Source organism: Eulemur rufifrons, chromosome 21 (assembly GCF_041146395.1).
Source record: "Eulemur rufifrons isolate Redbay chromosome 21, OSU_ERuf_1, whole genome shotgun sequence".
Taxonomy (NCBI): Eukaryota; Metazoa; Chordata; class Mammalia; order Primates; family Lemuridae; genus Eulemur; species Eulemur rufifrons.
Genome location: NC_091003.1, coordinates 14,160,203 through 14,231,417, shown reverse-complemented (window position 1 = coordinate 14,231,417; position 71,215 = coordinate 14,160,203). Strand labels below are relative to the sequence as shown.

General features: G+C 51.1%; 1 protein-coding gene across 1 annotated transcript; it reads right to left on the bottom strand.

Annotated features, from left to right (window-relative positions):
* Window positions 1-22,483: 22,483 nt before the first annotated feature.
* Window positions 22,484-62,943, bottom strand: WSCD2 (WSC domain containing 2). Its single transcript, XM_069497388.1, has 8 exons — window positions 62,565-62,943; window positions 53,210-53,324; window positions 52,079-52,263; window positions 39,916-40,037; window positions 37,072-37,246; window positions 34,401-34,565; window positions 28,676-28,876; window positions 22,484-22,836 (listed from the first exon to the last, which is right to left on the bottom strand). The coding sequence occupies exons 1-8, from the start codon at window positions 62,941-62,943 to the stop codon at window positions 22,484-22,486; spliced, it is 1,695 nt and encodes a 564-aa protein (XP_069353489.1).
* Window positions 62,944-71,215: the final 8,272 nt, after the last annotated feature.

The window sequence follows — 71,215 nt, the reverse complement described above, 5'->3', positions numbered from 1 at the left end:
GTTTGTTGACAAGGGCTTTGGTGCTGATCTGCCCTGAAGGACCCTTGCCAGGATCCGGGAGCCACTGAGGAGTTTCCAGCAGAAACCTGGAATCCTGGGGGTGGGGTGTGTGTCTCTATACGTAAATGCCTACTTATCTGTACATCTAAGATTAACACACTCCATTGTTGTAAGTAATGCCTGAATAAAAGTCTTTTTTAAAAATATAATAATTCATGGTGTCTGCAGGTGACTTTCCCTGACCACTAGTACCTGGGACAGGTGGAGGCAGGATGGAACCAGGTCTGGGGGCTCGTGTCTGATTCAGGAGAGGAACTTAGAGGGGGGTGGTCCCTGCAGAGTCTGCCTAAAGACGCACAGTCTCAGGAAGGGGTTCCCACAGCCTCACCCCCCAACTCAGAGGGCCTCAAATGGTTGTGACACAGGATCAGGTAGGCTCAGGAATCAGACTGCCTGGGCTGGAACGCCAGCTCCACTATTTACGTCAGCTGGGGTTAGGGTTAGGCTCTATGACCCTGGGCAAGCTATCCAACACCTGCAAAACCTCAGTTTTCTCATTTGTAAAATGGGCGCAAGGGTTGGAACCGGGTTGCTGTGGGGATTCAATGAGACGCCGCACATTAGCAGTCAGTATCAGCAGGTGCTGGGCCTCACGCACCACCAGCTTTCATCTGAACGAGCGTCAGCCTCCTCACCGGTCTCCCGCTCGCCTCTCTGCTCTCACAGCCCCCCAGTCCAGGAAGCAGCCAGAGCGAGCTGCTATCAACAGAATACAGTAATCCAAAGCCCGAACGTCGGCTTTTACAGCCCTGTAGCAGCTAAAGGAGCCGCGGCCTCCTTCTCCAATTGCATCTATGCTCCTCTCCTGCTAGGTGATCTTTTCGGTCTCTCGAAAGCCAAAACAGAACCAAACAGATAAACAACAGGACGCGCAAGATTGTTCCTACCTCAGTCCTTTGCACGCGCTGACCCTGCCGTGCCTGGGTCACGCTGCTCTCCTCTCTGCACGACGGGCTCTTCCACCTCCTGCAGGCCTCAGCCCGAGCGCCGTAGCCTCAGACGGGCCCACGCCAAGGCAGCTTCCACCCCCACTCGCTGTCTATCAGAGCCCTTGTTTCGTTCTTTTTATAATGCACCTGCCACCTGAAATCATTTATTCACGTATTTAGCTGCCTTAAGGCCGGCCCCGCTGCAGGGCGGGGACCACGCCCACCTTGCTCACTGCTATAGTCCCAGCACCCAGAGCGGCGCGGGGCCCAGAACAGCTGCTCACCATTTTCTGTTGAATGAATGAAGAAATAACCATCAGCTGACATTATTTTTATCATCAGCGTCATCGAGTTTCACGATGATCACTATTACACCATTTCCAAAGTATTTTCACATTTTTTTCCACCTTGACGAAACTTGGGGAGGGTGGGAATATTCCCCCCGTTTCACAGACATAGAAACTGAGGCTCCGGGTCACTTACCTCGGAAGTGGAGGAGCCACGGTTCTTTCCTTGCCCCGTTAGGAGACAATCACAGGCAAAGGAGGTTTCCATTAAGTGCTTCTGCCTCCCTCGGCCTTTTCCTTTCCCTGTTGTCTGATTTATTGCAGCCTGAAAATAAAGGAACCAGATGCTCCCCCACCCTCCTGTTGTTTTGTAGTTCTTTTCCGGATCAGGACTCTGTTAAGGGTTTGGCTGGTACAACGGTAACCACAGACTTCCTGTGTTTATCCCTCCACTTAGAAAACGTGCAGGGAGCAATCGTCTGGGCAGAAGGTCTGTGTTGGGCACTGGAAGGTGCTGGAACCCAAATGCACAGCCAGGTACCTGCGAGTCCCCTGGAGCCCGGATGCGTGACACGAGAGGCAGGCCCAGGATGGTCTGTGTCCTGGTTTCCACCGTGCAGATGTTCGGCATCCCCGGAGCGAGCATCTGGATGATGGCACGCGTTTCCCGTTTGCTTCCAGGTGTTGGTGCTGTGGAGCAAAGACGCATACGGCAGGTGGCAAAGGAGGCTCTCAGCCTTGGCTGGTCGCTGATAATACCTGTGAGCCCCTGGTTGGGGGTGGGCAGTTTACAATGCCCAGGCCGCTGCCCAGGCACCGGTGGCTTCCTGGGAAGGATTGACACATGATGGGATTTCAGGAGTGGTGACAAGTGGCCAGAGGCAACGCCACATCAGCCATCCTAGTTTACCTTCATTAGAAGCCTGAATGGTAAAATCACCTTAGCTTTAGAAGTGAAGAAGGTGAAGCTCAGAGGAGGCAAGGAAGTGTCCCAGAACCACACCGCTATCCAGCCATGGATTTGTATTGAGCACCTACTGTGTGCCAGGCAATGTGCAGGGCTCTGGGGATGCAGCAGCAGACACCACTTTCACGAATCCTACAATGCCAAAGTTGGCGCGCAGCAGGGCTAGGATTGGAACCCACGACTGTATAACCCTGTGGCTTATTCTCTTTCACTACATATCCCTCCCGAGTCAAATAAATTAGACACAGGAACGAATGAGTACAGAACAGAGTGAAAGGCTTCCTCGTATAAAGTCTTGAACCTCTCAGGAGTTAGAGAAGACTCACAACTTGGCTGGAAATTGCTGGGCTGAGACTGATTCTGGGTTCTAGGAGGCACCTGTCAGGAACTGCTCTCCCATCCCTGAATTCTCAAAATAGGATCCAGCTGCTCTTTCCCTCCTTTGAAAGTGCAGCGGGAGCCGACACTGCTTACCCCAAGAGAGTCGTGTGCTAAAGGTGAAATTGCAGGAACTGAGGCAGGTTGAAGGAAAAAAAAAATAGGGAATTTCAGGGTGGGGAGAGCTCCCTGGTTCCCTGGTCCCATTATCACCATAGGGACAATTGGTTTGTTGGCTTGTTAGACTCTGAAAGTATTTTACTATTTTCAGCAAAACATATTAGAATATATAAACCAGCAAAGTTAAAAAAAAAAAAAAAAGGAAAAGAAAAAGAAAAATTAAAGGAAAACTACCTAGAAACACAAGGGTCAGCCAGGGATAAGCATTATTATCATTTTTGTTTAGAATTTACAGTCTAGCCTATGTGTCTATATCTTTTAATATCTCTCCATTCTGTTCTATAACATTTTTATTCATTTTTTAAAAAATCAGGTCACCAAATGTTCTTCTATACAGCCGTGGCTATTCAAGTGATTGCCCAGTAGATCTAGTGGGAGTACTGCAATTTATCTAGCCAACCCGCTACTGATGGACACTGAGGGCATTTCCTTTATAGAAAGATATCATCATCATCATCATTATTATTATTATTCCTTGATGGATGCTCCAGTACAGCTGAGCTTCTGAGTCACCCCCTTAAGCCCCGGGAAGTTAGCAGAGGTAACTAACCTGAGCTTTCTGCCCAGCCACCCAGCCTCTGGGTCCCTGCCTCACCCTTGGAGCAGAAGGACGAGATCTTTGGAAACTTTAGGAAGGGGACAGCCAGCTCAGGAAGGCGGGGATGGTACAGTGGGCAGTGACCACAGGCACAGGCTCTGGAATCAGGCCGGTCTGATTGCACAAACAACGTTCACTTGCTGAGCCTTGGTTTCCCGATTTGTAAGACTGGGAGAGTAGTAAACGCACCTTGTAAGGTTGCATGAGGATTCAGCAAAATTAATGCATGTATAGAATTTATCACAGTGCCTGGAAAGTATTATGTGCTTAAAAAGTTGCTAGCTCTTGCTATTGTAATGTTTTATTCTTTCTTTCTTATTCATGTTTTTTTTTTTTTTTTAACTGGAGCTATGAGACTGCATTTGCCTTGCTATCTCTGGGGGGCCGTGTCTAATCCAGGCCATTGATTCAGGAGGCTGTACAAATCTGCCTAAATTATGTATTGGGGTTGCATGTTTAACGCTTGCTACAATTTGGGTGTGTGAAGAAAATGTAATTTTTTTGTCTACGGCTGATCTGGTCTCCCATGCCCTCCCCCCACGTTGGCAGAAAACAAAACAAAATATAAAAAATTAGGCTTTACCTCTGTTATGGGTTGAATTGTTGCCCCCTCCCCAAACTGAAATGTCAACATCCTACCCCCAGTAGCTCAGTATGTGACCTTCTTTGGAGCAAGGGTCTCCACAGAGGGACTCGAGTTAAAAGGAGGTCATTAGGGTGGGCCCTACTCCAATATGACTGGTGTCCTTGTAAGAAGAGGAAAATTTGGGCACAGACACATACTGAGGGAAGACGAGGTGAAGGGGAAAGGTGGCCACCTGTAAGCTAAGTAGAGAGACTCAAAACAGATCCTTCCCTCGAAGTGCTCCGCAGGAACCAGTCCTGCCAACATCTTGATCTTGGACTTCCGGCCTCCAGAACTGTGAGACAGTGACTTTCCATGGCAACCCTAGCAAATGAATACAATCCAGTTTTAAAATTTCAGTCCAAACTATGGTTTTATAGGTTCCTGCAGTAAACCTCCTCTGGATAAGCACGTTCATCCTCTCGGAGGCTCCGCCTTCCCCTGATTTTCTCCGGGGGAGGTTTGGGCATGGTTTGATCATCTCGGGGGAGTGTGGAGGAGGAGGGAGCAACCAGGGACCTCCGTTCTCCCTAGGGCTGCTTGCCCTGCTGCGTGTGGTGGAATATGGCGGACGAAAGGATCTTGCTCTGGGGTTGGCTAACAAGCTTCGCCTGGGTTCCCCCACATATAAACCCCAGTGCCCCTGCATTTTTCTTCTGTCTTAGCCCATTTTTGTTGCTATAACAGAATCCCCAAGACTGAGTAATTTATAATGAATAGAAATTCATTTACCTCATGATTCTGGAGGCTGGGAAGTCCAAGAACATGGTGCCAGCATCTGGCAAGGTCATCCCATGGTGGAAGGTGGACATGAACACAAGAGACAGGGAGAGGCACAGAGGCTGGACTGTCTTTATAACCCACTCGAGATGATTAACCCCCTCCAGTGGTGAGGACACTAATCCATCCATGAAAGCTCTGTCCCCATGACCCAATCACCTCTTATTAGTCCCCACATCCCAGCACTGTTGCATTGGGGGCTAAATGTCCAACACATGAACTTTTGGGAGACACATTAAGCCATGGCACCATCTACCCAACTTCAATTGGGATGAAGCAGCCCAACTTTCTTGAAGGTCACCCAGCCCTGCCCCATGGCCGCCCTGCTGACTGCCAACCCCACGTCCACGCCCTGTGAGAACTGAGGGGGACTGAGAAAGCCAGAGAGGCGGGATTGTGATCCAGAGAGCCCCATCCTGCCCCTGGTGTGCCTGGAACAAAGCTGAGAGAGGGAAAACCAAGCGAGCACAAGTGGCCAGTTCGTGTCTACCCTCCTGCTCCTGAATCCCTCTTCCTTCTCCTCCCCTTGCCCCTGCTTCTAGAACAGTGGCAGCTTTTCTTTCCCTCTCCCTTTGTTATATTCTCCTGTCCTCTGGGGGTAAGCTTTAGAGTCACAGATGGAAGGTGGTTGGCCTCTCACTCGGGCAGAATCCAGGAGCCAGGTCTTCCAGGCTCAGCCTTCATGGGTTACAGAAAGAGAATAAAAGAAGTTGGAAAATCCTCCCTCAAGACAACAGATCGACTTTAGTAGACAGCCTTGCTGCACAGTCCTATTTTGCATGTCAGAAACAGAGTATCACACCATTCTTCCTCTCATATAACAGAGGCTATTTTCCGCCCATGCACGTGGACCCTTGGGACCCACTGGACAAAGATCATGTACTCGGAACACTAACCATAAGAGGTCCCTCAGAATTTCCAGAAGAGTCATCAGATACAATTATTTTTTTTTTTACTCCTACTGCTTTTCCCAACAGGCTTTGGATCTTAAAAAGTGGAATAAAAAAGTCACAATGATCGCTGTTAAGATCATTATTAACAACTCTTCAATCATCATGCACAATTATTCCCCCTTTCACAGAGGAGGAATGGAGGCTCAGAGAGGTGACGTTGCCTGCCCAAGGCGGCCCAGCTGGTGAACCAAGGTGAGGGTTGAACCCAGCTTTGTCTGACTTCCAGACGTTGATTATCACGCCATGAACTTCATCCCTGGAGGGTCTGGAGTTGCTGTGCTCAGGATCCTGTGCACAGTGACACGTGGTTTTGCTATTCACTCATGTGGGGCTGCTCACTAGACCTCTGAGAACCTGGGCATCGGCCAGAGAGGGGGCTGGCAAAGCTCCATGGAAAGGGTGGTGCTTCCTGCGACCCCCCAGGGTTCCTAGTGGATTCGTAATAGGGTTAGTGTCACCCGGAATCCTGGGTGTCTGTGCTGTCTGTGTCCCCTGGGTCTGACGCCTGCCAGGAATTGGAAACCCATCCCAGGGCCTTTGGAGACGATGAGAACAGATGCTCGCATTGTTCCCCAAATGTTCCATGTGCGGTGGTGTTGGCAGGGGGTCTCCAGAAAGTCCTTTCTGCCTTACACAGGGCTCACGTGCCTGACCTCGCTGCACTCCAAACGTTCAGTGGGACAGGAGTGATGGGCCCCATTTTTAAAGAGGAAAAACCAGGTGCTCAGAGGGGTCAGGTCATGTGCCCAAACAACACAGCTAAGGAATGGCAGCACCCGGGACACTGCTGCCAGGCTACTGTGCTTAGCACTGAAGCTGGTGATCCTGGGAAAGTGGCCTTTACACTTGGTGCCTCAGTTTTCTCATCTGCAAAATGGAGAGATAGGACAGGGTCTGTCATGGAATGCTAGACCAGGAGGCAAGTGACTTGTGTTCGAGTCCTAGTTCTGTTCTGGGGTCTCTGTGCAACCTTGGGTAAGTCATTTTCCCTCTCTGGGTCTCAGCCTTGCCTTCTGAAAAATAGGGAAGGGAAGAGGAAGGAGATAGGTTTTGATGAGAGCATAGTTATCAGGAGTTAGCATGACAGTACCTACTATGTGCTAGGTCCTCTTCTTGAGACACACATGACTTTGCTGACTCCTCCCCACACCCTGGGAGGCAGGCACGGGTGTGCAGCTTTCATAGATGTGGAGACTCAAGTCGGTGTGTTTCCAGAGCCTTGGCCTTGGCCTTGGCCAGACAGCCTCTTAGGACCCCTTGAGCTCCGACATTCCAAGATTCCAGGGAGAGAGTCAAATCCTGCCTCTGCCACTTCCCGGTCGTGTGATGTTATAATGGACAAGCCACTTCACCTCTTTGGGCCTCAGTTCTTTCACCTGCAAAATGGGTCCAATAGTGCCCACTTTGTGGAGCTACAGAAATAATCAGAGGATATACTACAGGTCCACTCTCTGGCACATTTTTCCTTCCCCACCCGTGCTCGGGGAGTGCTTGAGAGGAGGCCGGAGGATCTCCCCTCTCCCCACAAAATCCTGCCTTTCCCTCCCCGACTTCTGCTCTGCTCCGCCACACTCAAGTTCCAGCAGCTGCATTTAAGTGGATTTAACTTAAAAGCCTTATTGATGCCTTTCGGTTCAGGGGATGCAGAGGCCTATGGGTAATTTGCAGGTTTTTAACAAACCAAATAAAAAGCTGATAAGCATAAACAAGTCCGTTTTAATTGGATTAAGGGAGGCTTGGCTTGGGGGCGGCAAACCATAGAGGAGCCGGAGAGGAAGGGGTCTTCGCGACTTCAGATTTTCTGCTTCCTTGCAGCCCCTGCCCCCAGAGCACTCTGCACAAGGCGCTGGCTTCCTGCTGAATAAATCCTGAGCCGGTGTATTTGCGTCCGTGTCTTAGGCAGACGTCCATGAGATGGCTGCACCTTCCCCCCGCCCTCCCTCCCCACCTGCCAAGCTGACGACAGTTTCCACCCACGGGCCGTGGTCTCAGACCAGAGGTCTAAGTCCTGGTCCTGCTTCTTTCCTCCTCATCTTGAGCAACTCACTGAATCCCCTAACCCTCAGTTTCCTCCACAGTGAAAGGGACAGTGTTGGCTTCTACCCGGTAGGTTTAGCGTGAGAATTACATGCTGCTAATTTGCCCGTCGCTTAATAGGTTCACCAAAATGGCAGCCACTAAGAAGAGCTAGAGCCATTTGGAGGGTTCGCAGTCCCCGCTTTCGTGGGACCCAAAATCTAGCTGGAGTCCCAGCTACGGAAAGAGGCGGCCACCTGTGGACGTGATGCGTGTTAAGTGGAAGGTCCCCCAATCCAGCCTGCGGGGCCAGGATGGCTTCCCAGAGAAAGTGAGGCTTGAAGAATGTATGAGAATCGGCTAGAGCTGCATTTCTCAAGCTTTGATGTATATGGGAGTCTCCTGGGGATCTTGTTAAAAATGCAGATTCTGATTCCAAATGTCTGGGGCGGAGCCTGAGATTTTGCATTTCCAACCAGCTCCCAGGGGATGCTGAGACGGCTGGTCCAGAGCCGCATCTCCAGTATTAGCGAGTTGATGGAGGCAGGATTTGAGGTCAGCCAGCCTGCCCCCAAAGCCTGCCCCCAAAGCCTGCCCCCAAAGCCTGCCCCCAAAGCCTGCCTTCTTCACTGTGCTCTCCCTCCTCCAGACACCAGCAGGAGGATGGAAAGCAGGTGCATCTAGCAGGGGAGATGGGCCAGGGAAGCCTGCAGCCTGGGTGGGAAATTATATCATTTCCTTATTTTGTCTTACATGTACTTGACTGTTTTGCATTTGATGACATGCTATATTTGAGCCTTTTCTTATAGAAAGATAACATTCCCCTCACTGAATATTTCTCTTCTTCTGTATTCCAGTTTGGTGCTCCAAGCTGTGACTTTCCATATGGTCCCTCTGGGGAGTGGTGGTCCCATGTGATCACTGGGCTGGACACCAATTCACAGGTGCTTTCAGGGGCTCAACTGTCCACCCGGGACCCCATCCTGCCTGAATATGAAGGCAGATGCCCTGCGATGTGGTGTGGTGGGGCACACACAAAATCTTGCCTCGGGAAGGATGTTCTGCAGGAAAACCCGGGTACCATCCTGTAATTGCATCCGAGCAGGGCAGGAGGGTGGAGCCCAGTCTGTGCAGACATCCAGGGCTGGCCTTGCCTTTTCACATCTGTAAGACCACGAAGACATCATTTACCTCTCAGCCTCAGTTCTCCTCACCTGTAAAATAGGGCCTTGTAACAGCAGCCCCTCAAAGGGCTGTTACGAGCAAATGTTAGTTTCTTTCTCCCTAGGGCTCAGTTTGCTTAACTGTGAAATGGGATAGTTGAGCGAGTCCATAGCCTGTTTTTATAAATACAGTTTTATTGGCACACAGCCGTGCCCGTTTGCCCCTTCATTTGCATCTTGTCTACGGAGGTGAATAGTCCTGCCAGAGCCTATGGCCGCACAGCTCAAATCTTTGCCATCTGGCCTACTTTACGTGAAATGTTTGCTGATCCCTGCGCTAGTCTAGTGAATTGCAAACTTTTGTTAGCTGATACAGGGCCCACTTTTGGTTGCCTACCTGTTGCACATTGGGTTTTCAGAGAAGTAGACTCTGAGATGGGGTTTAGTGTGCAGGAAGTTTTTCTTTTAGGGAGAGCGCTTAGTGCTCTAAGTGCTACCGCTGTGGAAAGATGGGGAGGGAGGTGGGACTGGGCAGAAAGAGAGGTCAAGCTGCGATGCAGACTCAGTGACAGCCTCCGCTGACCCCGTAGAAAGAGAGAATGGCTCCTTGGGGGTGTCCTAAGTTGGGCTGAGGTGACCAGTCCGTTCACCTTATCTCATCTCAGTCAATCTTTGAATACGGGCTGTACCCAGGAAGCTGAGGCAATCCCCAAAGTGCCTGACAGCTGCGGGCAAGGCCTTCATTGAAAGGAGTGGCACATTCCAGAGTCCCCACGCTAACCCCACAGCCATTCCTGACCTCCTCGTTGTTGACAGAGCTCTGGATTATTTTGGGTAGCAAGATGATCAGCCCCAAGGGATAAATCCTGACTTCTTGACTCATTAAAGTTCTCATACTTCTCCCTTTCCCCTTTACCATATACTTACTTTTTCAGTCACCCTTACAGCTAGCAGGCGACCTAGTTCTGACCAATAGGGTATAGGAGAAATCTTCAGGGATGGAGGAGTGTGGTCCTGAGAGAGATATTTTGCTTTCTGACTAAAAGTGACAGGCTTGAAAGGACTATCTGGATGGCAGCTCCTTTCCACTTTCTTCCTGACTCAAATGTAGGCATTGATGCCTGGGTCTACAGCAGCCACATCGAGGCCATGAGGCAACAAACATGAGTTCAAAAAAAATCAACACACTAGGATGACAGAACCAAAATAAATAAATAGATAAATAAAAAAGGAAGGAAGGAAGGAAGGATGGGAGGGAGGGAGGGTCTGAACTCTTGGTGTCATTGTTGAATCATTGAATTGGGTTTGGAACAGTCTACTCAGTCATCTTGTTAAATGAGATATTATTTAAAGCACTATGAGTCAGATATACTGTTACTCATTGTCCAAAGCATTCCAGATGGATAGGGATTGTTTTGCCTTATGAAACCTTAATACGTGAGGATAAAACCAGAGTTGTTGTAGTTAAAGCAAAGTTGGAGGCTTGGACTTCCCCTTCTACTCTTCCCTCCTTCTGGGCATCCCCACAGATCTCTGGAGCTCTGAGGAATCCTTTTTTCAAATTTAGGGTGGTGATGTATCAGTTATCTATTGCTGCAATCACGCTTGTAACAAGCATAAAATTTCAGTGTATACAACAATAGGAATTTGTTGCTCACCCATCTGGGCTGGCTGTCTGGGCAATTCTTTTGATCCTGGCTGGGCTCACTCATATGTCTGGGGATGACTGATTATTGGCTGATCTATAATGGCCTCAGCTTGGGCAAATGGGGTGACTAGGCTTTGCTGCCTAAGTCTCCTACCTTCCAGCAGAGGTGACAGACATGCAACAGAGAAGTCAAGCCTAGTTATGCAAGCACTGTTCTAGCCTCTGATTATATCATATTTGTTAGCATCCCAGTGACCATAGCAAGTCACATGGGCAAATCCAGAGTCAGAGTGAGAAAGCACTGCAAAGTGACATGGTGAAGGGTACGAGGAGGGGTGAAGAACGAGGACCATTTTTACAATGTAACACATGTGGTCTCTGCGGAGCCTCCTGCTTTTAAATATATAACCTTGAAAGCACCACAGAGACCCCATCTTAAAGAGGTGATTTTTATTGGTCAGACCACATGGTTTTGGGGGTTAGTTCTAATGGCTTATGCTATAAAAAATCTAGAGACTCAGACCTTCAGGGTAGCTAGCTATTGATCAGATGTTCCTGTGATTACAAATATGGGTACCTATAGTGGGGATTTTGCTGATCACATCTATGTTCATACATTTAAGAATAAGACCAGAAGCATTTCACTGGGAGGATCAAGGAGCTTGTGACCCCAAGCCAAATTGCTCAGAGTGGGGAAGGGAGGGACTTGTACATCAGAAACATTAGAGGACTGTCAAACACCCATGAAATCAGCCATATAAATAGTGGAACTTGAGTCAGAGTTCCACTTGTTCCATGACATGTAAATTTCATTAAGATAAAAAGAAAAACACTGAGCATGCTTATATAACTAACTGAGGCTGGCACACCAATTATGCCATGCTTGGTTCACTCTCCTGCCCTCAAGAACTTGTTTATTTATGTGCCCACCCACATAGCTTTGGGCCACTGAAGACACATGGTTCCCACTCTTCTTCAGTTGTTTGATTTTTCTGGTGATACTCGCATATGGCTTCTTTCCTGGGAGCTGCTACCACTTAAATGTTTTGTCCAAACACAAGTCTACCTTCTGCAGGTTAGTCTTTTAAGGGAACTGCCAACCTGTATGCATTTGTGTGTCTTATTTTTTTCACATCATTCTTTGTCTCTTTCTTAACTTGGATTAGAATCCCCAAGAGGGTTGGATCGAAGTCATCAAAGTCTCAAGAGAAACAATGGTGTTGCCATAAATGATGTTTCAGAACCATGGACAGAGCCCTCAGCACTGGAGCTGTGACATGCCTGTCACACAGCCCGTGGAGGACAGACATGTTGCTTAATTTTCCTCTATGTAGAGCACCATTTCATCAAGAAATGGCTACGTGGTTGAAAGCTAGAGTGTGGGGTTAGAATGCCTGAGAGTACCTCCAGCTCCTCCACTCAGCCTCTGCTTCCTCATCAGCAAAATAGGAATAATAATAATAATGGTAGTAGTCTATATTATATACAACAGTAGTGTCTAACCCCTAGAGTCTTCAGGATTAAATAGTGTAGTAGGTTGCATTACTGGCTCTATTTCTTCATCTATTTCACTGGGGACTGGCATAGTGGGACTTGAACCCAGGGAGATGAAGGCAGAGCCCATGTGCTTTCCACAGGGCCACTGAGACCAACAAGCCTGCCATCCTATGGCTTGAGAATTAGGCCAATTGCTGGGGTAAGACGTAATCCTAACACCTGAGGGGCCCTTGGTTCTCTTTGGGAATTAGCTAACAATTACCAAATCCATGCATTTAATGAGGTGAAAAGCAGCCTATGATAACAATAATTAGCACTTAAACATCTTTCTGTAACACCAGCTTGCTTTAAAGCTGTGTTTATTAATTAAGCACTTTGCACGGCCCTGGGAGGGAGGCAAAGGGTAGTTGGCCGGCTTTCCGGGAAAGCCAATGGGGGCGAGGAAGGGGTTGTGGCTTTTCCTGGGTCACATTCTTGCCAGACACAGGCCAGGGCCTGGTGGCCTCAGTCATCAGTCTGCCAACATGCAGGGAGAGGGCACACAGTGGCTGACTGTTCTCTGAATCATAGCCTCGACAACAGGGACAGTAGGTGCGAAATATGACATGCCCTTGGGCCAGGCCCTTCCCCTCTCGGGCTGTGTTTCTCTCGGTGGGTTGGCTTGTGAGAGCCCATGTGTTAGATATGCCCGGGTCTTCCCCTTCCATGGTTGCATGGAATCTTGAATCTTCTCTGGATAGGAGCCCCTGAAGGGGACTTGGGGATGTTTTGATGAGGTCCTCTAGTGCAATATCATTATGGTGGCATCAAGCCCTGAAGAGCCTACTGGTGACTCTTCCCCACTTGTCCCCCACCAGTCTGTATCAGAGAGTCCCTCAGAGTCACAAAGATTCACTTCCTGGGAATTCATTCTGTGCTAGGCATAAACCATGTCAAACAGGTTAATGAAAGTGGAGCAGATTCCATATCTAAGAACAATGCTTTCAGGCCAGGGCTGTTGCTCAGGTATAAGGGTGATAGCTCCTGTTTACTGAGCACCTATTATATGCCAGGTGCTCTAGAAACATAAGCTCATTCCATTCTCCCAACCATTCTGTGAAATAGGTACCATTATTTCTACTTTACAGAGGACAAAACTGAGACTCAGCGTTTCCTAGTTGGTGGAGGTGAGACTTGAACCCAGGAAGAATCTCGAAATCGTGGGTTCCACGTGCTGTAGCATCTCATCTGTGCTCTAACTTGCACCTGTCAGCTCACTTCTGCTTTCCAGTGTGGCTGGTGTAGACTGTTCTATGAGAGCTCTATTCACTCCCACTTTTGTGTCTTGCTTCAAGCATGTGTCACGCACCGTGACTTTGGCCTTGGGCCTTTCCAATAGCATGAATTCCTGCTGCATCTTGCTTGGGCCCATGCAAGGGGAGTTACCCGCCCTGGGGGCAACTCTCAACCAGTGCATGTGGAGAACTGATGGACAGATACTCCCAACTCCTTCAAGCAGATGGACGATTCTCAGAGCCATTCTATATACTTTTTAAGAGATCCTGGTGGAACTGCACCCCCATGACGAACAGTCATGACCTTGATAATGCATGGTACGTTAGCTTTTTTTCGTTCTTGTCTCATTTCCCCTGTTCCCTAAGATCATCTCTCAATTCAATGACCTGTACACAAATCCTTGCCTCAGGCTCTGCTTTCAGAGGACCCCAAGGAAAGACAGGATATGTAGATTCCTTAAATCAGGATTCACCCCAAGGATGAATGTTGAGGTTGAACAGGTGAAAGTGGGAAATAGAGCTATACAATTATAAGGTGGAGTTTTACACAAACCCGCCACACTGGACATGCCCACCTGGGGTTGTCTGGCTTTTCAGGGTCATCCCTGTGACAGGTTTCTTCCTTGACATTGTTGAGAAAAGTTCATACACTTTAGGGCTAGTTTATAAGTTACGCAGGGAAAAACAGCTTCATGATCACATAGCTGTGCCAGGTTTTCTGCTGACCTTGCACTTTAAGGCTCAATTATGTCCTTGATCCATCAAGTCAGCCAATGGCGGACACTTCTCTGAGTTATTCCAGTCTGATTCCCTCATTTGTGAAATTTTACACATCACCATTAATTGTAATAGGAATGATAACAAAGATAATAATATTGTTGCTCTTTTCCCCCCTGAGTACATAGTACTATGACTACTACAATACCCCCAGGAGTTAAATTCCACGATGAACCTCCATTTTACAGATGAGGAAACCAAGGCTCAGAGACGTTTAACAGCTGGCCCTAGGTCACACAGCAAAGTCCAAATCTAAATCAAGTTTGTCTGACGCTGGAGGAACTCCGTTCCCCATTCCTTGTCCCCTTTTATTATATTGCGCCAGGGCTTTCCAACCTGAATGCTATTGACGTTTTGAGTCAGATCCTACCGGGATGTGGTGGGCCGTTCTGTGCATTCTAGTATGTTTTGAGCAGCATCCCCGGCCTCTACCGACTAGATGCCATTAGCTCCTCCCCCTCCCAGTTGTGAAAACCAAAAATATCTGCTGACATTGCTAAATATCTCCTAGGGTCCAAAATCATCCCTGCTTGAGAACCACTTGTTTTAGAGATTAGGGTTTCACACTGGAGTTTGACTGGGTTCCACTGCCCTAATTTGAAAACCACTGGATCAGATGATTTTGACTTCCTAATTTAGGTCCTAAGGGGTCTAAGTGTTCCTTAAAACGATACATAAAACTGCACGCACATGTGTATGAGCATGTGCTCATTTTTCTGGGGAGACAATGCATGGTTTTCAGCAGGGTTTCAAGCTGGTCTGACAACGTCCCTTTCCTTCCCAGTCCCTTCCCCATATGGGGAGGGGAGCTTTGAGGTGTTAAGCCCTCTTTCCCTTTTTTCTGCCCCCACTCAAATTTCTCTCCTCCCTTGTCCTAATGAAAGGGTCTTGGGCTTCTCCAGGGCAGTCTCTCCTGGGGAAGAAACTGCCGCTTTGCCTCCATGGGCTGGGAAGCGTGGAGGTGAAGGGAAGAGGAGAGAATTTGTAGGGAACCACTGAGCTGTGGAATAAGTGATGATTGCTTGGCAGTTGCCATGGGAACCAGTAAACCAACCTTGCAGCTAAGAACCCAAAGGCGTCCGGACCACCAGCTCCCAGCCTGCTGCCTCCGTGTGGCTTGGTCTCAATCTCACCTTGCCCCCCCAGGGGTCTGCAGCCCCAGAAAGGCCAACCTTTGCATGCTGTGTTTCCTCTCCTTACCTCTCTGCTGCACCAGTCTCCGCCTCGCTGGGGGCTCCTCCCATGCTCCTCGCTGCTGCCTTGCCAGACCTCCTCCTCCTTTCTTCTTGACTCTGGACGCATTTGTCCCCTGAGGATCGAGCAGAGTGGGTAAACATAAAGACTCTGAAACTAGACTGCCTGAGTTCAAATTTCCGTTCTATCATTCCCAAGCTGTGTGGCCTTGGGCAAATGACTTCACCACTCTGAGCCTCAGTTTCCCCAACTGCAAAATGGGGAAAATAAGGGTCCCTGCCTCCCAGAGTTCTGGTGATGATTCAGTGACATTGTACGTGTGACGCTCCTAGCCTAGTACTTAGCACACCATCAGGATTTGATAAATATTAGCTACTATCATCACTGTAAGTAGTTTCCCATTTTTCTTCCTCCTTGGCCAATGTCTGGGCAAGTGGGTCCTTCTGTCCACTAGCCCCAAAGTTTTCGAGAGCCAAGAGGTTGGTGGATGGTGTTCAATGTATAATAATTGGTGTATCCATTCTCCCATTCGCTGACAATTCGCTCATCACCTGGTCTGTGCCAGGAGGCAGGGAAAGGTAGAGATGAAGATTTGCTGTTCACCCTAATGGAGCTCATACCCTGGTGACACACACCCCACACACATTACTAAAGTGCTCACAAAAATTGCCACGTCCAGACCTGTGATGGGGAAGGTGAGAGGAGGGGCTGGACCTGGTCTTTGTAGTCAGGCTGCCTGGGAGAGGAAGAACCTGAATAGAGTCTTAAGGAGGCCAAGACATCAGCCAGACGAAGGCTGTCTGAGTGCAGGGGACAGTATAAATAAAGATACGGAAAAGACAAGAAATAGCATGGTGCTTGCCTGTGTGCTTTGGGCAGTGGTGTGCTAGTAAACACTTCACAATCGGCTCTCTGCAAGGAAAGAAAGAAAAAAAAAAAAAAAGAAAAATCTGATTTGTAGCATTTGCCAATTTCCTTGGTGTAAATGTTCCCACCATGGTCAATTTCAAGCTGCCCACGTGACATCACTGCATGTGAATTCTGAAAGAGATGCGCTGGCTGTTGAGAGCCAGGGTGAGTGGATTGCACCCATCCTTGGTTTTGGGGCTCTGAGCTAGGGGTGGGAGGATTAAAAACATTCTGCATTACTGAAGATAAAAGTCAGGGAGTTTAAGGAACTAACTCAGGCCTGCTCTGGCCGGTGACTTTTGGCTCTTCTTTCAGTATCTGTTACTATTTGTTGATTCACTTATTCGTAACATCGACAGATATTTCCTTAGCACTTACTATGTGCCAGGGACCATGCTAGCTCTGGGACTATGTAGATCGTAACGCGTGAAAAGGTGTGGCTGCGTGGATGAGGCCAGCAAGCCTTTCTACCCTGCTGTTGTAGCAGGGCCTAGATCGGGGCCAGGAGGTGGGTTGTAAACACGCTTTTGCCTCTCGGCAAGTCCACGGGAAGACCCCATCCACCCCCACCCCTCGCCCCATCGCACCATCTCTTCTTTCAGTGGTTCCTGAACCTGGGAAGCTTTTGGAGACAGGTGGACCCCTGGGCCACATATTTTAGAAAATCCAATTCAGAAAGTCCAAGATAACACCTGGACATTCCAAGTTCTGGAAGCCTAGATAATTACCATAACGGGCTGAGTTCCCAACTCAAGTCTCGGAAAACAATTTCTCCTTCTCCTTGTTGTCTGTCCCCTACTTTGGGACACGCCCAGGTCTTGTCCCCATCAAATGCCACCTTCTCTCTCCCTCCTGGCTGACTGTTCCTTCTCTGTAATTGTTTAGCAAATGACTCCAGAATACGCAAAAATCATTTTCCTGCCACACATGCCATTCCATAAAGACTGCTCGTTTCAATTAGCCGTCGGAGGCCTGAAATAGATTCATCGGCGCCGCCCTGCTTGGATAAATGGCCACCTTTGTTTTGAAACCGGGTTGAAGGCAGCCGGGGCTTGGGGGCGGGGTGGGGTGGGGGGATAAATATTTTACCATTTCTTCCTCCCCGATGCGATGCCAGTTTGTTCTCGTTCTCACGTGCCTCCCCCGCCTGCCGGCAGATTGCAGACTGTAAATTTGAGGGGAAACAGTAAACCTGCAACCATGATAAATAAACATGTTGCTTTTGCGAGGACGGATATTATCATCACCCAGATTTACAGCGCTCCTCGCCTGCCCGTTTTATTGCTTTTCGGGAAGCGCCGAGCTAGGTCTCCGCGTTACACGGATCAACTTCCTGCCCTTCGCCCCGACACGGGCTCCGAGTCATTCAAACATCAGCATGGACGGGGACGAGATTCGTCTCTCTGGAAGCGAATGCATCCTGACAGGTGTTTTCTTTGGGGACAGTTATTTATAGCTGCAAAAGCTACCAGACAGGAGGGTGCTTTTGCCTCCTCTCTCACCCTCTCTCGTTTCTCTAAAATGGAACATATTTTTGTTTTCCTGGTGGGAAAAAGTGCCGGATCAATGACTTAAATCTCTCTCTGTTTCTATCTCTGGCTCCCAATCTCTCTCTCTTTATGTCCTTTCTCTGCCTCTGTCTTTCTCTCTCCATATTCTACCCTCTTCTGTCCGTTCCAACTTCCCAACAGGCTCCGGATTGTCCCCAGGTTCAAATCCAAGCATTGTCACCAACTTCGGTGTCACCCGAATCCATTACTTAACTTCCCCGAGCCTCTCGACACCCTCAGGGCTGTGTTTATTCTCCCATGTTCCTTGTTGCTGATTTAAAAGGGAGAAGTGACACATTTCTGCATCCTCTCTACGCCTTCCCTCCCCCATGCTGCCCCCTGAGTAGGTGGTGAACTCTTGGGCACAGATAAGCCAAGAGTCAGCCCAACACCTGTCTCCCTCCCACCCCTGCTTCTCTGCCCCCTGGCCTCCATCTCAAAGAACCCCCCTCCCGGGAGCTGCCCAGGCCAGAACCTTGGGGTTGTCCTTGTCCTCTCTGTCACCTCCCCTCGACACATCAAGTCTGTCACCATGTCCTGTGGATTCTTCCCCCAGCTCTCTCCACTGTACACGCCTCTCTCTGACCCCACAGGCCCCCTGCTGCCTCTCATATTTTTGAGTGTCCCCAAAGTGCCTGGCACTGAGCTGATCTCTGAGCACTGTCCCCTCCCACACGGATCCCTGCAGCGGTGTCTTTACTGGCTGGAGGCTGCCCCCGCCCCATCCACCCTCTCTCTCTGTCCCCGCCTCTGTACTATAATAGCTAAGGGATGGGGCAGTGGAGCACGTGCCTGCAGATTCTGTTGCTAAGGAAACCACTTCCTTGGTTACCAGCCTGGGTAGCATTTGTCTCACTATGTCTGGATCCCACTGAGTCGCCCCCACTCTCCAGGAAGATGAGGGGATGGGGGAGGGCGGCAGGGGAAGGAGGGAGCCAGAGAGAGAGACACAGAGCTCAGAGATGGAGAGACATTTGCACAAACAGGACCAGAAATCAAGAAAGAGATGCAGATGGGATGAGGGAAAGAGGGGGAGGCAGGTAGAGAGAGGGAAGAGAAAGGGGCAGAAAGGCAAGAGGGAACGACGTTAAATGAGCAGCTGGGGGACATCAGGGGGACCACAAAGGGGGAAATTGGGAGGAATTGTCAGGGTGGGGAGGAAGCAGCCAGGGATGCGGAGAAGAGAAACAGTGAGAGAGAGAAAGGGGAAGGGGAGGGTCAGGGCCTCTGGCAGGAGGCTGAGTCCCTGCAGGACCTGCCCCCAGCCCCCTGTTTGCCGCCCCTCCCCCACTGTCCATTGGGATACCTTTGCAGCCGCCCCCAGCGTTACTGGAGAATCCGGAAGACATCCCAGCAATTGGCAGGTGCTGCACCCGGCTTGGTCTCCTCAAGTCCTGGAGCCGCAGCGAGCCAGAAGCAGCAGCGGGATGACAGCCCAGGTGTCCCGGCTTCCAGGCCAGGCACCTGCACTGGGGACCACTGGGATCCCGCGCTTCTTGTTGGGAGCAGTTTGTTACACAGGTAATATGTACAGAAATGGAAGAAAACTGGCACATTGGTTCAGGGCTCAGCCTGGGACCAGAGTTAAGGCTCGATCTGAGATCGGGGGAGGGCTCAGCACGCCCAGGGTCAGGACTTACGCGGAGTCAGGAGTGAGGCTCAGTCTCCGACCAGAATCAGAGATTAGGGCTCAGTCGGGAGACACCGTCAGCATTGGATCTGGGGCAGGTCAGGGCTCAGCCTATGACCCGGATGGGAACGTAGCCAATGACCAGGGTCAGGGCTCAGTGTAAGCAGGACCAGACTTGGGACTCGTCCATTGTGACTCGGTCAATGTGCGGCCGGGATAAGAGATCAGTGCGAGACGAGGATCGTGGATCAGGATGCGCCCAGGATCAGGGCTCAGTCTGTGATCAGGATTAGAGCTTGACTGTGGCCCAGGTTCAAGGCTCTGGGATTGGGCTCAAACTGTGACCAGGTCAGACTTGGTTTACTGTTGGGGTCAGAGTGCAGCCTGGGACCCAGATCAGAGCCCAGTCGTCACAGAATAGTTTCTATGCGCCAGCACGAACCCCCAGAGGCCAAAGACCCTGCCCTCAGTGGCACAGGACTCCGTCTTCCTGAGCTCCCCCCACGCTGGGTGGGGAGAAGCCCCTCCCTCTCCTCCCTCTGCCTGTCCCGGCTCCCCATCCCCATGACGGTCTATGTGGCAGAATGTCAACCCTTGTCCCTCCCTCTGGCTGGGAAACAGTCCCCGGGCACCAGCACTCTCCACAGATGCGCGAGGAGAGAGAACACAGGCGGTCTTTGGAGGTTTGGAAACTGCCGTCCCACCCACCAGGGGACAGAGGAGACTTCTCTGTCCTCTTGTACTCTCAGTGGCTTCCTGGCCGCACACACATGTGCACGGATAGCATCACACACGTAGGGTCTCTCTCTCTGTGTCACACACACACACATACACACACAAGTGACACCTCCCATAGGTAACCTCTTCCATACCTGTGCACATACCCAAGCAGGGGCATTTGCACGACCCTCTAGTAATCTCGCCCTACTCACCCCTTCTGCCCACGTGCCCCTCCCTCCCACCGTTGCCAAGGACAAAAAGAATATGCAGAAGACAGACAGGCGGCTTCTCAGGCACGGGTTTCAGACACACTGACCGCTTCTCCCTAGGCATGTGCACAATCGCATACATGGGGACCGACACAGACACGTGATAAATGGGGCAGTCAGTCTCACACCCCAGAGAGGCAAGCGGACACAGGACACTTTTACACACAGGGGACGTAATTCCTCAACAGCAGCTACACCAGAGCGTTAGACACCAAAGCAATTACACGCCAGCCCTCCCCAGACCCCGAGCATTTTGTCTCTCTGTGTCTCTGTCAGTCTCTTCTCTCTCTCTCTCACACACACACACACCAGGAGAACATCCCGTCTGTGAACTTGCCTTACACAACACTCTGCCACGTGTTATAATTATCAACAAAACTCGCATTTAATGATGGTGTTCACCTGAGGAATCTGCAGACAGAAACTCGTGGCCAGAGGCGACCACCAGGAAAGAACCGGCCCAGGTCCTGGACCGAGAGTCCCCGGAGAGAGCCGACCTCCAAGTGGGAGGGGAGGAGGCTGCGCTCTCCGCTGCTTTGCGAAAGACGACTAGAAATTAGCCTGGGGTGGTGGGGGAGGGGATAAACACGGTACAAAATACATTCAGAGCCCCCTGGGTGGGCCCTGGGGTGGCCCCAATCCTGCAGATGGGGGAGTCAGGGGAGGGAACCGCCGGTCCAATCCCTGTGCCCTTCCTTCTGCACGGCCAGGTTCCAAGGGGCGGAATGTATTAGTTATATTCCTCTTAAAAAAATATATCTCTTTACACTCGCCTTTTCCACAGTCTCTGCTACTTGGGATGGGCGTTTACCTGCACCACGGCTTCAGGGGGCCTGCTTAGGGCAGCCGCCCCGGGTGGAACAGCAAAGAGGCTGTGACCTATGGCTTTTGCGTCTACACGATGGGGGAGGGTGCAGGTGTGGCCGGATGGGAAGCCACCAGTATCCGGGGTGGGGGACGAGGTGGGAACCTGTATCAATGCTTTTTAAGATAAATGTTCAATGACTCAGGTCCTCTGAAATCCTTTGGTTTGCTGTCTCGGCCTCCAGAGAGCAGTGTGTGTGTGTAAATGAGGAGTCATCCCATTCACCCCGTCCCTTAAAGGGTCCCCAAGGGAAGCCGGCCCTGCTGGGCTATGTCAAAGGGAGGCTGATGGTCTGGGAAGGTAGCGGAGGTCCACTCTGGGCACGGTTCCACCTGATTTGGAGCACTCCAGCCCTCTCACCTGGACAGCAAGGACACACTGGTAGCGGTCCGTAGGGCAGTGTGAGACCAACGTGTTGGACCCCACAGCGGCAAGTTGTGTTTCTGGGGCTCTCACGCTTACGCGGATTCTGCATGTGACATGTGACCACCCTCATAGGCTAACTGTTGATCTAGGACCCCAAGGCCACCACCTGGACACAGCGTGGGAAGAGGCAACCAGCTTGTTTCTCAGAAGCCCCGTGGGCTGGGGTGGGCTCACCATGCCAGCGACCCCACGTGGTGGTGCCCGTTCACCCACCGGGAGCGCCATGGCCTCCCCATCCTACCCAGAATGTCAGAGACCTGAGGCCACGGATTACCTCCTGGAAATCTTTCTTAAAGTCAGAAGGTGGCCTGGGGTAGGCGTCAGTGCCAGTGTGTCCTGCGTGGAGACGAGAAGGAGCTACAAAAGCTCAGGGCGGAAAGGGCAGGCGTCTGGGGCCACGTCTGGACATCAGCCCCCTGAGCTCTGGCATCAAGGTCCTCAACAACTGCGGGGGGACATCCACCCGTCTCCGTGAGACTCACGAGCCCTCCTTCCCACAAGCGGAACCCAGGGTGGTGGAGACAGAGGTGCGGGGGACAGAAAAGGGTCCATGTGGCTGGAACTGCCCCCGAACCAGTTGCCCTGCGTCTCCAAGGGGGCCGTGCGTAGGGCGGAAGTGCCTGGACAATCTCTTCCCTGGAGCCTCCTTTGTCCTGCAGGAACCCACTGAAGGCAGACGTGGTCCCCAAACCAAAGAGAGGACGGGTCACTGGGGGTCACCAGGGGTCCGGGGTCCCCACGGCCTGCTTGGTCAGGACTCCCAGCCCGCCCTCCCCCGTGCGGGCACATCATCTCGGGTAGTAGTCGTCGGGAACACCCGTGAGGTTCCTCTCTTTGAGGGCCGCGTCCACCATCTTGATGTAGGCAGAGATGGTCTTCTGCATGTCGGCCGTGTAGGGGTCGTACTCGAGCTTCCGGAGCCCCGAGCGCTTGAAGTTGCCGTCCTTCTGGCTCTCCACGCAGAGCAGCCGGTCCTCCCTGACGGCCACGCCCAGCAGGCTGACCATGCGGCCCAGCTGGACGAAGAGGTCCTGCTTCAGGTCCTCGAAGTGCACCACCAGCACCTTCTTGCCGAACCTGAGCCAGTCCAGCGTGTGCGTGGCCCACCACGGGGCGTAGTTCTTCACGAACTCCGGCCACTCTGCAGAGGGAGGAGGGAGGACAGAGTCAGAGGGAGGACGGAGTCAGAGGGAGGATGGGGGACCAGGGGTCACAAAACCTGGGTCAGCTGGTGCCCAGCCGTGGTTGCCGTAATTCACAGCACAACTAATGCAATTAACAATCGAGAATAACAACCCAACTCACGCCTTTTATATCTCTAAACACACCTGATACCTCCCACCTCCGTGCTGCTTCTGCCTGGAATAGTCTTAGCTCTCCATCCTCTTTGGGAATAATTATATTTTTTGTTTGGTGCTTGCTACGTGCCAAGCACAGCCCTATATATAAATATATGTCACTATAGTATAACATATAACATATTAACATATTATTTACAGTAGTCTATACTATGCATAATATAATTATATATTAATAAGCATATTAATATAGCTATTTAAGCCTCACAACAACCATGGGAGGTAGATACCATCATTATCCCCATTTAACAGAAGAGGAAACTGAGGCACAGAGAGGTTAAATAACTTGCTCAAGGTCACAGAGATAATAACTGGCAGAGCCAGGATTTGAACCAGCTTCAGGTCTGGGCTGTTAACTCCCAAGTGATCCTGTGCAGTGGTGGCATCTCCCCGCAGGACAATAACAGGGCCACTGAACAGGGGAAGTAGAAAAAGTATGCAAAGTTTTTAACATGGTGCCTTGAACCCAGTAGGTGCTCAATAAATGCTGGCTACCATTATTGCTGTCATTATGATCTGTTCTCTGATAAGACAGTGTCTTCCCCGACTCCCTAGTCTCAGGCAGGTGCCTCCTCTGGGCTTTGAAGCCCCCTCCCCTCCCCTGGGCCCACGCAGCACTAATGACATTGCCCTGTAACTTGTGTTTCCTGTCTCCCCAACACTCTGTGATCAATCGGAGGGCAGGGCTTAAGTTGGATTATTTATATTATCATCTTTACACATTTCTGCTCTACACGTCTTTCTTTGCTTTGCCTTGAAGTGTCCTGCACTGTTTCCTCTTGCTGTTCCTCTGCCGCCTTTGGATTGTCACCCAAACTGGGAGGGTGTGTTTGGGATCCTCTAACTTGAAAGACAGGTTATGGGGAACACAGGAAATTCCTTGGGGACACCAGGGAGAGAGGCAGCCAGCCCCCTGCCGCTGCGGAAAGTCCCGCAGGAGGAGAACGGGGAGAACGTCAGGGACAGAGAAAAGGAGTCACAGCCTCGCTTCTGAGCCTCGGCTGCAGAACCGCAGGGCAGGTACTTTGAAAGCCCGGACTGAGACCCACTGCCTCTCACAGGGGCAGACACCAGCCGGCGCCCCCCGCGGGGGCGACAGGGGGAGTCTGCAGGTCGGGGAGTCCCCCCAGCTAGGCTGGGGGGTCCAGCTGGATCTCAAAAACTAAATCCTAATCCCTTGCCGGGTGATGAATACCCACTCTCTTAGTTAGTCCCACCGCTACCCTGAAAGGAAGAGGGCGACTGTTCACTCATCACCAGGGAGGAGACTGAGGCCGGGAGAGGCGAAGTCACTTGCACATGGTCACGTAGCCGGGAAGCACCGTCCAGGTCGGGTCTGCGTGAGTCCAGCACCGTCTTTCCCAGGCACCGGCAGCCTCACCCACTCTTCCTCCCACTGCCTTGTGCACAGCAGGGGCTCAATGAATGGCTGTTGAACTAAATTGAAATTCCCAGCCGCCAAACTGCGATGTGATAAAGGGCGCCTCCGCTTTGCAGAACGCATCAGAATCCGTGCGGAGACTCCCGCTCCTCCAGTCCCCCCTAGAACACCACGGCTGCTTGGGAAATATTTATGCCGGTGACAAGGACTCTTTTTTTTTTTTTTAATCCTTGAAATAGATTATTTACAATGTATCTGACTAATTGGGCCCGTACTGTTATAATGGGTTAAGACCAGATGTATCTGAGTGATTAGGAAAAATCTGGCATGTGCATGGTCTCTTCTACTTTTTCAGAATTCCCCCACTCCCGAGCCACCTCACAGCATCCCTGGTGATTCAGGACAGCTGCTACTCTTGTGGGCGGAGCCCAGGTGACGGTGACAGGGCGAGGTCACCCGGCAACACGCACACGTCCAGACTTCGAGGCTCGGCCACTTCTCGCCATCTCAAGGGGCTGCCGAAGGAGGGCCTCGGGGTGGCTCCCAAGGAAAAGGAAGGGTGCTGGGGTCCCTCAGGTAACTCCGGGTGCCCTAGCCTTGGATGCAGGGGCAATGGAGATGACACCGTGTCCCTGTTGACTGCAAACCTCTGCGGGACACCAGAGCTCCTCTGTCTGAGGAGCAGGCGGGGAAGGCATGTTGCCTGAGCACCTACTGGGTGTCGGGGCTACGCTGGGCACTTTGCAAGGAGCCTGGAGAGAAGGACTTGCTAGCCCCATTTTAGACACAGGACAAAGGAGGCTCAGAGACATGAAGCAACTTGCCCGAGGCCACACAGTGGGCATCCGACGTGGAACTCGAACCTGCAATTATCCCGGGCTGACCCTGGCTCTCGACACCCCAGCCAACCCGTCAAGGGCACCCAATGTGATCAGCTCCAGACCTCTTTTGCTCCTGGTCCTGGGAAGCCTGACCCTTAGTCTACCTGCTGCTCACTGTACCTTCAGGCTGTCGTCTGAGATGCAGGGTCTGTTCATAGATGACTGCCGGGGTTCTAAACCCTGCTCCTCTTACATGAGCTGTGTGACCTTGGAGCCTCAGTTTACCTATTTGCAAAATGGCGGTCCTGATAGGACCTCCTGCCTCCTCCAGCTGCTGTGCAGTTTGAGTGGACTAAGATTTGTGGAGATCCTGGTACGGTGCCTGGGGCACAGGAGGTGCTCGATAAAGGCTGGTTACTGTCATTATTCGTGGTGCTGTTGGTGGCCGTCCCCAACCCCCATCCCGTCTCCTGAGACTCCCCACGTGTCCCATCATTTTGGTCTGGGCTTCGCTCTAACAGCACAATAGATGTCCAAGCTGTTTCGGCAGCAAATGTTTGCCCACCTCACCCCCTCCTATGGCAAAGCTTCCTCACTTGAAACTCCTAAATTACTTCATTGAAAAGAAGAAGAATAAAAATGAAGAACCAAAGCCCTCGATTAGCTCAGGATTCCCAGTAATTGATCGCTGCCTGCACCTCGGGCAGTAAAGCCGGGGAGCATCAGTAACAAGTGCTGGTTCTGCCGGAACTGTCGCACAGGTGTGGCTGGCGGGGCGCAGGCTGGCCAGCCTCCGCTCCATCTTCCTGTTGACGGGAGGAACTGGGGCCTGATTAATAGCTTAACTGTCCTTAATTCCCCACGGAATCATTAAACACAGTATCTGTTTCATTAAACAGATCCAGGACAATTCACCTTGTGTAATCATATCACATAAAATTTGGCTCTGGATTCACTCCAGGGAGATTGTAAAATTAACATTATGGAACCCAAAGGGGGGTATTGCAGAAGCCTCCATGGAGCTATAATTGGGAAGGGAACGAGGGGACGGTGGGGTGGACATGCTCCATAGCCGGGTGACCCCTGCTCTCACGGGGTGACCCTCATATTCTGTTGCCAAGGGCATCCAAAAGCAGCAATTCCCAACTTTAAAGTGCACACAAAGCCCCCTGGGAGAGTCTTGTTAAAATCCACATTCGGATCCAGTAAGCCTTGGGTGGGGGCCTGAGATGTGCTTGTCTAAAAATCCCCCAGGTGACGTCGGTGCCACTGATCCACAGGCCACACTCTGAGTGGCCAGGGCGTAAAGCAGTGGAGCTTAAACTGGGTTGCACACCAGAGTCTCCAGCAAGGCTTGTTCAAACGCAGGCTGCCGGGGCCCCACGCCCACAGTCTCTGATCCGGTAGGTCTGGGGTGGGGCCTGAGAGTTTGCATTTCTAAGATCCCGTGTGATGCGGATGCTGCTGTTTCAGAGACCCCAGAGCAAGGGTCTCAGAATCAAGCGCCCACAGGGGCCAGAGGGCGAATGCAAATGAGAGAAATGGGCTGATGGAGACCTGGGGGTTCCGTTCCTTGGGGAGCCCTTAAGACCTGAGTCAGGCCTTGAAGGGGGTACTTGGAGGAGACCCCTTCTCCTATCCCGGATAAATATGGGACCCCAGGCCCCCAATATGAGCTGCGTTGCTCCCCCAAACTCGCTGCAGCCCCTTGGTTCAGTCTGTCCTGATTCCCCCCTTAGCGCTGGTTTCAAGCTCCCAGCTGTCTCGGATAAGGAAAAAGACGAGAGGAGGCTCCTGGGAATTAGGGGGACGTCTGAACCTGAGACAGGGGCTGTCTGGGAGAGGACCTCTGCATGTACCAGAGGGTCAGCGACATCTCAGGGCAAGAGTAGAACCTGGTGGCTCATGCCCGGGTTTGAATTCCAGCTCAGTCCCTGCCTGGGGCCTTAGCCAAGGGACTTGCCCCTCCACTGGAATGGTTTTCTCGCTGTACAACAGAGCGCCACTGAATTCCTGCAGCCTTTCTTACGCCTCCAGTTATTTCAGGGTCTAAGTGAGATAACAAATGCCAAGTGCCCACAAGAGCTTCCCGTGTAAGTCCCTGCTCTGTTCACTCGGGGCACAGGGCGCCTGGGAGGCAGAAGAACTAGGTCCCAGGCCTAGACCCACCGTGGGGGTCTCTGCTTTTTTGTGGGCCTCAGTTTCCCCGTGATAAACAGAGAATCAGTGGTTCTCAGCCCTGCTTGCACGCCAGAAGCGGCTGTGGAGCTTTAAAAAGTACTGATGTCCAGGTGCCACCCTGGGAGTGGTGCAGGGTGCAGTCCGGGCACTGGGGGTTCCCACAGTCCTCCAGGGGCTCCAGTGCACAGCCAGGGCAGAGGCTCGCCGGGTCGGGTCATCTCCCAGGTCCTCGCCAGCCTTGACAAGCAGAGTCCGTGCTTCTGGGACTAGCTACGGCCAGTTATTGTGGGGGTCTAAGAAGTTAACTCTTTCCAAAACACTTCTTGGAGGTGACTCTCATGGTGGTGATGAGATCCTTGTGTAAGTGACGTGGGATTTTGAGCCTCAGAGGGGTTAAAGATATTCAAGATGGCAGAAATTGGGTCTGACTTCAATGCTCTGGCCCCTAAACCTGTGTTGAAAGGTTCATCCACACAGACCTCTGTCACATGGTAAGTTCCAGAGCTGAATCTCAAACCCATGTCATCTTAATAAGTTCAGTGGTTGGGGGATCAATACTGCCACTCCCACCTGAGTGACATGGGGCAAGTCACTTAACTTCTCTGAGCCTCCTGAGCCAGAGTTGGTGAGCCAATGAAAGGACCCCACCTGGGAATCCTCAACATCCTTCTCGTGGAGACTGACCCGTTCCTCTCTCTGGCAGATATTTTCACTTTGGGTGGCTTCCTTCTTTACTCTCACTTTGTATAGTTTCTTTCCTCACTTTGTATAGTTTCTTTCTTTTCTGTAATAAACCATTTGTGTGGGATTGCTTTGCATTTGTGATCATTCCCCATGGGTCCCAGTACTCACTCTTGACCCTGGGAATCGAGGACCAGGGAATGTTGAGATAGACCCAACAACTACTTCGTAAATTCCCATAATTTTGTTATCCCCATTTTATAGATGGGACAATCTAAGTTCAGAGAGGTTAAGGAGCTTTCCCAGGAAGTAGTGGAGCTGGGACTTGAACCCAGGGAGTAGTGTTCCTTAACCGATGTCTTTTACCACTGTGCTACGTAACAGAGCACAGAGGGGAAGGCTTGTGGGAAACATACCTCCTCTATCGTAGGCAGGAAATGGAGCCCGACAGGCACCCCCTCCAGGATGCCCTCTGGGATTCTCATGGGAGACGTCGCCCCCTGCAGGTCACCCCGCCCAAACAGCTCTGCCCTGACCCACCCCCTGCCCAAGCTGTACCTTTGCCCTTCCAGTGGGCGTGAGCTGCAAAGCCGATGTGGCCGCCATACTTGCGGTTGAACTCCGCCATGAGGGCCTTGTAGGGGTTGCGGATGAGCAGGATGGCGGCATCAAAGGCCTCGATCTCCTTCTGGCCACTTTCGTGCGTCTTGATGCAGATGGTGCGCCTGCTGCTCCAGTGGTCCCGCTCGCCTTTGAACCCTTCCCGCAGCGGGAGGTTGGGAACACGACAGACAGGTGAGCTGGGGAAGCCGGGGGCCCACTCCACACCACCCCGTGCTGGGCCACCTCGGGAACACTCATTTGTTCCCTTAGTCACTCACACATTACTGAGCACCTACTATGTGCAGGGCACTGTGCTAGGAGGTGCAGATTAAAACGCTTTGCAAAAGCGTTTGCAAAAAACATTCATGGGCCTTACTGTTTTTGAGAGTCAGATTACTCAAACAATGACACAAATAAATGTAAAATCACCACCATGGTCAGTGCTACAAAGGAGGAGGATTGATGCTCAGGTGCTACGAGAGGAGCCTAATGGGGACGTGTGGGGGGTGACTCCTCGTTGGGTGGGGTCAGTATCCCCACCCCACTGGCGTCCGGCATGGCCATAGGCCTTGCTTTGGCCCATGGAATGAGGGCAGAAGTAGGTCTCCATGGATACATCACGTTTCTGCTCGCTCTCCTGTTCTCTGCCACCTCCATGAAAAAGGGTGTGCCCTGGGGGTGCGGGTGAAGGATGGCATTGGTCCCAGATGGTGAGAGACACACAGAAGTCAGGGCTCTGGCCGCTGTCAGATCACAGAGCTCGAGGCTGCACTCAGGGCTGCCAGGTCTCTGAGATGGGGACAGTGGGGAGATGAAACTCAGGCAAAGAGAAAGGGGGAAGGAGCAGGACAGAAGTGGGGACTGACCCAAAGCAAGGGGGAAGGCGGGGTCGGGGGAGAGACAGACACAAATGAAATGAGACAGAGAAGGGGAGACACAAAGGCAGAGGGAAGCAGAAAAGCAGAGACACGTACAGGACGGAGGTAGACGCAGAGAGAGGAAGGATGATCAAAAAAGAGACTATTTTTATGGCTTCCTGTGCCCATGTGTGCCCACCAATTAGTTCTAAAGGGCCAGCCGGGGGATGGACACAGACACAGAGGAAGCCACGCTCTGCAGACGGCAGACCACACTGGGTAAGGGCAAGAGAGAGCAGACTCAAGTGGGACGGACCCTCGGGTTCTGGGAGGGGAGGGTCCCTCCGTTCCCTCCTTTATTCCCTCACTCGTTCACTCCCTCTGTCTCCAGCACCGCGGAGCAGCCCCTTTGCTGAGTGCAGGAAGACAGGGTTGCAGAAAGCGCAGAGGAAGGACAGGAAATGTCACGCGGGTGGGCGTGAGACTTAGCAGGGCCCTGGGAGACCACCCGCCAGACACCTGCTTCTTACGGGAGAGGAAATCGGGCTCTCAGGGGCAGGGGACCGTGCCCCGAGCCACCCCGCAAGTTAGCAGCAGGAGTAAGGATGCGCTAAAGGATGCAATCGGCTCAGCACAGAGGGCCACCCCTCCAGACCCACCCACCAAGGCCCCCAGAAACACAAGAGTCGCCAATGACCTCCTACATGTCCCACCCCACTGTCCCTTTCTCCCCACCACTGTCACTCACCCAGATGACCCTGCAGCCTCCTAAATACCCTCAGTCCAAAGCTGTGGCCTGGAGGGGCGGGGAGTAATTCAAACGTGCAAGTCTGAGCACACCCTGTCTCTGCCTACCACCCTCAATAATCCACCCCAGCCCCATTCCCCGCCCCCAGGATAATGTCCCCAGCTCTCAGAAGGGCATTCCCAGTGCTCTGCCGCCTCCAGTCCTGGCTGCTTCTCCTGACTCTCCCCCCAGCCTCCACCGCTTCCCCCATCCCTACCCAACCCTACAACCTAACTGTTGTATCTACCCAGCACGCTGCGCGGCACTCCCGTTCTCTCTCTCCTTTGGAGTGAGCCTGACCCATCTTCTGCACACGCCTCCCAAGACTGAGTTAGAAAAACTACAAAGCCACCTGTCACAGCGCTGGGCCCACCGTAGATATTCACTAAGTGCCCAGGAGGATTAGTCTGCTTAACAGTGACATGAATATATTCCTCGTAGAAAGGGCTACGAGGGAGGAATGCCGGGGTGCGAGGAGGATGAAAGGGGACACCTGAGTCTGCCAGGGACACTGCAGAGGGGGGTTTATCTGCAGCTCCAGGAGCCGGCGCCCAGGCCTATGGGCAAGGTATAAGGGTGGGGCCGGGGGGACCGATGTCCCAGGGACTGCACATGCAGATTTCTAGTGTGTTCTTAAACTCCAAAGAGCTCATTATACCTGGAGACTAATGTCTCAAAGGGGCGGCAGAGTCCGGGCCGGGGCGGGGGGGGGGGGCGGGGGGAGCAACTAGGGCAGAGAAGTTCCCCTCCCCCACAAGGGTAGGAGCTTTCACTACGTTTAGCATCTTTCGGCTACAAAGGTGACGTGGGGAGGGGCTTGGGGGCTAGCCAGATTGACTCAGGCTATTGGGGAGCCGTGGGCGGGGGTCTTCTCTTTGCCCGCACTCCCCCGCCAGCCCCCAGCTCCCGGGGAGAGCTCATTGTTAACTGCAAGGGCTCGGGCTGCGGGGAGTATTTTTAAGCTCCTAATGAAAAGGCAGCTATACTCAAAGCCTCGGCTGCCTGTAACCAGCCCTCAAACCCCTGCCTTTCTCAGTGGGAATTAAGGAAACATCTAGTAACTACACACAGCTTGAGGCAGGAGAATTGCCACGGAGGGTTTCTATTTTCCTTCTTCCTTTTTTTTTTTTTTTTTCTTTAAATCAAGTTAAAATTTTAGTCGACACCTCACTCCATCAATGATCAATTAATATTCCCAAACAATTGAGTAGAAACAGCACAGGGCGAAGACAAATTTTGGGGATGTTATGGGTCTCGAGGTAAAAATACTGGGTTCTTAGTCTAGGGCAGGGGGAGGGGGCGTGGGTGGTCCCAGCTCTGGCTTTGCATGAGATTCCCCTGGGAGCTTTTAAAGAAACCGAGGCCAGCCCACTCCTGAGATGCTGAAGTTAATGGTCTGAGGTTCTTTAAAAGCTCCCTGGGTGGTTCTAATGTATAGTCAGAGAGCAGCCCTCTTGGCCTTGGACTAAGTGTAGCTTACTGTCCTGGTTACATGTCATTTAAAAAATGACATATTTTACGCCACAGCTTCACACATATTATCGCATAAACATTATCTTATTCTAATTTTGGAAAATCTCTAAGTTCAGTACCAACATCCCCATATGACAGATGAAAAAATTAAAGCTCAGAGAGGTGAAGACTCTTGCCCAAGTTGCCACAGCTGGTAAGGATCAAAGTGAACTTTCACACTGAAAGTTCAACTCCTGACTCCACCTTAAGATTCAATTTTCATTTCCCTGAAGTTGGGAGGTTGTGTTGGATCAGAGATGGCAAATACTTGGCTTATTGACCACTGCTCCCCATTCTTCATTTCCATAGGCATCACTACTAGATTAAGGTCTGGTTCTGAGAGAGAACAGTAGGGTCTCAGAATCCTTCTTAACACATTGTCCTAAAGCAGGGGTTTGTTGGAATTGACACATGAGATGAAACCACTTTGGATCCTGAGGGATCCTTCTACGTGACGTTCTGGGATTGCCTGAGTAGGGTTGTTGCCACATCCAGGAGGGCTGGAATGTGGGAGAAGCCAGGGGATGCTTTCTGGGCAGGCATCCCCCAGCCAGTGCTCCAGGACAAGCCAGAGAGATTCTGGAATGTGCCTGGGCTCCTTCCAGCAACTCCCATAAAGGCAGCACAGCAGAGGGGTTAAGATCTTAGGTACTGTGGACAGCTAGGCCTGGGTTCAAATCCTGATATAAGTATGCAAAACCCTTGGCATGGAGCCTCATACATAATAGGTGCTTAACAAATAATTGCTCAAACCCAAACAAAAAATTAATAAATATATAAAAAACTGGGATTCAAAGGCAGATCCCCTGCCCCGCCCCTCCAACCTTTGACCTGTCCCTCTTCACTCTTCCTGCCTTTTCTTCCTCGGTCTCTGCTTCCTTCCCACTTGTCACCCTGAGAAAGATGTAGTCCCTTGGCTCTCCCTGATCTAGGGGTCAGGGGTAGCTGTCTGTCAACCAAACTAGCACCCAGACCCTAGTACTCATAGCCTACTTTTATTGAACACATACTATGTTCTGAGCATTACAAGTATCAACTTATTAACCTTTACAACCTCATGAACTCTATAGTGTTATCTCTAATTTGGGCATGATGACACAGGATCAGAGAGGTACAGTAATTTGCCCAAGGTCACACAGCCAGGAAGTGGTCATCAGGCCTTTTGCAGACCCAAAGACCATGGCCAAGGGCTGTTCCACTCGTAGATATGAACCCCTCATAGGCAGAGTCCCAGCTTCCCTGACGTCTCCCATTGTGCCTAGGAGAGGGCATCATGCCCAGAGAGCATTTCACCCATGATTTCTAGTTTCATTCAGGATTTTCCAGTAAAAAGAAAACCCAGGGGTTTCTTGCCTGTGTGACAGAGTAATAGGAAGTGGGCTTTGAAGCTGGGGAAGACTGGGATGCAATCCCCAATCAGCCTACTGGGGAAAAAACACAAACAAAAAACTGTGTGACTTTAGCTAAGTTATTTCTCCTCTCCAAGCCTCAGTTTTCATGTCTGGGAAATGGTATCATTATCCTAACTGCCAGGGTTCCTGTGCAGGATTAAATAAGAATGCAGTGCCTGGTACAGCTCTTGGCACCTAGTAGGCGGTCAAGAGAACATCTATGGCCATGTGAACCTATGTGAGGTGCCTGGCACACAGTTGGTGCTTCATAAATGCATATTGGGAAACCAAACTTAGGAAGTGCATCCTGACATTGTCACGCTCAGTAAATACCTGCGAATGGAGTGAAAATAGAGAACCCTGCATAACAGATATTGATGACTTAAGTACGGATAAGGACCTGGTGAATAGTAGATACTCAATAAATGTCCCCAAAGTGACATAGTTATTGTACCTTTTATGGACAGCAAAGAGGTGCTGGTCAGTAAGTACCTGTGGTGAGGTAGCCAGCACACAGCAGGGGCTTAAGGAATGTTGTGGTGACGTAAATGGAGGAAAAGAACCAGGCACACGACAGGTGCTTGATAAATGTCAGTTAGTGAATTGGAGCAGGCGAGGTTCTCAGGACGTGATACTCAAGACATGTTTGTGGGGCCGGGCGCAGTGGCTCATGCCTGTAATCCCAGCAGTTTGGGATTCTGAGGCCAGAGGATTGTTTGAGGCCAGGAGTTCGAGACCAGCCCGGGCAACATAGCAAGACCCCTGTCTCTACAAAATATAAAAAAAATAGCCAGGTATGGTGGCACATGCTTATAGTCCCAGCTACTCAGGAGGCTGGGGCAGGAGGATCCCTTGAGCCCAGGAGTTTGAGGTTGCAGGGAGCTACGATGATGCCACTGCACTCTAGTCCGGGCAACAGAGTGAGACTCTGCCTCAAAAACAGAAAAAAAGAACTGTGGCGTGTAAAGAATGGAAGGGCACCAAACACACAGTAGGTTTCAATAAGTGTGCCCGGGTGAACTGAGTGGCACACAGTAGGTGCTCAGGAAAGGTATTCCCACACCCTCCCATTGGGGACCTTCCGAGGCCAGGAAGCCTCCTGTGCCACCCTCCTTCCGCCCCCGTCTCCTCACCCTTGTTGTAGAGGGAGCCGTCGAAGTAGTAGCTGCCCGTGTAGAAGCCGGTGGCCAGCTCGATGAGGTGACGAGCCCACGTGTTGCCGGCCCCCGGGAAGCTGGCCAGAGCAATGAGCTGACTGGACTTGGCCGGCAGGAACTTCCGGTCCATGCAGCGGTTGTCTGAAAAGGACAGGGCACGGACAGGGGTCAGTGGCAGAGCAGATGGAGTCTGTTCAGAGTGGACCGAGGTATGAGTCTCACCCCTGCCACTTCTCAGCCATGTGACTCAGCACACATGATGGAAGCTTCCGTGGGCCTCAGTTTCCCCATCTGTAACATGGAGGAGGTGGCTTCTCTAAAGGTTCAATGAGATCATGTATGGGAAGGGGTAGGCACAGTGCTCAGCACACAGTAGGGATTCAAGAGAAGTTAGATAGGAGGATAAATCTCTCCAGCCTCAGTTTCTCCCCAGTAGAGCAAGTCTTTCCCAGTCACCCCGACCCTCGCCTCCAGATTAAAACCCTCAGTGGTGTCCACCTACATGGGGTCCAGTGCGAGGTTCTTAGCTTGGCCTCCGAGCCCTCAGGGCTGGCCCTTTGCACACGCCCAGGCTCATTTTGTCCCACCTGCCAGCCGCCAGCCACCTGGGCTCTCTTCACTCCCTGCGCTCTGCTCCTTCCTGACTTAGTACCTGCGTGCGGTTCCCGCGCCACTGTCCCCTACCTGCCTTTGCTCCTTAGTCTTCGGCTCTGCGCTGAATGCATCCGTCCTCCCCCTTCCCTCCCTGGGCTATCATTTGTGTACCGCTATGTCCATCTTCTCCATAGCCCTTGTCACAATTCTAATTCCAATAATCATTTGTTGCAATTAGTTGTTTATTCAAAACCCTGCCCATACTGCACTTTGCTGATTTCCCAGCACTTTCCGTAACATCTGGCATACAGCAGGTACCTAATAAATACTTCTTGGATAGATGGATGGATGGATGGATGGGTAGATGGGTGGAGGGGTGGATGACAATAATCGTGAGTTTGCAGGGCTCTTGTAAGGATTGCATGAAATGATGCACGTGCTATGTGAATACTCTAAAGTGCTCCAAGGGGGTAGATGCATTTTTCTCTGGCCTTCAGTTTTCTCATCTATAAAATGGATTGGTGGGGATGGCGAGTACCATCGCGATATTCGGGCTTCTCCGGCTTTTCAGAGAGCTCAGGATGCCAGTGCTGTCAGAGTTCATGGAGAATGCACTCCCAGCACCTCCCGCTTGCGAGCCCTACAGGAGCTAAGGAAGCACAGGGGTTTCTTTCGGTCCCCCCAGCAGAGAGGGAAAGCCCAGCGTAGGGGACTCTGGAAGAAAAAGGAAGAGGGGAGAATCCCAGATCCAGGCCCGGAGGCCCCGGGTCTCATTCCTGGCTTCTTCCCTCTGGGCAGGTGACCTCCATCCTAGTCACCATCATAGGGAAGGTGGGCAAACCTCCCTCCCCTCCCCTGGCTCCTCGGCCCTCACCTCCTTCCCTCCCACTTCCGGGGAAGCCCACCCATCCCCTGCGTCTGGGTGCACTTTCCTCCCTCCTCCCCAAGCTCCTTGTCCCACGCGTCCCTTTTATCTTCCCTCTCTCAGCTGGCTTAGTCACATTCACGTTCAAACAGCCCCAGCATTTGGAAAGACCCCCCTCCAGCCACCCCGATCTCTCTTTCCGCTCGTGACAGCCTCGCGTCCGGCAGAGCTGCCCACACCCCTCAGTCCGTGGCCTCTGGCCTCCACGCTGCGCCTGGGATCAGGTCTCGCTGAGGTCCCCAGTGACCGTCCCCTGCCGAATCCAGCACACAAGCCCCCTCCCGCGACCACGCAGCAGCAGATCACTCCACCCTCCTTATGCGGAATTCCCTCCCGAGATCTCACCGAAGTCTTTCCTGTTCTGCCTGAGCTGCCACTTACTGTGCCCTTACTGTGAGCCCGAGTGGGGTCTCACCGCAGCCCTCTGAAGGAGTAGGCTGAGGTGCAGTAAGAAGGATGGAGGGAGGGCGAGATGGAGCATGCGTGACAAAGTGAATATAGCAAAAAGCCGACAAATGTCAAACCCGTGGAATGAGTACATGGGTGTTCACTGCGTGATTCTTTTGACTTTTGTGGACGGCTGGCGTTTTTTTTTTTTTTTTTTTTTTAATAAGAAAATGTTGGGTTGGCAGGGTGAGAGGACCCGGCTCCTTCATTCCCCTCGAAAACAGAATTCTCCATTCAAATACTTCCTGGGATGCCAAGACCAACCCCAAGATAAAGGCTGTTGTTTTTAGCACTAAAAAGAAAGTTTATTTGGTCCTTAAGCCCCGTAAGTCAAAGCAGATGCGGGAGGCAGTATTACATGCAGCTCTGGAGTCGGACAGACCTGCATTTCCCCATCCTGGATTGTCATGGCTACTTGTGTGACGCTGAATAAGGCTCTTTGCCTCTCTGAGCCTCAGTTTCCCCACTTATAAATCAGGGCTAATAAACCTTACAGGATTAAATAGGATGATGAGTGAGAATTATTCACAATGTGTGTTGAGAAGCTGCGGTTAAGAGTGGCGCCTTGGGACCCAGATTGCCTAGGTGTGAAGATAGGGTCGTTGGGACCAGCCCCATGGGGCGCTGGGAGGGGGCTATCGGGGGAGCACCTGGGCCCGCTGGCGGGGGGGCCTGGCTTACCTTGCACCTGTGTCTGGTACACGATGAAGTAACTAGGAGTCCCGCAGCTCTCAAACTCCTCCGCGCTGCACTTCTGGGCACAGAGCTGTTCGTCCTCTCTGTCGTGGAGGGGGAATCGGGTGGTGGGGAACCCACAGTGGCAGGCGGTGCCCGCGAGAGCCGCCAGCGGGTACTCCTGGGGAAGGAGTGGGAGAGGAAGAGGAAGAGAGCTGCTAAACCCCTGGGGACAGCCCTAAATTCCGAACATGGAGCAGGATTGCACTCAACCTTCCCATTTCCCATCATTCTCTCTCGACCTGCGGGTCCCCAGACTTCATCAGCGAGTCCCCCTTTCATGATTTTGCCCCATCTGTGCACCTCCAGCACTATTACTTATTTGTTTCCTTTACATCAACTCACGTTTTGAAACTTAAATCTCGAAGGAAACTTTATATGGCTACCACAAGCGGTGCTTGTGAACAAGTAGCACTTCCATACCTTCCCATAAACACAAATATATCAACAAAGTCATTGAATTCTGTCTAGGCAAGACGCTGAGCCTGTGGTTGGCTCCATTTTTCCTGCAAAAGAGAGAGCAGCCGAGGGCAGAGAGGTGCTAGAGACGCTCTGGCACTGAGATGATGCTTTCTCCTGGAGGACTTGACAAAGAAAGCCCTTTCTCCCTGTCACGCAATGTACTCGCAGGAAATGGCCCCTTGGTCCGACGGTGACACGGAGCCCACACCTTGGGAAAAGCTGTCTGAATCTGTGCTTTTAAACCAAAGAGGACACTGCCGTCTGCGTGTAGCCAGTCATTGTTGGGACAGCCGCTCACTCCTGAATGCTTCACGTGTTCTACCAAACGGCTAAGTGGGACCAGGACCGGCGTGAGATTCAGAGGGCAAGCGACTGTCCTTTGACCCATCTGCTTCTAAACCAGAATCACAGCCCCTAGTTTGCCCTCATCGCTGGTCCTTGGATCTGGGAACTAAACCAAGGTCACACCCATGTGGCTGGATCCAGCACGCTCTGTCAGGGCGGGTTTGGTTTCTTCCTAACAGATTTTAAATATGACACAAGCTTCGGTGCCTGCTGGAGGGCAGAGAGAGGTGCTGACATGCTGGCGGGTCGGCTTCTTGGGCCGTCACTGGTGAAGTTTTCTAACTAGTGACACATATTGGAATCTCGTCTGACACCCTAAATCTCAGACCCTCCCCCACTTGGGACACGCAGGTCTGTATTCCTCCCTGTTTAATATCCTGGGTCTCTCCTCTGTCCCTGAAGGAGATCAGAGCGAACAGGAAGAGGGAGGTTTACAGAGGGGTCTTCCTGTCCAGCCACAGACATCTCACTGCTCTCCAGTCCTGCGTACAGTCTGACTGCTACACCGGCTCGCCCTGCGACTGCACTGTCATACACACATTTATCTCCTTAGTGCTGGGGACGGAAACCACGAGATGTGGTCTCTGTCCTCAAGGATGTGGGCATTTGCCGGGGGCTTGCCTTGCGGCTCCTCCTGGGTGCTCAGACCTCACCCCAACTCCTGGATGCTCTGAGTCAGCCTGCTTGGCGGTTTCTCTCCCTGGGCTGCTAATCCACGAAGCAGCCCGCAGGGAGACCGGAAGACTGCGGCACCGTAGCGGCTGCTGCTTGCTGAGGCGTCCTCCACGCAGCCCGCTGCACCCCGGGCCACACTGTTCACTTCCCACCACTAGCCCAGGAGTTGGACATTTTCCTCCTCGTTTTCATAGATGAGAAAATCAAGACTCAGACAGGTGAAGTCACTTGCCCACAAGCGGGTGACAGAGCTGAATTTGACACTGGGGACTGACTCCAAATCCAAGCTCTTAGCTTCTAAGCTACCCTGGAGACCCCACAGAGAGGCTTCCAAGAGCCATTCGAGAGGGGCTAGGCTACCTCAAATCACCAAGCAGTGCCTGTGGGCTTACTGGGCTCCTGAGAGGCATCCTGGGAGGTCAGGGTCAGGGGTGAAGTTCATGAGATTAAAAGAGGCTTGGCCATCATTTGGTCCAGCTCTCTCCTCTGGGCAGGAATCCCCCATCCGCATGGTATCCCTGCCAGGTGGGCATTCCTCACTCCCCAAGAGGTCCTTGGAGGAACCTCCAGATTCCCTGGAGGTGGGGGGCAGGGGGTCCTGACACACAGTAGGTTCTTATTCAATATTTGCAGAGTGAATGAAATGCCCAACCATCTTTTTGTGGTGGAGGCGGGATGGTTCCCCTCTGGACACTCAAGCAGTGAGCTCCTTTTGAGGGAAGGCTGAAGCTCCTTGGACACTGTCGAGTAGCCAGTTCCGTGCCCAGTTCTGTGCTGGGTACGGGGAGAGCGTGCACAAAATGCACGAGGCACAGCCCCTGCCCTTGAGAGTTTACAGTCTGGCTAGGAAGGAAGGATAAACAGGCAGCCCTCTAGGATCCTGGGCTGAGAAAAAGATCCACAGATCACCCAATGTGACTGTCATCCAATGCCCAAAGTTCTGGACGCCGCCTCTGCCTGGTCTCTGCTTGCACACCTCCAGCGATGGGGAACTCACTCTGTCCCACGGTGGGATTGTTCTTACCTTCACCTGGAAATCCCCTCATGCTTCTAGGCCCAGTTCAAATGTCACCCTACTCCTGTGCATTCCTCACTATTAGAACACACTTCCCCAGAGGGACAGAAATCTACCCCATTCGCTCCAACCCCTTGGAAACACATGAAACAGTCACTTCTGTCCCCGCATCACGATGACAGTGACCTCAACCATCCCGACGGGGCCGTTGCCTCTCCAGCCCAGCATCCCGTTCCCTCAGCTGTTGGGCGCTGCCCTGCCCCGGAGCTCTGTGAGCCCGACCTTGCGCTCACCTTCTCTGTGCAGAGGTCCACGCACTTGTCCACGGACATGTTCAGCATGGCGGCCGACACGGGCAAGGCCAGAGAGAGGTTGTCAGGCCGGCGGAAGCAGCCTCGAAACACCGCGCTTCCATCTGAAGAGTCAGAGGGAAAGGGAGGGGTGAGACCCAGAAGGAGGCAGATCCAGCCGGGAGAACCACCTTCTGGAAGGGGCTGCTGTGAGTTGAAGCCCAGAGAAGGCGAGAATCTCACTCAAGCCCACACAGGGAGCCAAAGCAGAAAGAGCTGCCTCATTGTTGGTTTTCGAACAGGTCTGTTCATAGCCAATAAGGTCAATAAATCAACGAATGTTCTCCTTGACCCTGGCATCTGTGTCAACAGCACAGGTCACCTGGGCCATGCTAGTCCCTTTTCTCTGTCAGCCATCCTATTTGTCGCTTCCTCATTCTCAGGGGTGGCAACACCCCACCTAGGGAAATGGCGTATCCCATGGAGGGTTCTCGTGATCTCATCGGGAGAGGGACAAGCGTTTGAAGATCAAGGGAAGCACATGGTCTAGGGGTGTCACCTGTCCTTCCTCACCAGTACCAGGGTACCTCTCTCCCCACCACAACCCTGGGCTTTTGGGGGAAAGGCCTGGGCTTCAGGAGTCTCTGTGTCCCCACGACTGAGCACCTACAGGCTGGCCAGGGCCTCATATATCAGGGGGCTCCAGCTACGAAAACTTAACCCAGAAATATTGCAACTGCACAACAGAAAATTCGGTGGCCATTACTAAATCCAAGAGAAGTCATCCCTTAAGAAAATATTCAGAGATACTGTCTTAAGCCAGGTGCACTGGAAGAGGCTGGGACAAGTGTTTTATCGAAGACACGCGCTCAGATGGGGCAGACAGAGGAGCAGAACAAGACAGAAGGAGGAGAGAGGGGAGGATGTGGCCTCAGCTGGGTCCCGGCTTCAGCCTCCTCCCACAGGGGGCTCTGGAGGGAAAACTGCACTGGGGACTTGGTCCCACCTTAAGGAAAGAAGACCTTGGCCTTGTGTCTCCCCGCTTCCAATGTCAGCCAGTTCCTGGCTGTGGGCTGTCCCCTAGGGTGGGGCGTCACTTCCTGGGAGAGGCTGCTTGTTCCTGTTGGACCAACGGCTATTTTTCAGAGAAAGGGGCAGATGTGAGCCATTGCCACCAACGGTCACCACAGCCAAGGGGACCCGGGGTAGGCACCCACAGCATCTGCTGCAGATGTGCACAAAGACTTTATCAACAAGGATGTCCTCTGCAACATTATTAAAACTAACACGTAAAGGATGAGAAACAACCTAGGTGTCCAACAATGAGGTTTTGGGCAGTTGAGGTACAGAATGAAAACACAGGGGAATTTTATGTCCCCACGGAAAGTAATGGTGTTAAAGGTTATTGTAACCAGATGAAGATGTGTTCAAAATACAACGTTAAATAAAAATCGAGAATATAAAACCCCATATATTACAAAATATCAATTAAAAAAGTATTTAACAGCATAAATCTCTAGAGAGACATACACTAACACGTTAATAACCATGATGTCTCTGGATAGCAGGTGTGATGGATAAGTTTTACGTTTTACGCCATGGGATCATGGCGCCCAGTTGTTTGGTCAAACATTAGTCTAAATGCTGCTATGAAGCTATTTTATATGTGCGATGAATATCTACAGTTATTAATAGTTGACTTTAAGTAAAGGAAATTAAGCTTGATGATGTGGGTGAGCCTCGTCTAACCAGTTGAAGGCCGGAGAAGCAAAAGAGGAGGCTTCCTGGAGAAGAAGGAATTCTGTCTCAAGACCGCGGCCTAAGTCCTGCCCGGGTTTCCAGCCTGCCGCCTGCCCTGCGGATTTTGAACTTGCCAGACCCCACGGTCATGTGAGCCGATTCCTTAAACTAAATCTCTTCACGTATCTACCCACCTATGCTATGGGTTCTCTTTCCCTAGAGAACTCTGTGCCAGTAGGATCACAGGCAGTTTTTATTTCTATCTTTTTGTAAAACTCTTTTTAACTTTTCCTACCATGCATATGTATTTTTTATGTAATAAAGACAAATAAAAAATACAAAGTGGCCCCTGTTAAATTTCTTGAAAGGCTCATGATGCATATTTACGTTCCGTTATTTCTCAAATTTTGAGTTGTATATACTTCCCAGAAGCACAGCCATCATACAACACAAAGGTCACCGTTAACACGACATGGCTGAACCCATGGGTGGCATTTCTAGAGTTCTTACTCTGTATCATCCACGCTGCTGAGTACTTTAGAGACAACAAGCTCATGTCCCCTTCTCGAAAATCTTGCAAGGTTCACAGTAAACTCTCATTTTACAGAAGAGAGAAACAGGGCTTGGGGAAGGGAGGTCACATGACAAAACCACTGTTAACACAAATTTACAGAGGCTCGTCTCAGAAACAAACTGTCAGCCCTTGGAAAAAGCAAAGCAAGTTACAAAAGCCATATGTCTCTCTCTGTGTCGGTATTCGGGTCTATCTATAGTGTAACACCACTTTTTAGCGTGCACATATATATTTATATTTAGGTGCAGAGAAGGGTATGGAATTACTCCCTGAGCAGAAGGATGGAGGGAGGAGGTTTATGAATGGTAATTCTGCATTTTAGCTGGCAAAGCCACTCTTGTGGTTATTTCTGCCACCTGGCACCTGACGTTGTTCACTGAGACAGCGAGTCAGGCAAACTCAAGGATACGGGGAATCTGGTTAAATGGCGGATTTCCAGGGCCTGCCCCAGACTCACACACATCTCTTGCCATCTCGACTTTCCCCATCTCTGGCGCCCGCAGTGGTGGTGGCAGTACCAGGATGCTGCTGACTCGTGTGTGGTCCCTCCAGGCCTCAGTTTCCCCACATATAAAAGGGGGGTGGGGGTTAGACTGTGCAATGACTCTCCTGTCTGCTACCCATGGAACATCTGGGGAAGTGTGGAGCCAGCTTTGATCGCCTCCGGGGCCGGGGGGAAGTGACTTGCCCGGGATCCCACAGCTGACAAGCGGCAGTGTTTGGATTCCAACCCAGGAATGTCTGAATTCTAAGTCTGCACTCTCCCGGGCTGCCCCTCTTTAAAAAGCCACCCCCAGGCCTTGCTCTGGTGCTTCAAGACACTGGGACATTTATTTTCTCTCTTCCACCCTTCATGGTCACTCCACTTTTGACCACAGATTATTCAGAAAGTTGGGGCTGTCACTCTGAGGTCATCTGACACTGGAGTCTGATGTTCTTTAAGCATCCTGCAACGTTCAGATCCTGACCCCGAGTTTCCAGAACCATCTTCAGGTTGTTAACCTGCCTCTTCCCCACCAGGATCCTAAAAAGAATCCTCCTAAAATCCACCTGGGTCATAAGTTGTGGCCAGGAGGGTTGCTACAGGCAGTGTTTGGGGGATGGGGACCAAAGGAGGTCCCCTTGGGGCTGGTGCAGGGACAGACAGAGTCATGTCTGATGGGGTGAGGGGTGTCCCATGTCCCATGGGAGTGTGTGTGTGTGTCTGTCTGTGCACTAATGAGGGCAGTCGTGGCCGCACTAAGGGTGTTTGGGCAGCAGGACACGACACTGAATGTGTGTCTATCGCTGTGTGCAGTGTGCGTCCGACTGTGCATGAACAGGTATGAGCGACAGCATGTGCATCTGTGTGTGTGTGCACATCTGTGTTCACGGCAATGTGAGTGCCGATCCACCTGCTTGGACGTGTGGATGCCAGACTCTGAGACCGAGAGCGTGACCCCGCAGGCCTTGTTTAGCTGCACACAGTGGGTCTATGGGGGAACACTGGTGTGTGTGTCCACCTGCCTGGCTGGTCTCGTGCTGCTGGGCATCCGACTGTGGCTGTGCGCACCTGCGTGCGTCTGTAAATAGCCACGTGTTTGCGCGTCAGACCTCTGTAGGGTGAGTCTCACTGGGGGTGTGTGTGCACATGGAGACAAGAACCCCAGGGGCTATCTCTGGGTTGCCTGGCAACCAGTTTGCAGAAAGGAGGGCTCCCCTTTCCTAGCGGAGGACGAAGCTGAGCTCCGGCCCCACCTCCCACCAGCCTGGCTCAATGCCACTAGGGGTTCGACATTTCCCAACTATCCCCCAAACAGCCGGCACCTAGGTTCTAACAAAAATGCCTACTTCCCCAGCGCTAGGGGAAATACACCACATGAAAAGAGAGTAACCAGAGGGCTGGGGCCGTCTGCTGCAGTCCCGCCCAGACGGAGTCTCTCCCCAGGACGCCGAGAGCACTGGGGACCCTCACATCTGGGGCCCACAGCCAGGGTCGCTGCTGGTGTCTGTCGGGTTGGTTGTACCATAGTGGATCTCACATTCGTGTGGCCTCTGAGCAGCAGTGTGTGTGTCTGACGGTGGGCATGTGAGAGCTCAAGTGAGCCCAAGGTAGTCTTAAGGGTCCCCTGCCATTAGGGGTCACCCTTGCGTCCTCTGCGGACATGCAATCCAGAAATTAGGCGCTGGGGGCATCCCTCAGGGGCCCTGAGCGCATGTGCTCTGCACCTGGTCGACCTTGGCCAAGTGCCCTGCTCTCTCCCCTCCTTCCAGCTGGGCACCCATCTCTCAGGCTCAGTCTGCTGACGGGCCACATTAGCATGTGTCTCCAGATGGCCTTGAAGGGACCCACCCTGACCCAGAGTCCCAGGAGAGCCCTTCCAGCCTGGTATCACACAAGAAGGCTGTGGCACTTCCCTGGACAGACAGGTTCAGGATGAGCTGTCCTGGCCAAAGAACAGAAGACACGAGTTCCAATCCTGACTCTTCTCCCTTCTGGAACTCAGCATCTTCAGCTGTAAAATGGGCATCTCCTCCCCCCCGCCCACCCTCCACAGCACCCACTGGCAGCTCTACCCTTTCTTGTCTATGACCATAAGCAAGTTTCCTCTCATTTCAGAGCCTCAGTGTTCTCATCTCTAAAATGAGGGCATGAATATTGGGTGGGTCATTCAGAGATGGACATCAATGAGGCTTGTGAGCTGTGGGTACCGAGAAAGGGGCAGTCAGAGCTCTATTCCCTTGCCAGCTGTCCTTAGAGAAGGAGAGAGGCATGTGGGATGCCTAGGCTGGCGTTTCTCCATGTGATTTCCTCCAGCCTGCCCGGCCATCAGGAGGCCAGACTGCAAGAGTGGGAAGAGGGCAGAAGACTTTGTAGATGGGCTCTGCGGAGACTGGTCTCCCTTTGACATTTAAGCATCTGCTAATGAGTCCCTGACTCTCCCAGCTTAGAGAGGAGGGTTAAACTGAATGCCCTGAATATCAAATAAGGTGAGGTTTTCAGAGTCCTTAAAGGGCCAGAGACAGATCAGAAGCTACCACTGTGTCTCTCTTTAGGCAAGGTGCGTGCTGGGGGTGTGGGTGGGAGGGTGACAGGTCAGGAAGTCAGTTCCAGGAGCAGTTAATCTCCTGGATGGAGGGCCTTCCTGATGTCTGGTGGAAAGGGTGGGGAACCTTCGGAGCCGGAGGGGAATGGTTTAGCTCGACTCCCAGCGATTTGGGGAGTGCTTGGGAGGCCAGTGCTCTCTGCAGGTGGCTCTCCACTATGTCTTGGTGATCTGGACACAGAATAGACATGGTGGCCAAGACATTCAATCTTCCCACTTCCCTCATTCCCCGCATGTGCAATATGGGTCAGCTGGTTCTCCCCTCCAGTGTGTGAGAGGATCTTTTATCTCATACGTCAGAAAATGAAAGGGAAATAGCCAGTAGCTCCCTCGACCTTCCAGACACTCTGCTGTGGTATCAAGAATTTTGGATTTGCACAGCAGTGAAAAGATGCTTTCTTGTTTGCCAAAATCTCTGGTGCCCAGTGGAAAGGGCACTGGCTTTAAGTCAGACAGACCTGGGTCGGCCACTTACTTAGCTGTGCACCTGTGGGCAGGTGTTTCCACTTCTCTGAGCCTCAGTGTTTCCCATCTGTAAATGGGGACCATCATGACTACCCTGCACGGTTGGGGGGGAGTCCACGGGATGGCACTTATAACAGAGCCTGAGGCTTAACTGGCAGTCAGTGCACGGCACGTCCTGTTCCTTTGCCTGTCACTTGCCCACCATCTGCGGAGGATGGCTAGAGCCTGCGGGATACATGCTGTCAGTGCCATCAACATGCGGCCCCTGGCACTCGCCACCCCAGAGTAGGCTGACAGTGGCCATGACTCTCCGCCCCAGGCCCTGTGGGGGACAGGCTGGACCTGCTAGGGAGTTAATCCCCCCAGGAGCTGCACTCAGCCAATGATGGTGGGACTTGGAGAATAAACACAGCAACTTCCTGCTCCTCGGGCGACATGCCTCTGCAGTGTGTCCTGTGCCATCTCCCAGGGATTCCCCAGGGGCATTAAGCTTCAGTGTCCCCAGTAGTGACCTGCTTTGTCAGGGACCCTGGCCTGGCTTCCTTTATTTCCCCATTCCCCTCCTCCACTCCCCTGCAGGTGCATCCCGGCAACATCTCCCAAGGCAACCAAGGCTCGCACCCCTGCATTTGGGGGGAACCCAGCTTAAAACATCTTGAATCTTTGAGCACTTTTAATTCACAAGGAAAATCCTGCACAGAGTTCAGGGACACGGCTTTTCACACTCATAGTCCGTGTGAATGGCACTCCCTGGAGTTGTGACTGGCCACAGCAGCGACCCTGAATGGCATCTTCCTAATGGGCGACCCTTACTAAATAATAGCAACAGTGGAACAATGGTAATAATGATACCGGTTTACCTTATATCATTAGTGCTATGCGGTACACATATGATATCTCAATTAATCCTCACAACAACCTATGAGGCAGACAATGCTATCGTCCTGTTTTATAGAGGAGACCCTGAAACTTCTCAGCAAGATTCAGCCACTTTTCCAGGTCACACAGCAGAGTTGAGATTTGACCCCCGTCTTGTTTGGCACCGTATCCTAGTTTCCTGCCTCTCCCCTGCTCTGCAGGAGGCCTGCCCAATTCTAACATGTTGGGCTCCGCACACCCCCATGCCAGCTACCCAGATTTCCCAGAAACCCTCTCAGGCCCCACAGGAGGAGGCCAAGGATTGCAAAAGCCCATGCCCCACATTCTGACAATGTCAGCTCTTCACTGCCCGGCCAGCTGGGATGGTGCCTGACCTCAGCAGCATGGGCTTTTTACTAGCAAGAGGCAAGCAGACCAACTGTTCATCAACTCTCTTTGCTGGGGGCAGAAGAAGAACGGCCTGGAACCAGCTGCAAGTGTCTCTGAAGTCCTATCATCTCTTTGTTCTAGAGCTTCACAAAAATGAGGTAAATGTCACCAGGCATCAGCTCAGAAGCAGGCGTGGAAGAGTTCTCCTTGGTTTGAAAGGAGCCACCACCCCCTGGGTAATTAGGCCAAGCTCTACTGCACGAAGGATGCTGGTGAGGAGGAAAGGCGGTGAGCTGGAAGCTGTTAACAGCTACCTAGCTACCTAGAATCACAGAGACTGAATTACACAAAGAGCCTAACTGTCCAAGGAGAATTCAAACCAGCTATTTTTAGACATTACCAAAGGCTCCTGCGGGCTGTTGGAAATTCAGATAGCTTGAATTGGGTGCTTCTCAGACTGAGTTGGGGGGTTTTCATTAGGAAGAAGGGAGCGTCACATCTCCTCCGTAACAGGCACTGTGCTATGTGCTTTCTAGACTTGATGTCACCTGGTGGTCTCAGAAATTCTGAAAGGTTCGATTTGTCCCCATTTTATAGATGAGGCGCCTAAAGCTTAGAAAGAGCAAGTGGCCTGGCCAAAAAGTCAATGCAGCAAATAAGTGGGAGAGCTGAGATAGAAACAATGTATGCCTGTTTCCAAAACCTACATTGCACCCAACATTTTTCTGCCCAAAGAATCGGATTTGGCTTAGGGTAGAAGAGCAAACCAATTCTCCCCCATCATGATACGGAAAGAGAAAATTTTTCTATCCCCCCTTGGCCCTACATAGAAGAACTTATAAAGTCCTGTATGACTTATAAAATTTAGGGCTCCCAGACTTATGTCAAAGGCCTGGCAAAGAAGGAAGTAGACAAGGTCCATCCAAGGAAGTGTGACTTTCCCTTGGTCATCTGGGGCTTTCTCCAGAAGAATTGGTTGCACTGCAGCGTCAGTGAGTAGAAAGCACCAACACTGCACACAGTTCTCCTTCTATTACTTTCTGAAGACTAAAAACGGCCAGAACTAACAAGAGTGCACAAAATCCACCGTGTACATTGTGAACCATAAAATCAAGTGTCTGTTTTTTCAGTGATAATGTAAGCTTCCTAATGCCTTCACCAAGGTAGAAGGGGGTGGGGAGAACAAGAGGGGGAAAGTGCAGAGCCCTGAGAGAGGCTGGTTTGCAGTCATCGGGGTTTGGGCCAGTGCTTAAGGATGGTCAGCACCACGGACAGCTACTCATGTAGCTCCGGGAGTTGTTCTGATGAACCTTGCAATCCAGATCTTACAAGTATCCTTCAGGCAGATGAAATTCCTTATGACATCCTCTCAAGCCATAATGTTCTCAAATCACCAGCACGTCTCTCCCCCCTGGGAGGAGAGCTACACTCACGGACACATTTAGCAAACCGCTGTGAAAAATGTAATCTGACCAAGAGGGAAGTCCACTTCTTGGTTCTTTTGTAACAAGGGCAAAGAGTCCACCTATCTGAGAGTCTGTGACAAGGCAGAATAGCAGGGTGCCAGCAGACAGTTGCTCTGCTCACCTTTTAATGCTCTCGCTATTGTAGGAGCTCCGTGGCCTCAGAAACTCGTAGGCTGGCTCCCAACCCGAGCTGGCCACGCCCACCAGAGTGGTGCCTGGGCGCTAATAGGCCTCCTTTGGATCTCCCCAGTCATTAAGAGTTCTGTGCGACTGCTCAGGGAAACACAATTAGGACACAGTGTTTATACCAACTAATGACTCTACAGATGAAATCTGGTTTCTGGGCATACCTGTTTCCTGGAGTGTTTGCTCATTTCTCTCGCCTGATGTAATATATGCTCGGGTTGTGTGCTGGGGACTTGGAAGGCATCTCTTTCTGATTTATGTGTGTATAAAGTAGATCCCAGGCATGGGAAGCTGAAGATGCCAGTGATTCAGAGCAGAGACATTGGAGATTCCACGTTGCTTAGAGTCAGAAAACAAGGCAGAAGGCAGGATCAGGGTTCAGGGAAGGAAGGAGTTAAGCTACAGCCAAGGGATTCCTCCAACAGTCAGAAGAGGGGGTCGTGAGCCCAGTTCAAGAGGTCAGGATGTCCACAACACTATAATGAGTGAGCACCCAAACTTGGAATCAGAGATCCATGTTCCAGCCTATGCTTAGTCTCTAAGAGGCACTGTGGCCTTGGAAAAACCACGCCTGCCAATTGTTTTCTGAAATAGCCTCCACCCTTTTGAACACTCTATTCCCTTTGCCTAGTTTTTCTCTGACCCCTTGGCAACTTATCTTGAGTCTGAATATCCTTCCCTTCTCCACCAGGCAAAATCCTACACATCTTTCAAGGTGCTCATCAAATGCCCCCTCCTCTGTGGAGCCCCACCCCCGGAGCTGTTCAATTTAGCGACTCCTGCTCCCTGGGCCTCAGTTTCTATAAGTGTAAAATGGGGGACATCAGTGAGAATGGCGCTTCCAACATGGCACTCAACACATGAGCTTTGCTGACTCTGGGCTTTTGCTCGTGGGTTAGAATACATGGCTCTCCCTTTCACCCAGAATCTCCTAGGAATGAAGTTCAGCTCAAAAGCTGCTCCCTTGGCTACTGAAAACATAGTCCCTGCAGTCCTCTGCACGTACCCGCCATGGCTGAGCCAATCCCACCGCATGGTGAGTTCCTTGAGGACAGGCGTTGTGCTTTACTCACCACAGAGCCTCTGCCTGCCTCGTCCACGTGGGAGCTCATCGAGTGTTTTGGTTTAATGAATGGTCCCACTGCTCTCTCTGTATACTGTGTTGCCAACTGAGAGCTCACTGAGAGCCTCAATTTGACACCTCCTCCACCATCTGTCTCCTTAACCAAGCCACCTCCACTCTAGTCTCAGCTATAGAAGACTTGAGGTTAATACGGCTGAGATTTTCTTTTAGGGTCTCCAGCTGAAGGTGCCCAAGCTTCACACTTGCACAGTGGTGATTCAGAACAACTATAGCGGACTCAGAGAATCCAGGACTCCACTCTGAGTAGCCGTGAATGTGCTTCTACTCTTGGACGTAGTACAAAGATGCCTTTCTTAGATGGTGCAAAACACCACCCAGGATAATTCTGCTACCACAGAGGTGGGCAGGGGAGGAGTGTAGCAGTGTGTGTGTGTGTCTGTGTGTGTGTGTGTGAGAGAGAGAGAGAGAGAGAGAAAGAGAGAGAGAGAATGTCCAGGTTATCCAATCAATCTGAGCATTAACCAAAAGGAGGTCTGGCTAATGCCCGGCTCATGACATAACACAATCATGTTATTCTTGTTCTCTATCTCAGCTTCATCCACCAGGACATGTTAGTGGCAGCAGCTTCCCCCTCAAATACCCCTGACTTTAAAGACATCACTTCAGATGGTCCAAGCATCACCACCAAAATAACATAAACATTAGCACGAAGGGGATCAGTTGTGAGGATGATGAATCTGCCACCAAGTTAAAAACTCATTGCAGTAACAGCCAAACCAGAAACGCACTGTGCGCACATTGCCTGGCCTGGATTTCACACACCACCTCTGTCCTCTGAGGCCTTCAGGACCTGAACCAAGGTGAGTACGGGGAAGGAGACAGCACAGTCCATTTGCAGAAATGAGCCAGTTTGCAAATTGGTGGCGTGCTCAACCCTATTGCAAAGCTTGAACAGAACTTCAAAAATATGGGATTTCAAATGCTGAACTCACTATCAAGCAAACCAACAATAAATTTTTATGAACAATGAAATTCACACGGAAGAGTCCTTTCTCTGCAAACAGATAGGTGTCAACTTTCCACCAAGTTCACCCAGGTGGGCAAGGACTACATTCTGGGCAAGATCTGCTGAGGTCTAAGTTCTCCTTATTCAAAGTGGGGTCCGTGGAGCAGCAGCCTGGCATCACAGGGAGCTCCCCAGAAATGCAGAATCCCACTGGACCGGATAAGTCAGAATCTGCATTTTAACGAGATCTCCTGGGGGAGTTTTAGGCACATTCAAATTTGGGAAACACTGGCCAAAAGGTTACACAAGCAGCTGTGGGCTCTGTTCCTGCCTCTGGACTCCAGAAAGGTCAGCCTCCCATCTTTCACCAAACCCATTAGCTCTGGTCATAGGTCTTAAGGTCGTCTGGAATTAGATGGTGTGACCCTGGACTGGTTGGGGATGATTAATAATAGTAATCACCTGAAAAGGCTGTATGGAAAATAAATGAAGTCAGGTCTGTAACTGGCTTAGCACAGTGCAAGGCACATAGCAGATTCTTGATAAATAGTTATTAGTTGTTATTAAATACTCCTTGCTACTCCCCAAGAGGGGGCGATGATGTGACAATGAGAAGACAAAGAGGGGACAATATCCACAGAAGAGGAGCCAACTCCCGTCCTCTTATTCATGCCCTTGTTCTCTTGGTTTGGAAACTGGAGAGTTTTTTCCAACAAGACTGGAACAGAAGCACAAGTAAGCCTGGAGGAATTCTCTCCACGAAAGCATCAAAGGCTCTGGAGTTGGTTTACAAGCTATGGGACATTAAGACTCAGTTTTCTTATCTGTAAAATGGGAATAAGTAAATAACAGTGTCCATTTCAAGGGTCATTGTGAAGATTAGTGTGCTATTCTATGTGAGGCATCGGGAAGAGCCCAGAGTGTTTGCTGTTGTCATTGTCACTGTTGTCATTACGATCATCATCATCTTTGTGGTTAGAGACAAGCTCTCTGAGAAAATCAGGAAGGACAGGCTGAGTCCAGGCTCCAGTGCAGTTTCAGAGGGAAGAAGGCTGGTGAGGATGAGGAGGGTGCTGCTGGTAGCGGGGGCAGCTCAGGAAGGGAGGGCACGTGTGGACGTTTCAAGGAGCCGGAGCAAAGGGCTCTGCAAGCACTGGGGTGGGAGGCAAGGCTGGGGCAGGATGGCGCTGGCCCTGGGGTGATGGGGAGCCACGGACGGTGCAGGGCAGACATGCGGGGACTCCCGGTGCTGGGTGGGCGAGGGCCGCGGCCCAGGGCAAGCAGCAGAGGGGGCGGGGCAGACTCACGTACACCTGCGGGCCGACTCCTGCGCCAGCTGCAGCCGGTAGACGGAGAGGCGGTTGGCGCCGCCGCACACGCTGCCCCGCTCGCCCTTGCACTCCATGTCGCACTCGGCCTCGCTCACGTTGGTCGCCTGGATCTTGTGGCCACAGTAGCACTCAGCGCCAAACTCCAGCCCGGCGTACAGGTAACCCCTGGGGGAGGCTGCCGTCAAGCAGGGCAGCTGCCACCGTGGAGACCCCAGGGACAGGGAGACTCAACGTGGAGACCGGGGGGACGGGTGGCTCTGGGGACTGGGAGATCCCAGGGGAAATGGGGACACTGCTGATGGGAGAGGGGGGCAATGGGGAGACCCCAGGGGACCCACCCCACATGGAGACCTGGCAGATAGGGGCCTTCAGGAGACAGGCAGACCCCAAGGGAATGAGGAGACCCGGGGACAGATCACAGGAAGACCCTGGAAGGGGGACATGTTCTAATCAAAAACATCATCTTCTTAGACTGGAAAACATTGTCTGAACAGGTGAGTATTTCTATATTCTATACTGAGAAACCATCAGATGCTCCCACCTCACCCTTCACATGGGCATCTTACAAGCCTCACACTTACAGTCTCACCTGTGTGCACACGCACACCCAATCGTGCATTTCCAAGTTGTGTGCAATTCCTCACAATCTTGCACACTCTCAACACAGTGTTGCATGTTCAACGATGCAATCAGACACCTGCACACGGAAGCTCAATTCTAGACCCTTGCACACATATGCACAAAGACTTGTGCACACACACACAGCCACTATTATTTAAAGATCATCCTGTATTGGCATTAAGCTCACAAGCATAACCAGCTGACCCTGCACACTGTACACGACAAACTCCCTCCTAGGCACAATCTCACACAATTGCACAATCACAAACTCCCACAGACCAGCTCCTGAACAATCCTGCTCAGCTGCATGCGTGTGTGTGTGTTCACACATGTACACACACACACACACACACACACCCTTTCCCTGTGGTCACGTGCTCACCCTCCAACACACCCTCCCACCCTCCCTTGGCAAGGCCAAGAATACCACAGGCAGGAACCTGAGAGGGAAGGGTCCCAAATGAACGAGTCTGGGATGCTGGGGCCCTACCGTTCAGCACAGTTGTCCTGGCAACGGAAGATGGTCATCTTCTTGTAGTCGAAAAAGGACACTCCTCGGAGGGCTCGGCTCTGGGTGTCGTCCAGGTAGCAGCCGATGTACTTGGCTTTGGGGAAAGGAAAAAGTCAGATGTGGCTGGGGACCAAGGTAAAAGGATTACAGGAGGAAGCTCAGTGTGTCTCTGGCTACGTGGACTCGTTGACCTTTTGGTATCAATTCCTTGCTCTGGGCAGAAACAAGAGACTGAAAATCACGTGCCTTGGCAGAACCTGGTCCGAACAGGGCAGCGGTAAGGCCGTGGATCCCAGATGCCAACAGAGAGGAAGGGACCCTTCTGCAGACAGTGCCATAGCCAAGCTGTTGGGGACTCCTGGTGATACCTGGGCACCCAGGAACCCAAACCAAGGCCAGTCCCTAGACACCAAACACAACTTCCCATTTCCTACAGGATGAGACGGACCCATATTAACACAGCTCTAAAGAAAAGGCTTAATATTTGGCAACATGTTACCATTTCCACAAGCTGCCTTAAGATATTTACTTTTCCCTGGAAAGCACACCGGACTTGGGTATATCTCCAGGTCTAGACCCTCATTTCACGTCAGTTACTTCCTAGCCTAGTAAGTTTAGGCCCATTAACCTCCGAGAGACCCAATTTTATTTGTAGTGAGGATGAAAACACAAATCCAGTGAGGTTAAGGTGGAATGATTTGTGTAAAGGTTTCTTCCCTAGTGCCTTGCATGTAATAGGCACCAAATTAAGGTGAGTAGATTAAGAAACTGGCCATTCACCACGCTGTGTGAAGGACTTCGCCGTCTGCCTCCATTGTGGGCCAAGGTGAATGCTTCTATTCAAAGGAAAATTGTACATGACGTAAAACAACCATCCAATTACAAACCATACGCTTAGTGTTCTTAAAGTAGTAAACATGTTCCTGTACTTCATGGCAAATACTAACTCTCATACACAAACATAGCACTTTACAGTTTAGAAAGTATTTTCCTATATGTTCTTAAAATTTTTATTACTATTAATATTTGGACATGAACTTTAGTAAGTGCTTAACACATACTGTCTCACTGAATCCTTGCAATGAGCCTATGAGAGTATTATTCCCATTTATACGGAAGAGAAAAAGGCCCAGAGACGTTAAGTCACTGGCTCAAGGTAACACAGCTCGTGCATGTGGAGTCAGAATTGGACCCAGGCAATCTGGCTTCAAAGCCCATGTTCTGAACTGCTTGAGTCTTGAATCAACTGGTCACAGAACAAAGATTTAAATGCAGTTCTATGGGACCCCCAAAGCAGTAACTGGAGTTTGGACTGAGGATCCAGCCCACCATTGGAATTGAACGGCCCTTGTAGGGAATGAGTGAAGAAAATACTAAAAATGCTACTTAATCGCTTCCCTGGCTAGGCTGCTGTCTGGTTTAAACTGTGGGCTTCTTCCCTGCCCCCGACTTGCGGAACGCAGGTCTAGGAGAGGATGTGGGCTCATTACCAAGCGATCGTGCCCCTCAACGCGGCTCTGCTAAGTGCAGTATTTGTCAGCCCCGCTGGAGACGTTCCTCGACCTGATCACCTCGAATTTCTTTCATAAGACAGAGGTGATTTGCTCGACTAAGAACAGTCCATCTTTAAAAGAAACATCGCCTCCCAGGAGCAGGTACATCAGACAGTGACAGCTCCGGAGAAGCCCGTGTCTTGTCTTTGTGCTTGTTCAACAACGTGTGCCCCTCCTGTCACAGACGGAGGCGCAGCCCCTTGGTCCAGGGCGTGGGTGCTGTTCACACCCGAGCTGGGCGGGGGCTTCATGCTAAACAGCTCAGTCGCTCACTAGAGGGCTGAGTGTCCGAGGATGCTTTGTAGGATGGGGGAGGAGAAAAAAAGAGGGAGTTGGAGAGAGGGAAAGTAGGCAGAAAAGAAAGGAGGAGGAAGGGAGGGAGGGTTGAGAGGGGAGGGAGGCAGGGAGAGGGAACAGAAGGAGAGTGGAGTCTACGCAGGAGAACACGCTACGCATGAGGCTGGACCAGCAGAGAGGAGAGTTAGAGGAAGAAACTTCCACTGGCTCCTTTTAAAAATCCTGCCCAGCAGAGCCGTATCTGGGGTGTGGTGACAAGACACAGTGCCTTTTCTTCTTTAGCTTAAGCTGGGTCAGGTTGGCTGGCTGCGCCTTGCCACCAGGGAGTCACTGACTAATATGGTGATACCCAGGCTGAGTAACGTGCCCGTGTCCACCCAGCAATGAGGGTCTCGGACCAAACCCAAGCCTGTCTGTTCAAAGGTGTCTCCTCCCGTATGCCACACTGAGTCCAGGCTTGGGAGGGGGTATCTCCATCCTCCCCAGAGAGACCACCCAGGAGGAGGATGGGAGAGGGAGGGGTCCCTGGGAGAAGACCTTGGATTTGACCATAGGTCCGTCTTCCCCAACGCCTGGGCTTTTAAATGGTGCACTTTCCCTTCCTCACCTCCCACCAGACCAGGCACCAGGCTGACATGTCCCACATAACAGGGGCTCCAAGACTTGTTGAATGAACAAATGACCCTCTGTTTCCTTCCCTGTCAGCAGGAAGGAAAAGAAGATACATGGTCCTTCATTTATGCTTTGGAGAACATGGGCGTGTTACCCATCATGGCCTGATTCATGGGCTGAGCTCCATGGACCAGGATATAAATATTGAGTCAGTTTCCTCCCTGTCCTGGGCGAGATCTGGTGACCCTTTCCCCACCGACCTTCAGTGCAGGCTGCATCCGACACGACCACCGCTCCTGTCCCTGGAGTTTGGTCACCCTGCTGGGCTCATCAGCGTGGTGACTGTCAGCCCACTAAACTCCCCTCCAGCCACCTCCTCAGGGGCCCACTGTCCCATCCGCCACAGTGGCAGAATCTCTCGGAGACGGGAGGTCAGGGATGTAAAGCAGGGACAAAATCACAGGCCACTGGAGGGGGGATTAATGGCCGTGTTCATACACTCTATCAACTCGTCTCCGTGGTGATGCAAACATTGCTGAAATGGCAAAGTCGCCCCAGCTGGCCTAATTTATCTGAAGCACAGAAACCAGCATCTGAAAAAACTTCTCCTGGTGGTGTTTTATTTTCCTTTTTTCTTTACTCTTCTTTTTTCTTTGCTCCAATTAATCTTTTCATAAAACTTTGCTCTCTTCGATAAAGGTGATTTGTTAAAAGGGTAGCTGAACATGAACTAACTTGTATGTCTCTTATTTGCGGTTTGTGAACAGAGTCCCAAACGGGAGGCCTCGCGACCTACTGCAGTCGACCCGATCTGGGTTCAAACCCCACGCATGATGCTGCAGCAGCTTCAGAATATTACTCAAGCTCTCAAAGGTACAGTTCGCCCAACTGAAAAGTGGGAACAAAAATCCTACTAGCGGTGTTATGAGTTGAAAAAAATGATATACTGAAGTCGTAACCCCCAGTGCCTTAGAAGGTGGGCTTATTTGAAATAGGGTCACTGCAGATGTAATTAAGTTCTAAGTCCAAACTGGAGTAGGGTGGGCCTCAATCCATTTTGACTGGTGTGCTTATAAGCAGATGGCCACAGGACGCCACAGAGACACAAGGAGGATGCAACCGGGAGATGGAAGCAGAGACTGGGGTCATGCAACTGCAGGCCAGAGATGCCAAGGACGGCTGGTGACACCAGAAGCTAGGACAGCATGGGACAGATTCTCCCCTAGAACCTTCAAGAGCGCACGGCCCTGCCAACACCTTGGCTTCAGATTTCTGCCTTCTAGAACTGTGAGAGAACAGATATCTGTTGTTTTTTTGTTTTGTTTTGTTTTGTTTTGTTTTGAGACAGAGTCTCGCTCTGTTGCCCGGCCTAGAGTGAGTGCCGTGGCGTCAGCCTAGCTCACAGCAACCTCAAACTCCTGAGCTCAAGGGATCCTCCTGTCTCAGCCTCCCGAGTAGCTGGGACTACAGGCATGCGCCACCATGCCTGGCTAATTTTTTCTATATATATTTTTAGTTGGCCAGATAATTTCTTTCTATTTTTAGTAGAGACGGGGTCTCGCTCTTGCTCAGGTTGGTCTCAAACTCCTGACCTCGAGTGATCCACCCACCTCAGCCTCCCAGAGTGCTAGGATTACAGGCATGAGCCACCGCGCCCGGCCGATATCTGTTGTTTTAAGCCACTCAGTCTGTGGTACTTGGTAACAGCAGCCACAGGAAACTATTCATCATACAAAGGGTATTGTCAAGATTGACATGAGTAAGATCAATCGATGCGTTGAGTCTAGCACAGGGCCCGGCACAGAGTGGGGACACACGAAACAGTTACTCTGCTCCTGCGGACCCGGCGCCACCATGGAAGGTGGTCCCTCTGGCTGGCCACCCCAGGGCTGTCTGGGCTTCCTTGTGCCGGGGACGGAATTTCCTGCTATACCTAGACTTCCCGGAGCACCACGCGCTTTGGTCAAGGCCTACGGGTCCTACTGACTCAGCTCACCCACCTCCTGCCCGGGAAGCTGTGACACCCTCCCCAGGACCGAATGCCACCCCTACCCCCACCTTTGGCTTACCCCACCATAACACTTTTCTAAACAATTTCCTAAGAACCGTCCATTATTTTTTTCAAATTAGAAGTCATTTTGGCTCACGGGAGAATTTTTTATAAAATGAAAAAGTGAATGAAAATGAAAATAATGGGGCAAAGCAGGGTAGGACACGATACACACGAAATCTACGCCTTGGAAATCACGCAGAAGGGCACAGGCGGGAAGGTGACACTACACCAGCAGTGCCAGCGGCTGTCACTGGATGTGGGATTCTGGGTCATTTTTATCTTCACTTTCTCTTTTTTTTTTAATACATTCTAATTTTTCTACACTGAGCACGTGCAACTTTGATAATCAGGGAAAAAGTTATTTTTTTAAAAATATAATTTATCTTTTTATCTATCTGTCTTCCCCTAAGAGGCTGCAAATGTTCCTCAGAGGGAAAAGCTATGCTTCACTCATTCCTGTGTCTCCCCCTCCCAGCACAGGCTGGGCACATAGTAGGCACGCGGCAAATACGGAATGAATGAGTGAGTGAATGAATGGAGTTGGGATTATATATTTTAAGAAAGATATTAATAGGATAGCTCAGTGGTTAAGAATAAGGGCTTTGGGCTCACATCGAATCCGGCTGGAGTCTGCGCTGCCTCTTCACAGCTGTGTGACATTGAGCAATTAGTTCAACCTCTCTGAGCCTCCGATTCTTCATCTATGAAATGAGGCTCAATAATCTGTACCCGATATGAAGCTGAAAGGAGAGAATGGACGCACAGTCCCTGACACAGAGCAGACCCTCCACCTGCTACCATTGCACCTTCGGCTGGAGCGGATGGGGCGTGGGCGTCCCTGCTTTCTCTTCCAGAAACGCAGACGAAATCTCATGACCTCTTTCACGCCCCACCCAAGCCTCTCTGTAATCCGAGGCACACAGACAACAGCACAGGCTTTCAAATCAATCTGGGTTTGGCTCCTGGCTCTGCCCCAGACTAGCTGTGTGACCTTAGAAAAGTCACATCACCTCTATGTGCCTCTGTTTTCTCCTGCAAAATATTGTATTAATAAAAATAGCTGGTACATATCAAGTGTTTACCCTGTGCCTGACTCTGTGAAAGTGTGTTCCGTACCCTGAGAAATGAGGTGATGTCATGATTAAGACTCAAACCACCGGGGTTCAAATAGTGGTTCACTCCCTCCCCCAGCTGGGTAACCTTTGGCAAGTTACTCAACTTCTCTGTGCCTGAGTTTCCTCCCTGTAAAATGGAGTTAATAACAGTGTCTACCTTGTTGGATTGCCATGAAGATTATTCCATGGAGTGGATGTAAATTCTTAGAACAGTGCCTGGCACTTAGACCCACACACTCGATCTATCTTATGTAACCATCCTGACAGCTATCTGATGTTAAGTTCTTTTTATCCCCAAGGGGAAACTGAGTCTCAGAGAGGCAAAGTGATCTGCCCAAGGCTACGCAGACAGCAAGTTGCAGAACTGGGATTCAGGCCCTGGTTTGGCTGATGGAAGCACAGGCTGTGTGAGGAGGAGGACCTAGCGGGGTGACTGGCACATGGTAGGTGCCAGTTGCACCCGGGAATTCAGACTCCCTGCCCAGCCCCAGCCCAGCTGGGTGCAGCTGCTCCCCTCCCTGTCTTGGCCCGTGGTGGGCTCTGAACCCTCTGCAGCGTAAGCCCCGCATCACTGCATCAAACAGCTCTTTCCAGCTTCCGAGAAAACCGAATGAGTTTAGCGTCAGGTCAGAGAAGCGTCTCATTTTGATTAGCGTTAATCTAATATGTTGTCTTTCCTCACTGAACTCTGAATAAGTTAATCAAGGACAGGCTGGATTTGTGTTTTCTTAATAACACTGCCTGATTCCAAAGGCTGCCTGCTAAGAGCCCCAGACTTGGGGCTACTTTCTTATTTTCTCTTCCTTCTCTCTTTGCATTTTGTAAAATATATAAGATTGCTGGGCTGCCAGTGTATGGGTGGGTGGGGGGCAATTAGCGTGGTATAGAGAAATGCTCACAAGCTTCAGAATTAAACAGACTTTGTTTTAAACCTCAGTTCCCCCACTAGCTACCTATGTAACCCGGGGTAAGTGATTTGTCTCTGAGTCTCAGATTTACCATCTGTGAAATGTGATAACAAAATTCTCTAACTTATTGAACTGCGATAATTAAATAAGGCAATAAAACACGCATAACATGGTCTAGCCCATAGTGATCATTCAATAGATATTAGCTGTTACTACTACTAAACATGACAGCAACTATTAAGTGACCTATTATTACGAGCCAGAAGATGTGGTAAGCACTTCACATATTTCATTTTATTCAAATAATATTATGCAAAGCAAATAGAACAGTGGCTGGTGTGAAGCAGGTGCTCAAGAAATGCTAATGATTACTACCAGTAGTAGCGACAGCAATGTTTCATTCTCACAATAAATGGGGCGTGTTGTTGGTGTTGTATGTATCAACTGCACCACAAGGAATTGACATTCTATCAAGGGACCTGGACAAGCATAGGCAATTGCTATTCATATAAGAGCCATGACAGGGAACGCAGAGGAAGAGCACTTGATCATTCCTGGAGGGGGATCAGGGACAATTTCCTGGAGGTGCGCAAAGCTGGGACATGGAGGAACAGAGAGCTGACCCTGCAGAGGGACAGTCACCCGTTCATTTATTCATCCAGTCACTCCCCCATTCAACAAGTAGCTGTTGGGCACCATCTTTGTGTCAGGTGCTGTCCCAGGTGCTGACGGAACAGAGACAAGCAGGACAGGCAACAGCCTCCCCCTCCTGGAGCAGACAGTCTAGTAGGGGAGACAGACTATAAACAAAGAAGCAAACACATTAGCAAGATGCTTTCAGGTGGTGATAAGTGCTGTGACTTAAAGCTGGGGAATGTGGTTGTGACTGGGTAGGAAGTAGGGCCACTTGAGTTAGGGCACTCTTGGGAAGGCCTCTATGGGAAGGTGAGGTTTGACTGAAGATTCGAAGGTAGGGAAGAAGGGAGCCATGCAAAGATCTTGGGGGAGAGCATCCGAGACTGCATATACAGAGATCCTGAGGTAGGCACAGGCTTGGTGTGTTCCATGGACAGCAAGAAGGACAGTGGGGTGGAGTGTGTGAAGGGGGTGGGGAAAGTTACGAGACCAGGTTGGAGCGGTGGGCCGTGGGAGGAGTCTGAAATTTGTCCTAGGCATGATGGGGGCATATCCTAAGCTGTAGGCTTGTGGGAACTTGGGCTTTCAGAGGCCCAGATGGAGTCTGGAGTGGCTACAGTGAGACAGGGTTTGATGAGGCGGAAAGGCAGAGAGAGAAGGCACATCACGATTTCTCCATGAGTGCAGCCACCACACCCCACCTATGCCTAAAAGACGGGTCCCTTCCCCAGGTAGCTCCGAATAGCACTTCCTGAGCACCTCTAAGCACCTACTCTGTGCCTGGCCTTGTGCTAGGTGCTTCCGTGACTGCCGTCTCATTGAACTCTCAGGAGCAGCCTGGGAGAGATCGTTATCCCCATTTTACAGATTTCAAAACTGAGGCGTGAGAAGGTGAAGCCATTTGCCTGGGCCACGTGGCTGGTTGGGGCAGAGCTGCAATATGAATCTAAGTTCCCCGATCCATTCTGTCACCTCCAATCTTCTCCTTCACCTCCCTATGAACACTGGGTTCTTGAGGTGGCAGAAGTGTAGGGAATTCCTGATGGTGGGAAGGTAGGGGCTTCTGGATGGTTCCTAAGCCAGGCAGGTGTGGGATTGGGGCAGGGGAACGTGGTATAGGCCAAGTCCCTTCTGTTAAGTCCCCCCCTGCTTCCCTTCGTGGTGGGAGAAGGGGTCTTCTGCGAGTTGAACACAAAGGTTAATGAACTTTTCGCTCTGCCTTGATTGGAGGTTTATTCTCCCAAACCATCTGGCCCAGATCTCTGAAATCTCATTTTATTCATCTCATGAACTGCGGGGGCTGTGGGTTCCTCCCTAGCGTGCTGGTCCGATAGGCAGCTGCCAGGGGACTCTGGGAGACAGTCTTAGCCACGTGCTTGGGACAGGTGGATCCGAATTTAAACTCCAGCCCTGCCACCTACCAGCTGTGTGGCCTTGAGCAAGTGCCTTCACTTCTGCAAGCCTCAGTTTCCATGTCTGTTAACTGGGCACAGGATCATAGAGGCCTTGTTCAATCCCATGAAGCGTAGCGAAAATCAAATCAAAGAAAAGCCCTGTTTGACTGTAAAAGGCTGAGAAAATGCAATGAAATACGTCCAGGACAATGAGGTCCCTTAAGAACCATCACCAAGGGATCTGGCATGGTGGACTGAGAGGCAGTTTGGTGGAACAGAAGCTCTGCTGCTTAGTAACTATGTAATCTTGGACTCTCGGTGCCTCAGTTTCCTCATCTTTAAAATGGGAATAATGACACCTACCAAACATCGTTGCACTAATAATTCTATGTATGTAAAGTGCTTGGATTAGCACCTGGTACATAATAAGTACTCAGTAAATGCTGGCTGATTTAATTTCCACGTATATTTAACAAGGACTGATAAAGGCTGCAGAGGAGGGTCAGACTTTGGCCTCTGACAGACATGGGGTTCAAATCCAGACCTGCCTATGGACAAGCTGTGTGACCTTGGGCGAGCTACTTAACCTCTCTGAGCTTCAATTTCCTCCTCTGTGCAATGCGGATGAAACTGAAACCTACTCTCTGTCTATAGCTGTAGCTTTATGACAGCTGGTTCCTGGTGAATGCTGAAAACTGACAGCTATCATCATCATCACCTCCCTTCTCGGGAGCCCCCTCCATGTCTGGGTGTCCACAGCTCCTACCTCGTTCTTCCTCCTTCTCCCGGACGACCCTCCCCTTGAGGGCGCGGCTCCAGGCTCCACCGTAGTCGCCCAGCTTGGCTCTGTCATTGCCATCCTTGCCCTTGAACCAGGGTCCGTACCTGCGGGCGATGCTCGAGGCTTCGCCTGCGTCCCGGAAGCCTCTGCCCAGATGCAAGTCGCCCAGTAAGGGCAGCTCAGCGCCCTCGGCTGGGCCCCCTGCAGCGGGGTTGGCCTGATTCTGGGAGACGGCAGGCTGGCCCACGAAGCCAGAGTGCAGGAAGACGAGGCTCCCGGCCGTCAGGTAGAGTGCCAGGAAGGTAAAGAAGCGCACAGGTTTCCGGCGGAAGTACCGCTGGAATTTGAACCAGAGCTTGGCCATAGCAGGATCATTCCGGACTGGCTCGCTGGGGCTTGGCTGGGGGGCTCAGGAGGGGACGGAGGGGGCTTGGTTTCCCAAGCTTCCCTTAGGGACAGAACCCCTGGGGGTCCTCGGTCTTATTCCTTCTGCAGAGGTGATTGCCAAGGCCACAGTCCCGCAAGTCCAGCGCTTGGCTGAGGCCAAGAGAAAAAAGGACAGCTCTTACCGGCCCTCCCAAAGTCAAGGTGAGCTTCTTTGGGCCAAAAAAGGGGTTTCGAGGCTCAGGACACCCACGAGTGGGTCCCATTTTCCTACATCTTGCTCTTCACTTCAGAGAGTTTCCAAGGAACTTGGAAAATAGCAATTGGAGAAGAATTCTGAGGGGTGCCAGCAACTGCAATTCACGTGTCTCGGCTCACAGTTTTTGGCTCCTCCGGCCTGTTGGAGTTAGATTATTCCACTGAGGTCCTTGTTTCTGGCCTCTTCCCCAGCTGGGGACCAAGCTCGGCGTGCCTGCCTCATGGGAACAGACGCTGATGGGACTCCACGCTGTCACGCATCAGGGCTCGGGGCGGCCACCTGCAAAGCAGCACAGACACAGGCTTGAGAAGCCCCCTCACCAAAGCACAGAATCCAAAGGGGTCTCAAGCGTTCTCATGTTCGGTGCAGGGGCCCAGAGAAGGGAACAAACCCCCCAGTGGGACGAAGCCCTTTAAGAGCAGTGCTAGCTACACGTCCAGGCCCGAGTCTTCTAGGACGCTGCCTTTTTCTTTAAGCCAAACTGGGAATTTGGGGGGCTTACATCCTAACGGACGCCAGTTTTGGGATAAACCTGATCTTTGATGAGCACAGGGTCTTATGGGCTAGTGGTTTACTTTGCTCCACACTTCCTATATTATTTGTCAAACATACATCGATTCGTGGGCTACCTTAAGTCCAAAAAGTACTTCCTAAGTCCTTTTGAGGCAACCACCTCCCGGACCTGGCTGATTCCGAACTAGACCAAATTTACTCATTTTTTTTTCTCCCAGAGAATATTTAGTAAAATCGACTGTGTCCCAGGCACTGTCCTAGGTGCTGAAGATAAAGCCACAAGCCAGAGGGACAAAATCCCTTCTCTCCCAGGGCTCAAATTCTGGTGGGAGAAATCAAACCCGTAGCCTCTATCCGAGGAAGAAAAGGGAAAGGAAGGGAAGTAGGGTTATTAGCAACACATCTGTTCATTCACTGTTTACTGAGTACCTGCCGTGTGGCCAGCTTTGTGCCACGCCCGCTCCGTGTATTATCTCATTTATTCTCCCCATCATTCCTATGGGAGGTAACTACTTCCCTATTTCACAGATGAGGAAGCTGAGGTCACATAGATGGTGAGTGAGAGTGTCGGGATTTGAACCCAGAATGTCCAAATCCAAAACCACAGCTCTGAACTCTTTGATTCTGCTCTTTTCCTACATAGTCTGGACATCAGTTGAGAATTCAGAGACAGCCCCCAAAGCGCCAGCCTGTCTCCACCGCCTCCCAGTCACCAGCGGTGGTTCACTAAGTAACTCTAAGTAGGGTCTGAGGAACGTCTGATTCCGAACCCCCTGGGAGCCTGGGAAGTGTGAGGCTTCCTGGGCACTCCAGCCAGAATGTCTGGGTGGGGAGGAAACTTACAGGAGTAGCAAGGTGCTGTCAGATAACAGTACTAAGCACAGAGGATTGAGGATCACTGTTTTATGAGTAAACGATCAGGACCTTTAGCCAAGGGGAAAAATAGAATGTAAATTAGAAAACTGAAAGAAAACTCCATTTGGGCAATGATTTTTTTTTTTTCCTATTACCACCGGCAGGGGCCCCAAGACAGTGTTTGCCAAAGTCTGCATCGTCAGCCAACAGAAGATCAAATGGTAACAGCCGCTTCTGATCCAGACAGCAGCGTGGACATTGAACTGTGGGTTAAGGTAGAGTCTGCCGTCCCATTTATTCAGGAACTAAGTGCTGGGCACCTACCATGCCCCAGTCCCTTTCCTAAGCACTTGGAATAAATAAGTGAACAAAAGAAATAAAAATCTATGCCTTTGTGGAGTCAAACTATGCATCCACCCATCCATCCATCCGTCCATCCATCATCCATCAGGCTACCTCCAGATCCATTCATTAAGCCATCCATCCAGACGCCATTACTGTATTCATTAATCCACTTGTCCATCAATCCATTCATCTGTCTATCCATCTGAACCATAGCAGCCCACGCACCTCTCCAGCGCTTCACCCATCCAGCCATCCTCCCATTCTTCCATTCATTTAAAAACATATGCTGATGGCCTACTATGTGTGTGTGTTTGGGACACAAGAATAAATAATTCAGTCTCTGCTTTCAGAGAATTCAGAGTCGGCTGAGGGAGAAAGCAATTTAAACAATCACTACGCTAGACAGACAATGATAAATCCCATAGCAGATGTATGTGCGAGATATAGAATGGCAATCAATATTAATAGTTAATGTTTATTGAGCACTTAATGTGCGCCAGACGTTGTTCTACACACACACACACACACACACACACACACACACTGATGTAAAGCCTCACGATGATTCTACAAGAGAGACCTGTATCTGTTTTACAGAGAGATTAAGTCACTCGCTCAGAGTCACACAGCTGGGAAGTGGCAGCTGGGTTGTAAACTCAGGACCACTTGACTTCAAGCTACATTCCTAACCATGTGTCTATTCTGGTCTTGTATTTCTTTGACGATCTGATGACAACTACAGACATGTGCCCAGAAAAGAGCGTTTGCACACAAGCTCCCAAACTTTGGCTTAAAATGTCAGGGGGGGTTGAGGACCCTGGGGTGAGAAGCTCTGGAAGGTGGGAACCCAGGGAGGTGAGGGTCTGCCACTGCCTGGCAGGATCAGAGAGGGGGTCCCCAGGGAGAGATCTTCGAGCTGGCAGGTCATGCAGGAGTAAGTAGTCAGGGGTCTTACGAGAGGTGTCAAAGTTCTCTGGGTGAAGGAACGGCAGAAGGACAGCACTGGGGGGAGGAATAGCCCACCAAGCCCAGCAGTCCGGGCTGTGTTCTAATGGTGTACGTGGGAACCCGCTGAAATTTCATGTGCCAACGCTTTACAGAGACCAGTCTCTGGGCAGCTGGAAAACCCCTGGGCAGTGGGCGGCGCACCCGGGGTACTCCATGTAGATCACATGTGTGCCAGATGTTTCTGCAGCTGGGCTAGGATGAGAAAAAGCCAGCAGTCCTTATGGGATGGGCAGGGAGACACCAGCCCTTCTGGAGGCATTCAGGCAAGAACATAGCTCTGGAGGCAAACCGACCTGGGTTCAAATCCTGCCTCTTCCACCCACCAGTGCGTGACAGGGGCAAGACACCTCTTCTCACCAAGACTCTGGCTCCTCCCCTATAAAGTGGCCCTAAGCGTCTTGACTCCCCCCGCCCCCAAAATATATTGCTGGGAGGGCTGAGTTAAAAATTGTAGGGAGAAGATCTGACACATAGGAGATGCTCAAGAAGAGGTCCCACCCCCTCCCCTGCGGGGGGCTCACGCGAACAGACTTTAAAGCCATTTGCCACATCAGCACTCCGGCCGCCGTGGAGACAGAGAAGATTTCGGTCGTGGTGTTCCCCGCGGCTATTTGCCTCGCTGAGGATATTTCTGGGTCTAGTGCTTTTTTGTTGTTCCCTCCTCGTCCTTTTATATTTCAACACATCTTTTCACTAAGTGGGTGCCAAATGGGCTTTAAGAGGATAATGAGTTCATTAGCAGCTGGCAGGGAACGGAGAGGGACGGGGGCCTTGGTGGTGTGGGAATGAAGGGGCGTGCGGGTGGGGGCTGTGTGGGGGCTCCTTCTCCTCCCGGGGGAAGAAGGTGATGCTTGAGCCGTCCACACTATGCTGCAGTGCTAGGAGGGGTGGGGGGAGGTCACCTGGAGAAAGGGACTCTGGGATCTGAGCCCCAGGCAGGACGGGGTCCACGCTATCACTGCTTTATCCAGCATCTGGTGCGTAGAGACCCCCCAAGAAACACTGGTGGAGGAACTGAATAAAAGGAGTCAGGGGACTGGCCTCCCCCACATCCTCAAAGGAACCCCAAAGACTCCTCTCCCTCCCACATCTGTCTGCCATTCTCTCTCCCCGTCTCTGCCTCTGTCTCTCTGCCTCTCATTGTCTCTCTTTCTGCTCTCTCCAGACAGCCATTCTGCCCCAAAGGCAATGGGGAAATGACGCTAACTGCGGTTTGCTGAGCACCTACTTTAAGCCGGACACTGTGTTTAAAGATTTTGCCAACACATTCTCACATACTCCTCCCTCCAGGCAACCTGCGAGGCAGGCGTGACGCTTCTTTCTGATCCACAGGTTGTGTTTCTACAGCCCTGGATTGCTTCCAGCAAGCCCCTTCACCTCTCTGTCTCCACTCGCTCATAACACGTGCGGAATCGTAACACTACCGACATCCCCTCCTGTCATTTACAGGTGGGGGACCCAGGCAGGTGCCTTCACCTCTCTGAGCCGGCGCACACTAAGATCTGGCTATCGTGGCTTCCTCCCTCTTCATTTTACATGAGACCCCTCTGGGCCTCAGTTTCCCCATCTGTTGAATGTGGTGGATAACCTCCTCCCTGCCTCCCTCCCGGGGCTAGCATTAAGTTCCCACAGGGGTGAGACTGAGAAGTCCCCTTTTGCAGAAGTGGCAGCATTTGGTGACTGCAGTTCGTGTTTCCAGCAGGAGCCTCAAAGTGTCTAAACACAGCCTATTTTTAGCAACAGAATGAACCTCTGGTGTTGAGCTGCCAACTAAAAGGTGGGCGGGGTAGAGCTGCCCTGCAGGGGGAGGGAAAACCAGAGGCACAGCCTGCCCTGGGCTCCCTCCCCTGGGAGTGAAAGGTGCTCCCCCCTTCCAGGTTCCGCTGCGGCGGGGAGGGAAGGACAGAAGCCCATGAGGCTGAGAAGGAGGCCTGCCCCCCCTCCACATCCCCCAGAACCTGACTTTGGGGACAGAGGCAGGTTGTGGGGACTCAGCAGGCCCAGAGACCAGCTGACCCCCTGACTACCCAAGCTTGGTGAAGGAATGGGTGCTGAGAAACCAGGTTTATGAAGATCTGGGGGTGGGAGACCCTTCTGGGAAATCTCCAAGAAACTTGGAAACCCAGGCCGGAGGCAAAATTTTAGTCTTGGCTTAATAGTAAAAACACTGGAAATCACTGCTGTTTGTTGAGCACTTACTATGTGCCAGGCACTGCGTTAGGCACCTTATCCCCATTATACCATGTAATTCTCACTATAATCCTTTGAGGTGGTCATTAGCTTCTCTGCACCTCGGTTTCCCCACCCATAGAATGGGGATATAATAGTGTTTATCTCAGGGTTAGTGTGAGAACTAAAGGAGTTAATATATGCAAGTTATAGTATATTAACATACATATAATTGGTAGAGAATGCATGTGATTTTGCCTGCCCAGAGCCCCTTTCGTTGTGGTATAGGGACCCCATTTGCATTCATGGAGCTTCTCCCTCGTGAATTCTCTGCTCGTGCGGCTCAGCTAGAATGGGTTTTCCTCACCAGTTGCTGCAAACATCCTCGTGCCTCTGTCCCAATGCATGTATATGAGAATAAAGGCAAGGTGTACACAGACCTAAGGGTGAAATCACTAGGTCTTTCTGGATGAGCCTCTTATGACTATCTTAAGAAATGCCGATTCGTTTTCCAAAGCAGCCGTGGTCACACCTCCCCGCAGCCGTGCGTGAGCATTCCTGTTGCTCCAAATCCGCACCAACACGTCACGTTGTCAGCCCTCTTCTTCTCTGCCATCTTGCAGATCTGTAACAGATGCTGCATGTGCCCCACCCACAGAGTTAAATCTCCAAGGCTCCTGTCTATACCTGTGTGCCTGAGGGCTTTCTCCAACACCTTACCTGGTTTCTGTGCCTGTGTGCTTGGCAGGCTGGGCCTAAAATATTTCCACGTTTCCTGCCTTATGAATAAGCAATGCTGTGATAAACATCCTGTATGGAAATCTTTGTACAGATTCCTGGAAGGCAATATAGCACCTTTCAACAACAACAAAAAAAATGAGGCATAGGCATGAATATACCCATTTTACAGATGTGGAAGTTAAGGTTCATAGCTTGCCCAGACAATATAGCTGGGAAGAAGTGGAATGTGAACTCGAGTGCAAAACTGTCTGGAGTCTTCATGGCATGATGCAACAAGGGACACTAAGTATACCAGCAGGACAGCTATGCCGTCTCTCAACCACCGATCTCTCAGTGGAATCCCAGCCTTGACTGAAGTACCCTTCCTGAGCTTGGAGACATGCAACACCATGCCTCAAACTCTTCTCCAGGTAGATGGACCCCCAATTCCTTTAATCAAAGTTTCTTCTCATCCTTCTTGCTCCTAGACCACCCGTTTGGCAAGGGAATGACATAATGCAACAGTCTAAGAAGAAATGCAATTATAAATGCCAATCTCATGGCTTTCACTCATGGTCTTCAGGAATCTAGAATTTTACTAATCCAAATAACCCTGAGGAAGGCTTTTGAACCCCAGATAGTGGGTGGACCCCCTCTGGGACACACCTTTTTTCTGCTGGGTGGTTTAATGATCCCATGATGAACCTGTAGACCTGGGTCAAAAAAAGTGGGATTGCTACATCCAATGTTCTGCACATTTGTGTGCATGAACACACAGGGGAAAGGTCCCAGGTTCCTCACCACAGCAGTGCTGCCTTCTACACACGCCCCCCAGGAAGGGCCCCCAGAGCCCCCACACCTCACTCCGTTCCCAGGATGAGGACTCTTGCGCCACCACCCCCTGCTCACAGCTCACCATCCGCATCCATTCTCATTTATCTTCCCCAAAACTCGAGAAAATAAATGAGAAGGCAAAGAGCCATTAGCTTAATGGCCTTTAACACCCAGCCATCTGCCATGATGTAATTAAATAAAAAAATCAGAGGGAGCATATGGTGTCCATTAAAAATAAATGTTAAAATTTTGTTTCTTCCATTTGAGAAATTCAGTTACTTAAAAAAAAAAAATTGTTGTTGTTGTTTCAGTGGATAAGGACTCCAGTGCCTCTTGGTCCATGGGCAAACTTTATGGCCATCTTCACTTGTCATGGGGAATGAGGCCGGGCCACAGTGGACAGGAAGGACCACGGGGAGGACACATGGAAAGGAGTCGGACCTGGGCTCAGACATCCCTGCGTGGGAACCTGCTCAGACCCACGGTGGCTGTGTGATCTTCAGCAAGTGGCTGCTCTGTGACTTGGTTTCCCCACTTGTAAAACTGGACCAATTCACCCTGCCTTACTGGGAAGGTAGGAGGATTAAATGAGCTACTGTGTTTAAAATACATAGCAGCCTAATAACAACATAAGTTAGTATTTATTGAGCACCTACTAAGTGTCAGGCACTGTTCTAGGTAGTAAGTTGTTTAATCCTTACAATGACCCAGTGAGGAAGGTCCCATTTGTTAGCCCTATTTTACAGATGAGGAAACAGAGGTTCAGAGAAGTTAAGTCACCTATGCAAGAATGCACAGCTAGGAAGTGGTGAAACAGTGTTCAGACCCAGGCAGTCTGGCTCTGGAACCTGAACTCTTAAGCATATGCAAAGCCTGACACAAGAGTTTCTCAATAAATGGTCATTCTCTGCCTGCCTCAACTTTGGCCAAATAAACAAAATATTTACCCCTTCTGATGGCAATACCATTTTCCCAGACTTCATCTCAGAAGAAGATGAAGATTCAATTCATTGGTGTAATAATTGGTGATCACTCAAGGTAGGTGTGGAAAATACATTTTGGGGAGTCTGTCTAGTGTGTCACCCCCACTCCCTGCTTACAGGGGTAAACCCCATGTTTGTACCACATCACCCTGCACACCGGCATTGCTCCTGGACTGCAGTTGGACTTAGATCTAGAACTGGGTGATCAGTTCTTGCACCCAGGAAAACATGGGGTTGGGATCTGAGACATTCTGGTCTCGGCTGGTCACGTGGACTAAGGACCTATAACCTCAGGGGCTGTCACAGGTACCCAAAGAAAGGGCAAAAGTTAGTCTGCAAAGAGAAGGAGGAGGAGAAAGTGATGAGCAGAGAAGAGATACCGAGATGGAGGAACCCCGAAAGCCTTGGGTTCCTGACCTTGTAAGGCCAAGTACGAACCTCCCGGGGTTACAGACAGCATTGAATAAGGAAATGCAGGTATTTTCCTACCATGGTGCTGGGCACACCGCAAGGGCTCCATAAGCTTAAGCTACAGTCAGTCTTCAAAGGGCAGCAGTATAAAACAA

Bases quoted from the DNA above. Each gene is read 5' to 3' on its own strand.
- WSCD2 (XM_069497388.1), bottom strand. From the start codon at position 62,943: ATGGCCAAGCTCTGGTTCAAATTCCAGCGGTACTTCCGCCGGAAACCT. The intron at 53,325-62,564 runs GTAGGAGCTGTG...CTTTCCCCAAAG, and splicing joins GGAGAAGGAGGAAGAACGAG to CCAAGTACATCGGCTGCTAC. The intron at 40,038-52,078 runs GTACGTGAGTCT...CTGACTCTTCAG, and splicing joins GCAGGAGTCGGCCCGCAGGT to ATGGAAGCGCGGTGTTTCGA.